The 72,089-nt window shown below is 43.8% G+C and overlaps 1 protein-coding gene across 2 annotated transcripts; it reads right to left on the reverse strand.

Annotated features, from left to right (window-relative positions):
- Nucleotides 1-1,967: 1,967 nt before the first annotated feature.
- LOC128705716 (gastrula zinc finger protein XlCGF57.1-like) lies at nt 1,968-41,071 on the reverse strand. Of its 2 annotated transcripts, XM_070104773.1 has the most exons (3): nt 40,949-41,071; nt 25,410-25,600; nt 1,968-6,982 (listed from the first exon to the last, which is right to left on the reverse strand). In XM_070104773.1, exon 3 carries the CDS (start codon nt 3,733-3,735, stop codon nt 2,674-2,676), a length of 1,062 nt encoding a protein of 353 aa, XP_069960874.1. In that variant the 5' UTR covers nt 3,736-6,982; nt 25,410-25,600; nt 40,949-41,071; the 3' UTR covers nt 1,968-2,673. The 2 variants fall into 2 exon arrangements, with proteins under 2 accessions (XP_069960874.1, XP_069960875.1); XM_070104774.1 differs by lacking the exon at nt 25,410-25,600.
- Between the last annotated feature and the right edge of the window lie 31,018 nt (nt 41,072-72,089).

Here is a 72,089-nt window from a genome sequence, read left to right on the forward strand (position 1 = left end):
AATGAGCATCGAAATGCCTCTAACAGAGACGATGTAAGGTACGCCTGTGTCCTCCACAGAGACTCCACGGGGCATTTGATGAACTGGAATGAGGCACAACTGGTTCTCACCGAACCAGACCTCAGATGCCAACGGTGCCTAGAAGCCTCACTAATCGCCATCACCGACACTATAGAACGCAACACTGGAAACTACAAAATTTCAAAAACATTGGCATACATGATACTTAAGCAGCACCAACCCAACAACACAGGAGTCACATGATTTCATCGTCTACCCGTCCTCATCATAGGTAGAGGTTTTTTGATAAAGACCTGCCTCGCATGAGCCAGTAGGCCTTCTACAGTGTTCCTCCATTCTTATGTTCTTATGACATTCCTCAGGTCACGTGAGTCACATCTCACTCTCCGCCTATATATATAATGTCTTTCTACCTCTGTATGTTAGAAGTGATCAAGGTCCCAGGACCGAAACGTTTTATAATAAATATGTTATAGTGTTTGCTTACGTGTCTTTCTAAACCAACTTGTCGGTATTTATTACCAAGGTTTATAACACTTGCAAGGGTCACATTTTTTGTATACTGCACAGGCCTCTCACACCAAATTCGAAGCCATTAGAATTTATGCTGATACTAAGGTCAAAAAGATAATCTGCAGGTGTTGTTGGTTAAAGAGTAAAGAATTTTGTCAATTTATGAGAATAAGAGTGAGAATTGAAAGGATCAGTTGGAACTCTGGCACCAGAGTCAGGCAACAAGGTACTGCCTTAAGGAAGCACCGGGTTCATGTAAAGATACGTAGACAGGTATATGGATGTGTCAATTAAGGATACCACTAAGCAAGAAAGGGACTTGGGAAGCAGATAAAAGAATAGTTTACAATGTGTAATTACAATTTTGGCTTGCTATGTACAAACAAATGCCGGGGGATTTCGGGCAGTGGGGGAGGGGGAATTCTGAGGAGAAAGAAAAAGAGACCATATATCCTCCTCAATGTCCAAAGAGTCTCATGGCACAGCTTATGCTGCATGGAACCCACTCCCTAACCTATCCTTCATGCCAGCAGACCAGCAATCCAGGACAGGTGCCTCGCATTCACCAAGCCACCTTAGTAGACGAAAGAGAAGGTGACCTGAAACTTACCAAGAGGCATAACCCCTTTGACCTCCAGCCTCCTGGAACTGACAGGCAGCCTCTAATGATCAACCCATCACCTTGAAGACACCCAAAGCTGCCCTCCAGAACTCTGGACAGAAGCTAAGCACATCCCACGATGTTTAGGTTCTTGTAAGCAAATGAACAGTGATAAAATGGAAGAATCAACATTTGGAGCTTTCCCTGATACCTTCCTGTAATGTCTTCTAATCACACTATTTACTCGCAAAATTTCCCAATCAAGAACTTTTGAAATGCACTGTTAACTTTGACTTGCGTGACAACTCTTTTAGTAGCCCTTTCACTGTCAGTGCCATAATATTATGGCTTGCAAGCCAGTGTTGGTGCCATAATATTATGCCAAAATTCTAACGGCTTCAAATCTAGCAGGAGAAAGCTGGTAGACCTACATGTTAGAGAATGGGTCTGTGTGCTCAGTGTGTGCAGTATAAAAAAATCTGGGAGGCCGCAGTGCATTGTGGGAGTGCCAATTCAGTACGCCTTGTTCACCAAGTGTAGTGGTAAGGAATACCTAACTCCCTGTCAAACTGGGACTCTTCTTTTCCGTGCGATAGTTCTAACACAGATGGAAGTGTCAGTGAAGATAAATTTCATGGTTTTGACAAGTTTGTGACAGAAAGCAATGCCCAGGATACCAGATACAGATAGCGAAAAGGGAATATGGTGTGGGTGGTGGGGAAGACAGCGTGGGTTGTGGGGAAGACAGCGTGGGTTGTGGGGAAGACAACGTAGATGGTGGGGAAGATGGTGTGGGTGCTGGGGAAGGCAGCTTGGGTGATTGAGAAGACAGTGTGTAGGTAAGTTTATTCAGGTATACACAAATACAGTTACATAGATTATCATACATAGCAGCATATGTGTAGAGATCCTAGGATAACCCAAAAAAGTCAGTGACTTATTTCCAGCATAGGTCATGGGGAAGACAGTGTGGGTGGTGGGGAAGATGGTGTGGGTAATGAGTAATGTTACAACTGGGATGGATAATATACACACGGCAGCAGGTGGTGGTGCAATGCGTCATGTGGCACCAGCGGCACCCCAGGATGGTAGCCATGCTGTTGACTCCGCACATCCACAACAAAGGCCACCTTCAACTACACACGCCACAACAACTTGCACAACCACAACCACCTGTCAATATCCAGTACCCACCAGCAGACCACATCTGGGACTGGCTGCAGGATGTCCATCAGTGCCAACGAGTGGATATATATACATTATGCATTATACTGGTCTCACAGACCACAAAAGTTACTTGAAAAAATAAAATATTAGAAAAGAAAAAATAGAATAAAAGTAAAAACAATATTTCCGAATGAGTGGTAGTTGCTGATGTTGCCATCCAAGGTTCACCTTCTGTCAATGTCACGCTTCTATACTATCTTGGTAAATAATGATTGCAAAAAAAATTTTTCTTTTAAAACACTCAGAAAAATATTCTTAAGATTTTGTTAAGAAAAAATAATTTTGTTTAATATTTTTCGACACTGATATAACTACTTCCTTGGATGAATTCTCATGTGTTTTACTAAATTACGTTTATCTACATATTCTTTTGCACACACTAAACACCGAAATGGTTTTTCTCCTGTATGGACGCGTATGTGTTTTTTTAAATGAAATTTTCTCCTAAAGTCTTTTAGACATATTGAACAATGGTATGGTTTCTCTCCAGTATGAATTTTTATGTGGTCTACTAAAGTATTTTTTTGGGTGAAGGCTTTTAGACACTCTGAGCACTGATATGGTTTTTCTCCAGTATGAATTCTCATGTGAGTTATTAAAGCAGATTTATCTGAAAAGGATTTAAGACATAAATAACACTGACATGGTTTTTCTCCAGTGTGAACTTTTGTGTGATCTATTAAAGAAGATTTGCTTGAAAACCTCTTTGAACACTCTGAACACTTGAATGGCTTTTCACCAGTATGAATTCTCATATGTATTAATAAAGTAGATGTCTGGTTAAAATTTTTTAGACACACTGAACATTGATATGGTTTCTCTCCAGTATGAATTCTCATATGTTTTATTAAATTAGACTTCTCATAAAAGTCTTTTTGACACTCTAGGCATTTAAATGGTCTCTCCCCAGTATGAGTTTTTATGTGGTTTATCAAACTAGATTTTCGTAAAAAACCTTTTACACACTCTGAACACTGAAATGGCTTCTTTTCATCATGAACTCTCGCATGTTTTGTTAAATCGGATTTTTGGTAAAAGTCTTTTAGACATTCCAAACAGTGAAATGGCTTCTCTCCAGTATGGATTTTCATGTGGTTCATTAAACTAGACTTTTGGGTAAAACCTTTATGACACTCTAAACACCGAAATGGTTTCTCTCCAGTATGAACTCTCATGTGTTTTATTAAACAAGAATTATATGAAAAGACTTTTAGACATAATGAACATGGAAATGTTTTTTTACCATTAACAATAATAATATTTGATGTTCCCTGAGATTTTTGTTTAAAATCTTCTAGACTCTGATGCAGTTTGTCTTCTCCATGAATTATTAGTCTTCTTTCAACAGAATCTTTTTCAATTATTTCAGACATATTGATTAACTTAAAAAGAACAAAGGCACACTGGGGTAGGCTTAGTAGCCCATAATAAGTAAGTCCAAGCAACACCCACCAAAACCCTCTTATGTACTTTTTATTTATTTATTTATTTATTTAATAATTTGAACATACAGAGGTACAAAAAATACAGGTAAGAGCAGCATGCCAAAGCCACTTGTATGCATAGCATTACGGGCTGGCTTAAAATTAACTTAACCCTTAAATGGTCCAAATGTATGTATACGTTTTTTCAACATCTGAAAGTATGTAAAAAAATGTAGATCTTTTTTGTTTTACATTTGAAAACGTGTAAAAAAACTTTTATCTATATTTTTTTTTGTTATATTTGAAAATATGTAAAAAAAAAATAGATCTACTTTTGGAGCACTACGGATTTGAACGTCAATCTGTTTGGACCGTTTAAGGGTTAATATTAACTAAGCAATGATGTAATCAGTGATAAAACATTATTGTAAACAGATAACAATAAAGCACAAACGAGTACTTCTTTCTTTTTAAAACTACTTAAGGTTTTAGCTACTAGGGAGTTTGTTCCACTCAGTCACAACTCTGTTACCAAACAATAATCTTCCATATGAATAGATTTTAGAGAATGTTTGACTATATTGATAACTAATATTTCTTTAATATTATATTACAATATTATTATAAACTTGGGGAAGTCTAAACCAGTACTGGTTATTCAAGTGTTTGAGAAATGTGTGGGGTGATTAGAGGAACAGGATAGCTCCAATTTCTAGGATCAAGAGCCTTTCACAGGCAACACCTCCACTGACGGGTTCTTTATTGCTGTACATAATTCCAAATGTTGTTCTTAAAGCTTTCACAAAAGTTTTAAAAAATGTATATCGATATTTTGTATAATCTATCATGCATTATAAAAAATAATTCATAATAATTATCAGAGTTACTTAGCTATATTCTCACCAGAATTCTTAGTGCTTCATATACAGTTTAGTCACTGCTACAATATTTTCTCTACTAGTCTTGGTACTTACCATACACTCAAATAATTAATGGTCTTACCTTGGGTAAACTGATGCATGACATGCACAATGTACATTTTAGTACATGTACATTTTAGTACTAAGTACACATACTGGTTATTTAGGTCAGACATTTATATGACAACTTCAGGTACGTCTTGCTACTTCTACTTACACTTAGGTCACACTACACATGCATGTACAAGCATATATATACACACACTCCTCTGGTCTTTCTTCTATTTTCTAACTAGTTCTTGTTCTTGTTTATTTCCGCTTATCTCCATGGGGAAGTGGAACAGAATTCTTCCTCTGTAAGCCATGCATGTCATAAGAGGCAACTAAAACGCCGGGAGCAAGGGGTTAGTAACCCCTTCTCCTGTATTTATTACTAAATTTAAAAGGAAAAACTTTTGTTTTTCCTATCGTGGCACCTCGTGTCGGTGGGATATGGCCAGTTTGTTGAAAGAAAGAAAGAAGATTAATTTAACAATGAGCAGTGAATGTAAGATTGCATTAAGTTCTCATTAACAAATTACCTACTTTTTCAGGTCATGTATTAATATTGTTCTTATTGGCTTATTAAAGACTCTTGTTTTAACTACATTAGTTTAAGACACATTTTGGTAAAACTATTACAAAAGTATATTATTCAGACAATCTTTCCACCATATGTCATACTAGTAACTCTTCCTCCTCCTCATGTATAAATTATTAAATGTACCTCTTTTATGGGTCACTCAGGTCACCCTGCCTTCACGTGGTAGAGACATCTGGTGTGTTATAAAAAAATTAAGAAAATATTATTAATTTATCTGGGAGCATTGACATAAGTTTCTGACAGATAAAGATAAACGAGAGGCATAAACTAATTGATGTGCAGATAAGACAGATAGGAAATTATTTACTTGAAATAATGCAGTTACCTTTCTTGCAACTGTAAAGTGATCAAATAAGCAGTACCTTCCCCATAATAATAGTTATAACAGTCAGATAAATAGTAACTTATGCATAATATTAGTTAGACATTTCTTACAACAGCACAATAGTTACATAAACTGTATTATCCCCATAACACCAGTTATACAGTGGACCCCCGCATAACGATTACCTCCGAATGTGACCAATTATGTAAGTGTATTTATGTAAGTGCGTTTGTACGTGTATGTTTGGGGGTCTGAAATGGACTAATCTACTTCACAATATTTCTTATGGGAACAAATTCGGTCAGTACTGGCACCTGAACATACTTCTGGAGTGAAAAAATATCGTTAACCGGGGGTCCACTGTATTTGCAATACTCATCCACATCACTTAATTCATCAATACAATACTGAAAGAATTAAAGATATTATACCCCTTTTTCAATTTATCTTAAACACACTTGGGTGATAAATTTAAAAAAAATCTCTAAATGAAATCAGAGAAAATGCTTTACCTGACAATCTGGATGAGGAGAATGAATAACAGAATTCTGTTAAACCTGAGGGAGGAACAATATTCTTACCATGGGAGAGTAACACTAGAGTATTACCTTTTTATTTGGCCTAATTAGTACTCCTTCCCAAGGGAAGTGAATTGACATGTGAAGCAATGAGGTTCTAGGCCTAAGGTAGGGTGGTGCACAATTTCTTGTTAGTAATATCAATGATTGTTTAGACTCGCACTCAAACAGTCCTTAACAAAACACTACGAAAGTTATGATGAAAGTCATAAGACAAGTGTCTTACAATGTGCCACTCATAACATACTAAAAGTACATCAAAATCATTCCATTACAGAGTTTTTTTACCATATACTGGTCTTGTCACTGGATATGTTGAATTTGTAACACTGATTACATATTATTGTCATTATTTCTATTATAAGTACAGTATTTATTCTACCTGCATGAACTTTATGACACTGAGTACTGACACTACAAGTGTACTTTCTCTGGTTCAAGAATGACCTTCAGTACTGACACTACAAGTGTACTTTCTCTGGTTCAAGAATGACCTGCAGTACTGACACTACAAGTGTACTTTCTCTGGTTCAAGAATGACCTGCAGTACTGACACTACAAGTGTACTTCCTCTGGTTCAAGAATGACCTGTAGTACTGACACTACAAGTGTACTTCCTCTGGTTCAAGAATGACCTGTAGTACTGACACTACAAGTGTACTTTCTCTGGTTCAAGAATGACCTGCAGTACTGACACTTACAAGTGTACTTCCTCTGGTTCAAGTATGACCTGCAATAAACCAGTGATACATTAAATGTATTATACATAATATTTTTCCGATAAAATCATTTGTTAACCTTACCACGGTATGGGCGGGAACTGAACTCACTACTAGTCAATCGAATTCAATTCCCACCTGTACCGTGGTTTCTTTCTAGAAACAAACATATATAATCTCGGCTGGCTGCAGTTTGGTAAATGTTTCCATACCATTTGTTTCATGGTTTCATTACTATATAAGCTGCTTGTGGAGGCTGGTATTCAAATGGGAGGTGGTTAAAATTAGCCTTGAGCTTAACACTACCACGAATGTCCACAGATCATAAATAACACCTAGCTCTGCCGTGTGTGTGATCTTTGAAGGATCGCTGATTAACTGGGTAAGGCAAAATGAATGTTGTTCAGTCTCTTGAGGTAGGAGAATGTGTCGTAGGATCTAATCTCGGCTGGCCAGAGTTTGGTAAATGTTTCAATACCACTTTTTTCACGGTTTCAAAAAATATATATACAGTGGACCCCCGCATAGCGAACTTAATCCGTGCAAGAGGGCTGGTCGTTATGCGAAATGTTCGCTATGCGAATTAATTTTCCCCATAAGAAATAATGGAAATAAAATTAATCCGTGCAAGACACCCAAAAGTATGAAAAAAAATTTTTTTTACCACAAAAAAATGTTAATTTTAGTACACACAAACTGAAAAAGGCATGCACAATTACATGACACTTACTTTTATTGAAGATCTGGTGATGATTGATGGGATGGGAGGAGGGGAGAGAGAGTGTTAGTGTTTAGAAGGGGAATCCCCTTCCATTAGGACTTGAGGTAGCAAGTCCTTTTCTGGGGTTACTTCCCTTCTTCTTTTAATGCCACTAGGACCAGCTTCAGAGTCACTGGACTTCTTTCGCACAACATATCTGTCCATAGTGGCCTGTACCTCTCGTTCCTTTATGACTTTCCTAAAGTGTTTCACAACAGTGTCATTGTAATAGTCACCAGCACGGCTTGCAATAGCTGTGTGAGGGTGATTTTCATCAAAAAAGGTTTGCACTTCAAGCCATTTTGCACACATTTCCTTAATCTTTGAAGTAGGCAATTCCTTCAATTTCTCTCTCCCCTCCTTTGAACCAGTTTCCCCAGGTCTGGCCTCTTGCTCTTGAAGTTGATCTATCAGCTCATCAGTGGTTAGTTCTTCATTGTCCTCCTCCACCAACTCTTCCACATCCTCCCCACTAACCTCCAACCCCAAGGACTTCCCCAATTCCACAATTGATTCCTCAACTGGTATACTACTCCTCTCAGGGTTAGCCTCAAACCCTTCAAAATCCCTTTTGTCTACACATTCTGGCCACAGTTTCTTCCAAGCAGAGTTCAAGGTTCTCTTAGTCACTCCCTCCCAAGCCTTACCTATAAGGTTTACACAACTGAGGATATTAAAGTGATCCTTCCAAAACTCTTTTAGAGTCAATCCAGTGTCTGTGGTCACTTCAAAGCACTTTTGAAACAGAGCTTTTGTGTACAGTTTCTTGAAGTTGGAAATGACCTGCTGGTCCATGGGCTGCAGGAGAGGAGTGGTATTAGGAGGCAAAAACTTCACCTTAATGAAGCTCATGTCCCCATAAAGTCGCTCTGCCACGTCTGTAGGATGACCAGGGGCATTGTCTAACACCAGGAGGCACTTAAGGTCTAATTTCTTTTCAGTTAGGTAATCTTTCACATTGGGGGCAAATGCATGGTGTAACCAGTTATAGAAAAATTCCCTAGTGACCCATGCCTTACTGTTTGCCCTCCACAGCACACACAAATTATCCTTGAGGACATTCTTTTGCCTGAACGCTCTGGGAGTTTCAGAGTGATACACTAATAAAGGCTTAACTTTGCAATCACCAGTAGCATTGGCACACATCAACAAAGTAAGCCTGTCTTTCATAGGCTTATGTCCTGGGAGTGCCTTTTCCTCCTGAGTAATGTAGGTCCTGCTTGGCATTTTCTTCCAGAACAGGCCTGTTTCATCACAAACACTTGTTCAGGTTCCAGTCCTTCAGTTTCTATGTACTCCTTGAATTCATGCACATATTTTTCAGCCGCTTTGTGGTCCGAACTGGCAGCCTCACCATGCCGTATCACACTATGGATGCCACTACGCTTCTTAAATCTCTCAAACCAACCTTTGCTGGCCTTAAATTCACTCACATCATCACTAGTTGCAGGCATTTTTTTAATTAAATCATCATGCAACTTCCTAGCCTTTTCACATATGATCGCTTGAGAGACGCTATCTCCTGCTAGCTGTTTTTCATTTATCCACACCAATAAGAGTCTCTCAACATCTTCCATCACTTGCGATCTTTGTTTCGAAAACACAGTTAAACCTTTGGCAACAACAGCTTCCTTGATTGCCGTTTTCTTGCCCACAATAGAAGCGATGGTTGATTTTGGTTTCTTGTACAACCTGACCAGGTCGGTGATACGTACTCCACTTTCATACTTATCAATGATTTCTTTCTTAATTTCAATGGGTATTCTTACCCTTTGAGGTGTAGGGTTGGCACTAGAAGCTTTCTTGGGGCCCATGGTCACTTATTTTCCACAAACAGCACCGAAAACACTGTAATAATACGAAATATTCCGAGTGTATGCTTGAATGTTACCGCGGAGGCTAGCTGGTAAACAATGGGACGGGCGGCACATGTGAGGCTGGCTGAGGGCCCACATTGGACGCGTCTCGGACGAAGTTCGCTGAGCGGGTTTTTGTCTACTATGCGGGGCAAAATTTTAGCGAACAAAGCGTTCGCTATGCGGAATGTTCGCTATGCAAGGCGTTTGCTATGCGGGGGTCCACTGTATATATATAAATATAAATATATATAAATATATAAATATATATATATATATATATATATATATATATATATATATATATATATATATATATATATATATATATATATATATATATATATATATAAAATATATATAAATAAATAAATATATATATATATATATATATATATACATATATATGTATAAATAACATACATATACATATAAATATATTTTTTTTTTTATTATCACACCGGCCGATTCCCACCAAGGCAGGGTGGCCCGAAAAAGAAAAACTTTCACCATCATTCACTCCATCACTGTCTTGCCAGAAGGGTGCTTTACACTACAGTTTTTAAACTGCAACATTAACACCCCTCCTTCAGAGTGCAGGCACTGTACTTCCCATCTCCAGGACTCAAGTCCGGCCTGCCGGTTTCCCTGAATCCCTTCATAAATGTTACTTTGCTCACACTCCAACAGCACGTCAAGTATTAAAAACCATTTGTCTCCATTCACTCCTATCAAACACGCTCACGCATGCCTGCTGGAAGTCCAAGCCCCTCGCACACAAAACCTCCTTTACCCCCTCCCTCCAACCCTTCCTAGGCCGACCCCTACCCTGCCTTCCTTCCACTACAGACTGATACACTCTTGAAGTCATTCTGTTTCGCTCCATTCTCTCTACATGTCCGAACCACCTCAACAACCCTTCCTCAGCCCTCTGGACAACAGTTTTGGTAATCCCGCACCTCCTCCTAACTTCCAAACTACGAATTCTCTGCATTATATTCACACCACACATTGCCCTCAGACATGACATCTCCACTGCCTCCAGCCTTCTCCTCGCTGCAACATTCATCACCCACGCTTCACACCCATATAAGAGCGTTGGTAAAACTATACTCTCATACATTCCCCTCTTTGCCTCCAAGGACAAAGTTCTTTGTCTCCACAGACTCCTAAGTGCACCACTCACTCTTTTTCCCTCATCAATTCTATGATTCACCTCATCTTTCATAGACCCATCCGCTGACACGTCCACTCCCAAATATCTGAATACGTTCGCCTCCTCCATACTCTCTCCCTCCAATCTGATATTCAATCTTTCATCACCTAATCTTTTTGTTATCCTCATAACCTTACTCTTTCCTGTATTCACCTTTAATTTTCTTCTTTTGCACACCCTACCAAATTCATCCACCAATCTCTGCAACTTCTCTTCAGAATCTCCCAAGAGCACAGTGTCATCGGCAAAGAGCAGCTGTGACAACTCCCACTTTGTGTGTGATTCTTTATCTTTTAACTCCACGCCTCTTGCCAAGACCCTCGCATTTACTTCTCTTACAACCCCATCTATAAATATATTAAACAACCACGGTGACATCACACATCCTTGTCTAAGGCCTACTTTTACTGGGAAAAAATTTCCCTCTTTCCTACATACTCTAACTTGAGCCTCACTATCCTCGTAAAAACTCTTCACTGCTTTCAGTAACCTACCTCCTACACCATACACTTGCAAATATATAAATATATATATATATATATATATATATATATATATATATATATATATATATATATATATATATTCTAGGTAGTAGGTTGGTAGACGGGAGGTACTACCGTCCTGCCAAGTGAGTGTAAAACGAAAGCCTGTAATTGTTTTACATGATGGTAGGATTGCTGGTGTCTTTTGTCTGTCTCATAAACATGCAAGATTTCAGGTATGTCTTGCTACTTCTACTTACACTTAGGTCACACTGTACATACATGTACAAGCATATATATACACCCCTCTGGGTTTCCTTCTATTTTCTTTCTAGTTCTTGTTCTTGTTTATTTCCTCTTATGTCCATGGGGAAGTGGAACAGAATTCTTCCTCCGTACCCCATGCGTGTTGTAAGAGGCAACTAAAATGCCGGGAGCAAGGGGCTAGTAACCCCTTCTCCTGTATATATTACTAAATGTAAAAGGAGAAACTTTTGTTTTTCCTTTGGGCCACCCCGCCTCGGTGGGATACGGCCGATGTGTTGAAAGAAAGAAATATATATAGAGATATATATATATATAGATATATATATATATATATATATATATATATATATATATATATATATACACCTACCATCCGACTTACGGCCAAGCTTGGTTCCGACCAACCGGTCGTAAGTCGAAATGGACGTAAGTCGAACCTTCAAAAATTGCTGACATATTGGGTAGGGCATAATGTCAAAACTTTCCTATATAAACTACCTACATAATACTGTAATGTAATGTACAATCATTATTTCATTCATTTTACCATAATTTACTTCCATTGTTGTATTTTAATTATTTATGTACTGTATATAATGTATACATGGTATTGTAAATTTTACATCGCATACAGTATCATATGTTACTATTATCTTTATGTATTGTCGACACAGTGGAATGGGAGAATACCACTGGTAGTGTCACCCTGCCAGAATGTTGTACAACATTCTGGCAGGGTGACACTATACCCTAAGTAAAGAGAAACAACTCTGGAACATGTGTAATACGTATCCGGCTGGCTGGGTGGGTGGCCGGGTCTGTGGTTGGCCAGGTGGGTGAGTGGGTGGCTGGCTGGATGGGTGGCTGGATTGGTGGCTGGATGGGTGGCTGGATGGGTGGCTGGCGGCTGGGTGGGTGGGTTGGTGGCTGGCGGCTGGGTGGGTGGGTTGGTGGCTGGCTGGCTGGGTGGGTTGGTGGGTGGGTGGGTGGGTGGCTGGCTGGGTGGGTGGGTGAGTGGGTGGCTGGGTTGCTGGATGGGTGGGTGGGTGGCTGGATGGGTGGGTGGGTGGGTGGGTGGGTGGGTGGCTGGATGGGTGGGTGGGTAGTTGGCTGACTGGCTGACTGAATGTGGCTGTCTCTCTGTATCTCTCTTTGTATCTCTCTCTCTCACTGGTACACGTAAGTCAAGTTATCAAACATAGTATAAATTACCTAGGATAACCCAAAAAATCCAGACAAAGTGCTATACAGTGGATCTGTGCTCCAGTGCCCTAAATTAATAATAATATTAATAATTATTATTATTACAATAATACATATGTACTAATATTAATATTATTATTATTAAGCTATAATATAATAATCGTGTCCACTCATTACTTACCTTAAAATATCTGTAGTTTTAATGTAGAGTGAGAGGTGAGTAGACAAGATTAAATGAATAAATGAGAGAGAGAATGAGAATGTAGAATGTTCACGTTTGTAAACAAACGTTGTTGTTGTTGTTGTTACCAGCCCGGACATGAACGGTTCCTGTTCACTGTCAAGCCGACCAGAAAAACATCTCATATTTGTTAATTTATATGTTATGTAGTATGTTTATTATATAATTTTGAAAAAAAAATCATAGATGGATTAAGCAAAATGTCTATACAGTGGACCCCCGGTTAACGAACTTTTTTCATTCCAGTAGTATGTTCAGGTGCCAGTACTGACCGAATTTTTTCCCATAAGGAATATTGTGAAGTAGATTAGTCCATTTCAGACCCCCAAACATACACGTACAAATGCACTTACATAATTGGTCGCATTTGGAGGTGATCGTTAAGCGGGGGTCCACTGTATTAACGTTTTATACATATTTAATGTGCCTCAGTGATTATTATTATTGTTATTATCATTATTAATATGGCATCTTCAAGACCAAGTACACTCTTAATGAGTGACTCTGAGACAGACAAGCAGACAAAGACAGACACACACATAGACAGAAAGACAGACACACAGGTAGACAGACACACAGGTAGACAGACACAGGTAGACAAAGACAGACACAGGTAGACATAAAGACAGACACAGGTAGACAGAAAGACACACAGGTAGACAGAAAGACAGACACAGGTAGACAGAAAGACACACAGGTAGACAGAAAGACAGACACACAGGTAGACATAAAGACACACAGGTAGACAGAAAGACACACAGGTAGACAAAGACAGACACACTAGTAGACAGACAGATAAACAGACACACAGAGATACAGGCAGACAGATACAGACAGGTTTATGTGCAACAGTGAAAACAAATAGAGAGTTCGAGAGTAAGAGCCTTTCTTGCCACAATCTCCAGTGCAAGATTCAGACTTCATCTTAGGGGCCATGGTGAAATTTACTGTCCAGTTAGTACAGTTAATACAGTATGATGCTGCTGATGGGGCAGGGTTACTCAAACTGATGCTGCCTGCATGACACATTGCCGCCGAGAGTATTGTCAAATATTGTACAGCGGTGTGCATCAGCCGGCCCAGCCCAGCTGCCAGATGCACAGTCGTAAGTCGAGTGGATGTATGTCGAGCAGGTTTTAAGTCGGATGGTAGGTGTGTGTGTGTGTGTGTGTGTGTGTGTGTGTATATATATATATATATATATATATATATATATATATATATATATATATATATATATATATATATATATATATATATATATATATATATATATATATATGCAAAACAACCACTCTGAAAGAATAGAGAAATTCCAAGCGCTTTCGTGACTACTCACATTATCAAGGAACATAGTTCCTTGATAATGTGAGTAGTCACGAAAGCGCTTGGAATTTCTCTATTCTTTCAGAGTGGTTGTTTTGCATATTCTGAAATCACCTGTTTACTGTGATCTTATTGCATATATATATATATATATATATATATATATATATATATATATATATATATATATATATATATATATATATATACATACACACACACACACAGGTAGTAAGTTGGTCCTAGGTAGTAGGTTGGTAGACAGCAACCACCCAGGGAGGTACTACCGTCCTGCCAGGCAAGTGTGAAATGAAAGCCTGTAATTGTTTTGCATGATGGTAGGATTGCTGGTGTCCTTTTTTCTGTCTCATAAATATGCAAGGTTTCAGGTACGTCTTGCTACTTCTACTTACACTTAGGTCACACTACACATACATGTACAAGCATATATATATACACACCCCTCTGGGTTTCCTTCTATTTTCTTTCTAGTTCTTATTCTTGTTTATTTCCTCTTATCTCCATGGGGAAGTGGAATAGAATTCTTCCTCCGTAAGCCATGCGTGTTGTAAGAGGCGACTAAAATCCCGGGAGCAAGGGGCTAGTAACCTCTTCTCCTGTATATATTACTAAATGCAAAAGGATGAGGATGTACTTGTGCCTATTCTCATGGGAGACTTAGGTCTCAGACACTCCCTAAAGAGGGAGCCAAGGCCGGGCCACCACTTGGAAAAGGCCCGGGCCGGGAGAATACCTGCGAATCTTTAATAATAATAATTCACTCTAAAAATGGTGTGTTGCTTTTTGTTTATTCTGAACTAACTTGTACAACTTGTACACAATGTAAGAGTATTTGTATTGTGAGGTAATTATTATTAAAATAAAAAAATATTGAGGTAAATGTTTTACAAACTCTTACAAATGGACGTGAATGAACTAAAAGTAGACACATATTAATATGCATTTCGCCTGACCAAGTGATCGTCCACTACCTGTTCAGTTTGTGTTCTTACATTGTCTCAACTCTGTATCTCATTCTCTCTCTCGTTTACTCTTTCGTTAACTAGTTGGCTCTCATTGACGATGGCATCTAAGGTTAGCTGTAATAAAAAGAGAAGTCGTAAGCCTCTTGCTTTAAGTGCCAAGTTAGAGGATGATGGTGTGCCATTTTGATTTTATTCAATAAACACCCTGCCACTCACCTCTCACACATTAATATTAATATTTTAAGGTAAGTAATAAGTACTCTGTGTGTATCTTACCTTTTATTGTGTTTTTAATGTCTATTTCTATTGCTAACTTAATATAAGTTAGTGTAAACTTATTGTCTGGCATATTTTATATGCTCTGATAATAATACTTGTGGAGCTGTGTGGTAGCCGGGTGGAGGGACAACGTTATGTTTTCTCTGTTCAGCCATCAGAGAAAACGTGTATGAATCTGCATTTGGCCCACCCACTCCCCCACTCCGCTTTTGTTTACAATTTTCGGCATGAATTATTCATTACTTCTACCTTCGTTTATGATGGCATCTAAAGGTAGTTGTTAGAAATTATTAAATTCAGTGAACAAGGCATGTCGATGTTAATAATATGGCTCTGGGCCACAGTGTAGGTAGCCGGTAGGTGTAGCCCAGGCTACACCTACCGGCTACCTACACTGACTTTATACAAATAAATACTACTCACCTCTCTTCCTATATTAAGACTACACATATTTTAAGGTAAATAATGAGTGTACTGTATGTGCATTTTACCTCTCTGGGATGTTTTAAATATCGTATATTAAGTATGAGACGGGGAGCCAGTGCTACCTACACCTGGGCTACCTGCACCTGACTTCCTACAAATAAGTACTACTCACCTCTCTCCCTACATTAAGATTACAAATACTTTTAAGATAAGTAATGAATTTACTGTGACTGTATTTTACTTTGTGTGTTTTTAATGCCTAGTTCTATTACTAACTTAATATAATTTAGTGTAAACTTGTTGTCTGGCATTTATATGCATTTATAAATGGAAAAAAATGGAGTTCTGCCTTCTGGAGATGTCTGCTTTCCGGCGACAGCCTGGAACCTAACCTACCGTATAAGTGGGGCTCTACTGTATGTATATGTATATATGTATATATATATATATATACACACACACACACACACAGGTAGTAAGTTGGTCCTAGGTAGTAGGTTGGTAGACAGCAACCACCCAGGGAGGTACTACCGTCCTGCCAGGCAAGTGTGAAATGAAAGCCTGTAGTTGTTTTACATGATGGTAGGATTGTTGGTGTCTTTTTTCTGTCTCATAAACATGCAAGATTTCAGGTATGTCTTGCTACTTTCACTTACACTTAGGTCTATTTTCTTAAGAGTTTTTGTTCTTATTTATTTCCTTTTATTTCCATGGGGAAGTGGAACAGAATTCTTCCTACGTAAGCCATGCGTGTCTTAAGAGGCGACTAAAATGCCAGGAACAAGGGGCTAGTAACCCCTTCTCCTGTATACATCACTAAGGATCAGTACTTACTGAGATATAAGGCTGTGAAGTTGGCGCTGGATGCTCACCTGACGGCAACATGGAGTCGTTCCACTTGCAGAAATGTTGCCGATATAGTTTTTTTCCTCTCATTTTTATTTAATTTATATAATTTTCATGTTCTGATAATTACAATTTGTAGCAGTTCTTGTGATTTCATAGCTAATGTTTGTTCTGACACATATTAGGTACTGAAATTGTACTCAGATAGTCACAAACACACTGACAGGTGAACATTTTCACCTGCCTTGGTCACATACTGTTGTCTAGAAATATATACGAAGTATTTATAGGTCCCAGCAATGTTTTAGACATGCTGGGGTATATATGAAACTCCTTGAAGTACAGTGTAAGACAAGTGTCACTCCACTGCAGACAGTGCATTAGTGGAGTGACATTTGATGATCGTGCACTGCCTTGGCTTTATTTGTTTGCACTGTTACACATAAACATATCTGTCTGTCTGTCTAGCTCTGTCTCTGTTTATCTCTGTCTCTGCTTATCTGTCTTTCTGTCTCTCTGTCTGCTTGTCTCTCTCTGTCTCGGAGAGAGCCTTTCATGAATCAACAGGTATTACACATGACAAGAGTCATCACGTCTGATTCCTGAACAAGTGAAAATGCATATTACTTGGCAGTCATGCTTATTATGCCTTATGTCTACAAGCACAGTATAGCACTTTGTCTGGATTTTTTTTTGGGTTAGCCTAGGTAATTTACACTATATATAATAACAGTACAGTGGACCCCCGGTTTACAATATTATTTCATTCCAGAAGTATGTTCAGGTGCCAGTACTGACTGAATTTGTTCCCATAAGGAATACAGTGGACCCCCGCATAACAATCAGCTCCCAACTCGGCCAATTATGTAAGTGTATTTTTGTAAGTGCTTTTGTAGGTGTATTTTTAGGGGTCTGAAACGGACTAATCTAATTCACAATATTTCTTATGGGAACAAATTCGGTCTATAACGGCACCCAAACAGACTTCTGGATTGAAAAAATATTGTTATGCGGGGGTTATGCGGGATGACACTACCAGTGGTATCAAAATTGAAAGGATGTTGCAGAAATGTTACACATGGGTAATTATTGAGGTTTTTCATATTTCCTCAACCACTTGTGGCCACATCCATCTCAAAGCCGCTAAACTGAGGGTCAACATCACTTTCCTCTTAAAAGGGGAGTGTTAAATAACTCAGGGAATCTGTCTCATGTCCCACCATTATTGTACAAGAGAGCGGCCCATGTCCTCTCGTATACTATCTCATTACTTTTTAACAAGTCACTAGAAACTAGCACCTTCCCGAAACTACTCAAGACGGCAAGGGTTACACCAATACATAAAGGTGGTGACCCTACAGATTTAAACAACTATAGGCCAATATCAAACTTACCATTGCTATCCAAAATCTTTGAGAAACTCATGCACAGGAGACTATATTCATTTATAACGGCACAAAACATACTCAACCCCTGCCAATTTGGATTCAGAAAAAATAAAAGCACTAACGATGCAATCATAAAAATGCTAGATCTGCTTTACACAGCATTGGAAAATAAGGAATATCCACTAGGAATTTTTATTGACCTAAGAAAAGCTTTTGACACAGTAGACCACAGCATCCTACTCCACAAACTTGACCACTATGGTATAAGAGGCCATGCGCTTGCATATTTCAAATCTTACCTTACTAATAGGTATCAGTATGTCACCATTAAAGACACAGCATCAACAACACAGCCACTTGATACTGGAGTTCCGCAGGGAAGTGTCCTTGGTCCCCTGCTCTTCCTCATATACATCCATGATCTTCCAAACCTATCTCAACACCTGAACCCCATTCTCTTTGCTGACGACACGACTTATGTCATCTCTCACCCTAATCTTGCCACCCTCAACACCATTGTTAATGAGAAGCTGATCAAAATATCGACTTGGATGACAGCCAATAAACTTACGCTTAACGCTGACAAAACCTACTACATTATGTTTGGTAACAGAGCAGGAGATGCGCAAATTAACATTAAGATCGACAACACTCTAATTGCCAGGCATAATGAGGGCAAATTCCTAAGCCTATACCTCGACAACAACCTGAACTTCAGCACCCATATCCAACACATAACCAAAAAAGTATCCAAAATGGTTGGGATCCTCTCCAAGATACGATACTATGTGCCGCAAACTGCCCTTCTCACACTATACCATTCACTTATATATCCATACCTCACCTATGCTATCTGTGCTTGGGGTTCAACTGCAGCAACACACCTAAAGCCAATAATAACCCAACAAAAAGCTGCAGTAAGAATAATCACTAAATCCCATCCCTGGCAACACCCCCCCCCCCCCACTCTTCATAGATCTAAACTTACTCCCTGTTCAGTACATCCACACTTACTACTGTGCAATCTACATCTACAGGACCTTAAATTCCAATATTAACCTTGACCTAAAATGCTTTCTTGATAGTTGTGACAGAACCCACAGGCACAACACCAGACACAAACATCTCTATGACATTCCCCGTGTCCGACTAAACCTTTACAAAAATTCAATGTATGTCAAAGGCCCTAAAACTGGAACACCCTACCTGAAAATTCTAAAACTGCAGACACATTCATCACCTTCAAAACTACCATCAGAAAACATCTTATCTCCCTGATACACCCTGTCAACTAATTATACGAATACCACCTGGTGGTTCACACTTACACTCACTCACCCATTTGACCATAAACAGAAATATCAATCTCAATCTCAAAAAAATGAATCTTAACTAGTCATAAGTTGGCCTGTGATACTCCAATACTGAAACTATGTTATTATTATTATTATTATCACACTGGCCGATTCCCACCAAGGCAGGGTGGCCCGAAAAAGAAAAACTTTCACCATCATTCACTCCATCACTGTCTTGCCAGAAGGGTGCTTTACACTACAGTTTTTAAACTGCAACATTAACACCCCTCCTTCAGAGTGCAGGCACTGTACTTCCCATCTCCAGGACTCAAGTCCGGCCTGCCGGTTTCCCTGAATCCCTTCATAAATGTTACTTTGCTCACACTCCAACAGCATGTCAAGTATTAAAAACCATTTGTCTCCATTCACTCCTATCAAACATGCTCATGCATGCCTGCTGGAAGTCCAAGCCCCTCGCACACAAAACCTCCTTTACCCCCTCCCTCCAACCTTTCCTAGGCCGACCCCTACCCCGCCTTCCTTCCACTACAAACTGATACACTCTTGAAGTCATTCTGTTTCGCTCCATTCTCTCTACATGTCCGAACCACCTCAACAACCCTTCCTCAGCCCTCTGGACAACAGTTTTGGTAATCCCGCACCTCCTCCTAACTTCCAAACTACGAATTCTCTGCATTATATTCACACCACACATTGCCCTCAGACATGACATCTCCACTGCCTCCAGCCTTCTCGCTGCAACATTCATCACCCACGCTTCACACCCATATAAGAGCATTGGTAAAACTATACTCTCATACATTCCCCTCTTTGCCTCCAAGGACAAAGTTCTTTGTCTCCACAGACTCCTATGTGCACCACTCACTCTTTTTCCCTCATCAATTCTATGATTCACCTCATCTTTCATAGACCCATCCGCTGACACGTCCACTCCCAAATATCTGAATACGTTCACCTCCTCCATACTCTCTCCCTCCAATCTGATATCCAATCTTTCATCACCTAATCTTTTTGTTATCCTCATAACCTTACTCTTTCCTGTATTCACCTTTAATTTTCTTCTTTTGCACACCCTACCAAATTCATCCACCAATCTCTGCAACTTCTCTTCAGAATCTCCCAAGAGCACAGTGTCATCAGCAAAGAGCAGCTGTGACAACTCCCACTTTGTGTGTGATTCTTTATCTTTTAACTCCATGCCTCTTGCCAAGACCCTCGCATTTACTTCTCTTACAACCCCATCTATAAATATATTAAACAACCACGGTGACATCACACATCCTTGTCTAAGGCCTACTTTTACTGGGAAAAAATTTCCCTCTTTCCTACATACTCTAACTTGAGCCTCACTATCCTCGTAAAAACTCTTCACTGCTTTCAGTAACCTACCTCCTACACCATACACTTGCAACATCTGCCACATTGCCCCCCTATCCATCCTGTCATAGGGGGGCAATGTGGCAGATGTGGCTGAAACTATGTATAGTGCCAAAACAAAAGCATTCACATTGCTAAACTCACAAACTAGTATTTAGTCACTTAGCCATAATACCAACTTACCTCATAATTTTGTAATATTTTGAACTTAAGATTTAATCTAAGTCTGCCCGAAATGCCTAGCCATGCTAGGTGTTCTAGTGGTACACTCTGTAATTATTTTACTACATGTAAACCACACAATAACCAAATTCTGTAAACTCAGCATTGTAATCCTTATAGAGAATAAACTTTGAATTGAATTGAATTGAATACGACATGACATCAGTGAATCCCTGGTGTTTGCCATGCTGTTTGCTCTAGCTGGCACTCAATTGAACTGGTGCTCCCACAAGGTACTAAGTGGCCCCAGATTTTTTTAATACTGCACACACCATGTACTGAGACCCATTCTATACTGACAAAGTAACTTAGGCCAATCATGCTGAATTTGGAGGCAGGAAAAATAAAATGTTGATCTACATTTGGAGCACTAGCGGTAAGAATGTAGATCAATGTTTGGACATTTAAGGGGCTAATGTCACCTTTGCACCATTGATAACATTTTTAGTACAGTGAAACCCCGGGTTTCGGCCGTAATTCGTTCCAGGAGCTAGGCCTAAATGCAAAATGGCCGAAAGGCAAAGCAATATTTCCCATAAGAAATAATGTAAATAAAATTAATCCGTTCCAGACCCACGAAAAATATTCACAAAAAAAAACATATTTTAAATAATAACTATAGTTTTACATACACACAACACAGATAAATACATATTATATAGATAAACTAAAATTTAAATAAACATTTAAAATAACATTTACTTACATTTATTGAAGAGACTTGCTGGCATCTGGAAGATAGGGAGGAGGAAAGAGGGAGGACTTATTGTTTGGAAGGGGAATCCCCTTCCATAAAGACTTTAGGTAACAAGTCCTTATCTGGGATTACTTCCCTTCTTTGCCTTTTAATGCCACTAGGACCAGCTGGAGAGTCACTGGACCCCTGTCTCACAAAATAACTGTCCAGAGTGCTCTGTTTCTGGCATCTCTTTAAGATTTCCCTGAGGTGGGACAAGGTTTTGTCACTGAACATGTTGCAGATATAGCTTCAGCTTGGTCAGGGTGATACTTTTCAACAAATGTTTGCAACTCATTCCACTTTGTCAGGGTGATACTTTTCAACAAATGTTTGCAACTCATTCCACTTTGTACACTTTTCACAGTCACAATTAATGGCTGGCTGGCTGCCTGGCTGGCTGGATGGCTGGCTACCTGACTGGCTGGCTGGCTGCCTGGCTGGCTGGCTGGCTGCCTGGCTGGCTGCCTGGCTGGCTAGCTGGATGGCTGGGCGGATGGCTGGGTGGCTGGCTGCCTGACTGGCTGGCTAGCTGGCTGCCTGGCTGGCTGCCTGGCTGCCTGGCTGGCTGCCTGACTGGCTAGCTGGATGGCTGGGCGGATGGCTGGGTGGCTGGCTGGGTGGTAGGATGAGAGTGCAGGGTAATGTTCACTCAAGGATAAACAACACAAGACTGGTTGAAGACACCTCCATGGGTAGGTGGACAGGTCTGGTATGCTGGCCAAAACCCGGGGCAACGATAGAAATGCGGGACAAAATCTGGCTGAAAAAAGTGGGTGAAACCCGAAGCGGCCAATTGCCAGGGCGGCCGAAACCCGGGGTTTCACTGTATATTTTTAAATGTTTATACAGTAGTGTACTGTATATTGTAATAAACAGTAGTGTACTGAATATTGTAATAAACAGAACAGAGGAAATCAGCTCTAATATACTACATTATTTAGGTATGCATACTGGTCAGAGAGCCTGTCTTAAGTCCAATCGTTGGTAAATGAGTATGTCGCTAAGTGAGGAGAGGCTGTATATGGCTCCATGCTGTTGTTGTTGGTGGTGGTGGCAGCAGCAGCAATAGCTGTAGCTGCAGCTGTAGCATTAGTAGTACTAGTAGCAGTTGTAATGGAGGTAACTCTTAGCTATGTAATGGTGGGGGTTTATTTTTTTTGAGGACTCTTGTCAATACAGTGGACCCCCGCATAACGATTACCTCCGAATGTAACCAATTATGTAAGTGTATTTATGTAAGTGCGTTTGTACGTGTATGTTTGGGGGTCTGAAATGGACTAATCTACTTCACAATATTTCTTATGTTAACAAATTCGGTCAGTACTGGCACCTGAACATACTTCTGGAGTGAAAAAATATCGTTAACCGGGGGTCCACTGTACTTCAGAGAAGACAAAGCTACCTTTATACTATTAGAGTTTGAAATGGCAATTAAGGATGATTTAAGACATTTTTGTCTGTGGAAGTTGGGGTCTTTAAAGACAAGACAGGCATCATTAAATGGTCAGTAGAATTCTGGTGGTGTACACATGCCTTGTTCAAATTATCATTTCCATGTGCACTGATGTGTTCATTGAGACATGTTTCCAGGCTTTGTGCTGTTTCACCAACATACAATTATTTTGTCACAGCCTTCACAAGAGACTGTGTAAACCCAGTACTGACTGGTTCTAGGTTCTTCAATTTGGTCTTGGTCAGATCTTTGACAGAAGATTGTGCAAGTGCTTTGGAGACATTCAAGGCAACCTGCCTCTTGGGAAGGATTATAGTTTTGTTTGGAGTGGAATTAGTACGTGGAGAATTGATGATTTGGAGGGCTCTTGCTTTTGCCTTACAGTCCTCAATGAAAAAAAAAAAAAAGAAGAAAAATGTAACTGAGCTCTGTGAAGGTTTGATGTATGTATGTAGCACATTCTTTATCAAGCAACTCTGGGCTGCAAATTCAGTGTGCTCTTAGAAAAAATCTAATGATGATGCCTCATTTGGTCTTAGTATCTTGACTGGAATAAAAGTGAGTGAGATTGTTTTTATTTGTGGGCTTTCTATAAACTTGGAATCTTAGAGTATTACCTACTTTGTGACTGAGGACGTCGAGAAATGGTAACCTATCACTGGGCTCTCCTTCAAATGTAAATTGGACATCGAGAAATGGTAACCTATCACTGGGCTCTCCTTCAAATGTAAATTGGACAACTGGATCAACTGCAATGAGCCTTCCCTGAAAATTCCACATGTCAAAACTTTTGGGAGTTATTATGAGGGCGTTGTTCACGTAACAACCATGTGGCACTGATGGGGATGATGTTGGGAAAGCATTCAGCTTCTAGTGTTATATATATAGGTTTGCTAAGACGGTGATGACGGGAGAGCCCATTCCCATACCATACGTTTAATATGTTTCTAGTAACTGTTCAAAGACAAGCAGTTGAAGCTAATGTAGAGTTGAATCAGTCTTCCACTACTTTCTGGTAGAGGAAGACTGAGGTCTGATTGACTGGACGTTCAAGAAGGTATGGCTTGTATGACTACCTTAGTGAAGAGGAAAGTGATATCCAAACTACGTACTTAGTTTCTTTTTTTTTTTTTTTTTACACAGAGTTTGACAAGGTTAAGGATTCCTAGCTTTAATGACAAGCTATTTACAGGTTAAGGATTCCTAACTTTATTGGCAAGCTAAGAGCTGTTACCTACATCAGCTCATTTGAAAGCATTTTTATTGTTATGACACATACAAGTAGGGAACAGGATGAAATTGGAGCCATCTGTGGGCCAGCATTTTCATTTGATCAACTGACTTTATCTCGTTGACATCATTATGCTGTACGAATGTGTTCCATACTCGAGTCATCCTGTTTTAGATAGAGAGGTCTCTCATGCAGCTAATGTTACCTGAATGCTTTAGACGAGTGAGGTTGATGGTTCCCAGAATGCAGGAAAGATATTTGGCAAGAACTCCAGCTAATTTGTGTGGTGCAGTGTTTATACCTGATGTGACTGGTCTAAGAGGAATACAGTAATGGTCTGACAAAACAGACTACAGTGGACCCCCGCATAACGATTACCTCCGAATGCGACCAATTATGTAAGTGTATTTATGTAAGTGCGTTTGTACGTGTATGTTTGGGGGTCTGAAATGGACTAATCTACTTCACAATATTTCTTATGGGAAAAAATTCGGTCAGTACTGGCACCTGAACATACTTCTGGAGTGAAAAAATATCGTTAACCGGGGGTCCACTGTAATAGGGATGTCCAGTTTACTGAAAATTCCTTTATATCAAACATTTCAATTAAGCGGATGTAAACTGCTTAATTGATCAATTACTAGACACAGACAAACAACCAATAAAATATACTCAGTCTGCTGTATTGACAGACTACTGGATATACTAAGAATAAACCTGAGTACAATACAGTATTATCTGTAAATGAAACTAGTAAGAAAATGGGTTAAAGGTACAGCACAGTACAATACAATAAAGTACACTACAGTAATTTATCTTACCTCTTCTGGTGGATACATGAGCTTTCAGATGCACAGTACAATACAGTATTCTCAAGTCATGTAGTGGTGACCCAAAGCAACTTTTTCTGAGTCAGTGGAGCTGTAAACTCCGGCAGTAACATTGCAGACGATGTGGGAGACAGACAGGTAGATGGTGAGGGAGATGTAGATGGTTCAGTACATGTAGATGTCTGAGGAGATGTAGATGGTTCAGTAGATGTAGATGTCTGAGGAGATGTAGATGGTTCAGTAGATGTTGATGTCTGAGGAGATGTAGATGGTTCAGTACATGTAGATGTCTGAGGAGATGTAGATGGTTCAGTAGATGTAGATGTCTGAGGAGATGTAGATGGTTCAGTACATGTAGATGTCTGAGGAGATGTAGATGGTTCAGTAGATGTAGATGTCTGAGGAGATGTAGATGGTTCAGTACATGTAGATGTCTGAGGAGATGTAGATGGTTCAGTACATGTAGATGTCTGAGGAGATGTAGATGGTTCAGTAGATGTAGATGTCTGAGGAGATGTAGATGGTTCAGTACATGTAGATGTCTGAGGAGATGTAGATGGTTCAGTACATGTAGATGTCTGAGGAGATGTAGATGGTTCAGTAGATGTAGATGTCTGAGGAGATGTAGATGGTTCAGTAGATGTAGATGTCTGAGGAGATGTAGATGGTTCAGTACATGTAGATGTCTGAGGAGATGTAGATGGTTCAGTAGATGTAGATGTCTGAGGAGATGTAGATGGTTCAGTAGATGTAGATGTCTGAGGAGATGTAGATGGTTCAGTAGATGTAGATGTCTGAGGAGATGTAGATGGTTCAGTAGATGTAGATGTCTGAGGAGATGTAGATGGTTCAGTAGATGTAGATGTCTGAGGAGATGTAGATGGTTCAGTAGATGTAGATGTCTGAGGAGATGTAGATGGTTCAGTACATGTAGATGTCTGAGGAGATGTAGATGGTTCAGTAGATGTAGATGTCTGAGGAGATGTAGATGGTTCAGTAGATGTAGATGTCTGAGGAGATGTAGATGGTTCAGTAGATATAGATGTCTGAGGATATGTAGATGGTTCAGTAGATGTAGATGTCTGAGGAGATGTAGATGGTTCAGTACATGTAGATGTCTGAGGAGATGTAGATGGTTCAGTAGATGTAGATGTCTGAGGAGATGTAGATGGTTCAGTACATGTAGATGTCTGAGGAGATGTAGATGGTTCAGTACATGTAGATGTCTGAGGAGATGTAGATGGTTCAGTAGATGTAGATGTCTGAGGAGATGTAGATGGTTCAGTACATGTAGATGTCTGAGGAGATGTAGATGGTTCAGTAGATGTAGATGTCTGAGGAGATGTAGATGGTTCAGTACATGTAGATGTCTGAGGAGATGTAGATGGTTCAGTACATGTAGATGTCTGAGGAGATGTAGATGGTTCAGTAGATGTAGATGTCTGAGGAGATGTAGATGGTTCAGTAGATGTAGATGTCTGAGGAGATGTAGATGGTTCAGTACATGTAGATGTCTGAGGAGATGTAGATGGTTCAGTAGATGTAGATGTCTGAGGAGATGTAGATGGTTCAGTAGATGTAGATGTCTGAGGAGATGTAGATGGTTCAGTACATGTAGATGTCTGAGGAGATGTAGATGGTTCAGTAGATGTAGATGTCTGAGGAGATGTAGATGGTTCAGTAGATGTAGATGTCTGAGGAGATGTAGATGGTTCAGTACATGTAGATGTCTGAGGAGATGTAGATGGTTCAGTAGATGTAGATGTCTGAGGAGATGTAGATGGTTCAGTAGATGTAGATGTCTGAGGAGATGTAGATGGTTCAGTACATGTAGATGTCTGAGGAGATGTAGATGGTTCAGTACATGTAGATGTCTGAGGAGATGTAGATGGTTCAGTAGATGTAGATGTCTGAGGAGATGTAGATGGTTCAGTACATGTAGATGTCTGAGGAGATGTAGATGGTTCAGTAGATGTTGATGTCTGAGGAGATGTAGATGGTTCAGTAGATGTTGATGTCTGAGGAGATGTAGATGGTTCAGTAGATGTAGATGTCTGAGGAGATGTAGATGGTTCAGTAGATGTAGATGTCTGAGGAGATGTAGATGGTTCAGTACATGTAGATGTCTGAGGAGATGTAGATGGTTCAGTAGATGTAGATGTCTGAGGAGATGTAGATGGTTCAGTACATGTAGATGTCTGAGGAGATGTAGATGGTTCAGTACATGTAGATGTCTGAGGAGATGTAGATGGTTCAGTAGATGTAGATGTCTGAGGAGATGTAGATGGTTCAGTACATGTAGATGTCTGAGGAGATGTAGATGGTTCAGTACATGTAGATGTCTGAGGAGATGTAGATGGTTCAGTAGATGTAGATGTCTGAGGAGATGTAGATGGTTCAGTAGATGTAGATGTCTGAGGAGATGTAGATGGTTCAGTACATGTAGATGTCTGAGGAGATGTAGATGGTTCAGTAGATGTAGATGTCTGAGGAGATGTAGATGGTTCAGTAGATGTAGATGTCTGAGGAGATGTAGATGGTTCAGTAGATGTAGATGTCTGAGGAGATGTAGATGGTTCAGTAGATGTAGATGTCTGAGGAGATGTAGATGGTTCAGTAGATGTAGATGTCTGAGGAGATGTAGATGGTTCAGTAGATGTAGATGTCTGAGGAGATGTAGATGGTTCAGTACATGTAGATGTCTGAGGAGATGTAGATGGTTCAGTAGATGTAGATGTCTGAGGAGATGTAGATGGTTCAGTAGATGTAGATGTCTGAGGAGATGTAGATGGTTCAGTAGATGTAGATGTCTGAGGAGATGTAGATGGTTCAGTAGATGTTGATGTCTGAGGAAATGTAGATGGTTCAGTAGATGTAGATGTCTGAGGAGATGTAGATGGTTCAGTAGATGTAGATGTCTGAGGAGATGTAGATGGTTCAGTAGATGTTGATGTCTGAGGAAATGTAGATGGTTCAGTACATGTAGATGTCTGAGGAGATGTAGATGGTTCAGTAGATGTAGATGTCTGAGGAGATGTAGATGGTTCAGTACATGTAGATGTCTGAGGAGATGTAGATGGTTCAGTAGATGTAGATGTCTGAGGAGATGTAGATGGTTCAGTAGATGTAGATGTCTGAGGAGATGTAGATGGTTCAGTAGATGTAGATGTCTGAGGAGATGTAGATGGTTCAGTACATGTAGATGTCTGAGGAGATGTAGATGGTTCAGTAGATGTAGATGTCTGAGGAGATGTAGATGGTTCAGTACATGTAGATGTCTGAGGAGATGTAGATGGTTCAGTAGATGTAGATGTCTGAGGAGATGTAGATGGTTCAGTACATGTAGATGTCTGAGGAGATGTAGATGGTTCAGTACATGTAGATGTCTGAGGAGATGTAGATGGTTCAGTAGATGTAGATGTCTGAGGAGATGTAGATGGTTCAGTAGATGTAGATGTCTGAGGAGATGTAGATGGTTCAGTACATGTAGATGTCTGAGGAGATGTAGATGGTTCAGTAGATGTAGATGTCTGAGGAGATGTAGATGGTTCAGTAGATGTAGATGTCTGAGGAGATGTAGATGGTTCAGTAGATGTAGATGTCTGAGGAGATGTAGATGGTTCAGTAGATGTAGATGTCTGAGGAGATGTAGATGGTTCAGTAGATGTAGATGTCTGAGGAGATGTAGATGGTTCAATAGATGTAGATGTCTGAGGAGATGTAGATGGTTCAGTAGATGTAGATGTCTGAGGAGATGTAGATGGTTCAGTAGATGTAGATGTCTGAGGAGATGTAGATGGTTCAGTAGATGTAGATGTCTGAGGAGATGTAGATGGTTCAGTAGATGTAGATGTCTGAGGAGATGTAGATGGTTCAGTACATGTAGATGTCTGAGGAGATGTAGATGGTTCAGTAGATGTAGATGTCTGAGGAGATGTAGATGGTTCAGTACATGTAGATGTCTGAGGAGATGTAGATGGTTCAGTACATGTAGATGTCTGAGGAGATGTAGATGGTTCAGTACATGTAGATGTCTGAGGAGATGTAGATGGTTCAGTACATGTAGATGTCTGAGGAGATGTAGATGGTTCAGTAGATGTAGATGTCTGAGGAGATGTAGATGGTTCAGTACATGTAGATGTCTGAGGAGATGTAGATGGTTCAGTAGATGTAGATGTCTGAGGAGATGTAGATGGTTCAGTAGATGTAGATGTCTGAGGAGATGTAGATGGTTCAGTAGATGTAGATGTCTGAGGAGATGTAGATGGTTCAGGCTTACTTATTTTACATTGGGAGATGTAAAATAAGAGTCAGGTTTAAAGACTGAATCCAACTTAATTTGTTTGACACACTGATGTTCAGCAGAATAAACATTACTACCAGCAATGTGCTGTTGAACATACTATTTCTGTAATGTTGCCTTGTATCTTGGGCCATTTTCAAATACAGTGGACCCCCGGTTAACGAACTTTTTTCATTCCAGTAGTATGTTCAGGTGCCAGTACTGACCGAATTTTTTCCCATAAGGAATATTGTGAAGTAGATTAGTCCATTTCAGACCCCCAAACATACACGTACAAACGCACTTACATAAATACACTTACATAATTGGTCACATTTGGAGGTAATCGTTATGCGGGGGTCCACTGTACATCCTGGGAGCAACTGATGAACCTTTTAGGAAAAACAGAATCCATGGCATGGCAAATTTTATCCTCAATTTACATTGATCTAAATGAACATCATGATGTTTACCTGGAGTTTACCTGGAGAGAGTTCCAGGGGTCAACGCCCCCGCGGCCCGGTCTGTGACCAGGCCTCCTGGTGGATCAGAGCCTGATCAACCAGGCTGTTACTGCTGGCTGCACGCAAACCAACGTACGAGCCACAGCCCGGCTGGTCAGGAACAGACTTTAGGTGCTTGTCCAGTGCTGTGCTAATAAAAAATGCCACAATTTTTCAACTGTCTTTTAAAGAAAAACTGTGAATAGATTACATCTTAATTAGTGGTCTACTGTATATAAAAGAATAAGAAGTAGGTGGGGAGGTGAAAGCGAATAAATTAGAGGAGACAGCTGGGGAAAGAAGAATGAGAAGAGGAGCAAGTGGTGGAATTAAAGGCAAAGACAGTGGTAAGGGAGAAAAATTAGCATACGAGAGGTTTTTTACAATGTAAAAACCTCTTGTGTGTTAATTTGTGAGGAGTGCCTATATCTCTTTACAATGTCAAGATTCACTTTTGAACATTAATACGTAAGTTAATTTCAGTACAGATACACGTGAGTACAATTATCATACCAAGCAACATATGTGTAAATCACCTAGGATAACCCCCAAAAAACGTCAGTGTCTTATTTCCAGTGGAACCCTTATGACAGAGATTTGCAAATTGTGTCAAAGCAAATAAGTAAGTTAATTTAGACAAAGATATACAATGTTAGGTAAGACACATATGCAACAGTTAGACAACTTTATTCCGAAACGTTTCGCCTACACAGTAGGCTTCTTCAGTCGAATACAGAAAGTAGGCAGGAACAGTAGAGATGTGAAGACGATGTAATCAGTCCATCACCCTTAAAGTCGTAGAATTTGAGGTTGTCAGTCCCTCGGCCTGGAGAAGTACAGTTCCTGACTATGGAACTGTACTTCTCCAGGCCGAGGGACTGACAACCTCAAATTCTACGACTTTAAGGGTGATGGACTGATTACATCGTCTTCACATCTCTACTGTTCCTGCCTACTTTCTGTATTCGACTGAAGAAGCCTACTGTGTAGGCGAAACGTTTCGGAATAAAGTTGTCTAACTGTTGCATATGTGTCTTACCTAACAACCTGTCGGTATTGTATACCATTTTGATGTTCAAAGATATACAATAAATACAATCATCATACATACTGTAAATTACCTGAAAAATATGAATACATTTATTCATTTTTTGTACAGTGGTGTGCTACAAGTTAATAAATTATACAGTATGGCGATACTCACAAGATGTGCAAAAAAAAAAAAAAAACACTTATGCGCAGCTCATGACGTTTATTATAGGAGATGATCTGAAGGAGGGGTGTTAATGTTGCAGTTTAAAAACTGTAGTGTAAAGCACCCTTCTGGCAAGACAGTGATGGAGTGAATGATGGTGAAAGTTTTTCTTTTTCGGGCCACCCTGCCTTGGTGGGAGACGGCCAGTGTGATAATAAAAATAAATAAAATAATATGATCGTCATGAGCTGTTTCTTCAGTAAAAAGACTGAAAATAAGATTAAGATTTGTCAGGATTTTTAATGTGGGGGAGGGTTAGACACCCAGGATAATCCAGGGTAGGGAGGGTTAGACACCCAGGATAACCCAGGGTAGGGAGGGTTAGACACTCAGGATAATCCAGGGTAGGGAGGGTTAGACACCCAGGATAATCCAGGGTAGGGAGGGTTAGAAACCCAGGATAATCCAGGGTAGGGAGGGTTAGACACCCAGGATAATCCAGGGTAGGGAGGGTTAGACACCCAGGATAATCCAGGGTAGGGAGGGTTAGACACCCAGGATAATCCAGGGTAGGGAGGGTTAGACACCCAGGATAATCCAGGGTAGGGAGGGTTAGACACCCAGGATAATCCAGGGTAGGGAGGGTTAGACACCCAGGATAATCCAGGGTAGGGAGGGTTAGAAACCCAGGATAATCCAGGGTAGGGAGGGTTAGACACCCAGGATAATCCAGGGTAGGGAGGGTTAGACACCCAGGATAATCCAGGGTAGGGAGGGTTAGACACCCAGGATAATCCAGGGTAGGGAGGGTTAGACACCCAGGATAATCCAGGGTAGGGAGGGTTAGACACTCAGGATAACCCAGGGTAGGGAGGGTTAGACACCCAGGATAATCCAGGGTAGGGAGGGTTAGACACCCAGGATAATCCAGGGTAGGGAGGGTTAGACACCCAGGATAATCCAGGGTAGGGAGGGTTAGACACCCAGGATAATCCAGGGTAGGGAGGGTTAGAAACCCAGGATAATCCAGGGTAGGGAGGGTTAGACACCCAGGATAATCCAGGGTAGGGAGGGTTAGACACCCAGGATAATCCAGGGTAGGGAGGGTTAGACACCCAGGATAATCCAGGGTAGGGAGGGTTAGACACCCAGGATAATCCAGGGTAGGGAGGGTTAGACACCCAGGATAATCCAGGGTAGGGAGGGTTAGACACCCAGGATAATCCAGGGTAGGGAGGGTTAGACACTCAGGATAACCCAGGGTAGGGAGGGTTAGACACTCAGGATAATCCAGGGTAGGGAGGGTTAGACACCCAGGATAATCCAGGGTAGGGAGGGTTAGACACCCAGGATAACCCAGGGTAGGGAGGGTTAGCCACCCAGGATAATCCAGGGTAGGGAGGGTTAGACACCCAGGATAATCCAGGGTAGGGAGGGTTAGACACCCAGGATAATCCAGGGTAGGGAGGGTTAGCCACCCAGGATAACCCAGGGTAGGGAGGGTTAGCCACCCAGGATAATCCAGGGTAGGGAGGGTTAGACACCCAGGATAATCCAGGGTAGGGAGGGTTAGACACCCAGGATAATCCAGGGTAGGGAGGGTTAGACACCCAGGATAATCCAGGGTAGGGAGGGTTAGACACTCAGGATAACCCAGGGTAGGGAGGGTTAGACACCCAGGATAATCCAGGGTAGGGAGGGTTAGACACCCAGGATAATCCAGGGTAGGGAGGGTTAGACACCCAGGATAATCCAGGGTAGGGAGGGTTAGACACCCAGGAAAATCCAGGGTAGGGAGGGTTAGACACCCAGGATAATCCAGGGTAGGGAGGGTTAGACACCCAGGATAATCCAGGGTAGGGAGGGTTAGACACCCAGGATAATCCAGGGTAGGGAGGGTTAGACACCCAGGATAATCCAGGGTAGGGAGGGTTAGACACCCAGGATAATCCAGGGTAGGGAGGGTTAGACACCCAGGATAACCCAGGGTAGGGAGGGTTAGACACCCAGGATAACCCAGGGTAGGGAGGGTTAGCCACTCAGGATAATCCAGGGTAGGGCAGGTTAGACACCCAGGATAATCCAGGGTAGGGCAGGTTAGACACCCAGGATAATCCAGGGTAGGGCAGGTTAGACACCCAGGATAATCCAGGGTAGGGAGGGTTAGACACCCAGGATAACCCAGGGTAGGGAGGGTTAGACACCCAGGATAATCCAGGGTAGGGCAGGTTAGACACCCAGGATAATCCAGGGTAGGGAGGGTTAGACACCCAGGATAACCCAGGGTAGGGAGGGTTAGACACCCAGGATAATCCAGGGTAGGGAGGGTTAGACACCCAGGATAATCCAGGGTAGGGAGGGTTAGACACCCAGGATAACCCAGGGTAGGGAGGGTTAGACACCCAGGATAACCCAGGGTAGGGAGGGTTAGCCACTCAGGATAATCCAGGGTAGGGCAGGTTAGACACCCAGGATAACCCAGGGTAGGGAGGGTTAGACACCCAGGATAACCCAGGGTAGGGAGGGTTAGACACCCAGGATAATCCAGGGTAGGGCAGGTTAGACACCCAGGATAACCCAGGGTAGGGAGGGTTAGACACCCAGGATAACCCAGGGTAGGGAGGGTTAGACACCCAGGATAATCCAGGGTAGGGCAGGTTAGACACCCAGGATAACCCAGGGTAGGGAGGGTTAGACACCCAGGATAACCCAGGGTAGGGAGGGTTAGACACCCAGGATAATCCAGGGTAGGGCAGGTTAGACACCCAGGATAACCCAGGGTAGGGAGGGTTAGACACCCAGGATAATCCAGGGTAGGGCAGGTTAGACACCCAGGATAACCCAGGGTAGGGAGGGTTAGACACCCAGGATAATCCAGGGTAGGGAGGGTTAGACACCCAGGATAATCCAGGGTAGGGAGGGTTAGACACCCAGGATAATCCAGGGTAGGGAGGGTTAGAAACCCAGGATAATCCAGGGTAGGGAGGGTTAGACACCCAGGATAATCCAGGGTAGGGAGGGTTAGACACCCAGGATAATCCAGGGTAGGGAGGGTTAGACACCCAGGATAATCCAGGGTAGGGAGGGTTAGACACCCAGGATAATCCAGGGTAGGGAGGGTTAGACACTCAGGATAACCCAGGGTAGGGAGGGTTAGACACCCAGGATAATCCAGGGTAGGGAGGGTTAGACACCCAGGATAATCCAGGGTAGGGAGGGTTAGACACCCAGGATAATCCAGGGTAGGGAGGGTTAGACACCCAGGATAATCCAGGGTAGGGAGGGTTAGAAACCCAGGATAATCCAGGGTAGGGAGGGTTAGACACCCAGGATAATCCAGGGTAGGGAGGGTTAGACACCCAGGATAATCCAGGGTAGGGAGGGTTAGACACCCAGGATAATCCAGGGTAGGGAGGGTTAGACACCCAGGATAATCCAGGGTAGGGAGGGTTAGACACCCAGGATAATCCAGGGTAGGGAGGGTTAGACACCCAGGATAATCCAGGGTAGGGAGGGTTAGACACTCAGGATAACCCAGGGTAGGGAGGGTTAGACACTCAGGATAATCCAGGGTAGGGAGGGTTAGACACCCAGGATAATCCAGGGTAGGGAGGGTTATACACCCAGGATAACCCTGGGTAGGGTGTGTTAGCCACCCAGGGTAGGGAGTGTTAGGCACCCAGGATAACCCTGGGTAAGGAGTGTTAGCCACCCAGGATAACCCTGGGTAAGGAGAGTTAGCCACCCAGGATAACCCAGGATAGGGAGAGTTAGCCACCCAGGATAACCCAGGGTAGGGAGTGTTCGCCACCCAGGATAACCCAGGGTAGGGAGTGTTAGCCACCCAGGATAACCCAGGGTAGGGAGGGTTAGCCACCCAGGATAACCCAGGGTAGGGAAGGTTAGCCACCCAAGATAACCAAGGGTAGGGAGGGTTAGCCACCCAGGATAACCCAGGGTAGGGAGTGTTAACCACCCAGGATAACCCAGGGTAGGGAGGGTTAGCCACCCAGGATAACCCAGGGTAGGGAAGGTTAGCCACCCAGGATAACCCAGGGTAGGGAGGGTTAGCCACCCAGGATAACCCAGGGTAGGGAGTGTTAGCCACCCAGGATAACCCAGGGTAGGGAGAGTTAGCCACCCAGGATAACCCAGGGTAGGGAAGGTTAGCCACCCAGGATAACCCAGGGTATGGAGGGTTAGACACCCAGGATAACCCTGGGCAGGGAGGGTTAGCCACCCAGGATAACCCTGGGTAAGGAGTGTTAGCCACCCAGGATAACCCTGGGTAAGGAGTGTTAGCCACCCAGGATAACCCAGGGTAGGGAGTGTTAGCCACCCAGGATAACCCAGGGTAGGGAGAGTTAGCCACCCAGAATAACCCAGGGTAGGGAGAGTTAGCCACCCAGGATAACCCAGGGTAGGGAAGGTTAGCCACCCAGGATAACCCAGGGTAGAGAGTGTTAGCCACCCAGGATAACCCTGGATAGGGAGGGTTAGCCACCCAAGATAACCCTGGATAGGGAGGGTTAGCGACCCAGGATAACCCTTAGCAGGGAGGGTGAGCCACCCAGGGTAGGGAGGGTTAGCCACCCAGGATAACCCTGGGTAGGGAGTGTTAGCCACCCAGGATAACCCAGGGTAGGGAGTGTTAGCCACCCAGGATAACCCAGGGTAGGGAGAGTTAGCCACCCAGGATAACCCAGGGTAGGGAGAGTTAGCCACCCAGGATAACCCAGGGTAGGGAAGGTTAGCCACCCAGGATAACCCAGGGTAGGGAGTGTTAGCCACCCAGGATAACCCAGGGTAGGGAGAGTTAGCCACCCAGGGTAGGGAGAGTTAGCCACCCAGGGTAGGGAGAGTTAGCCACGCAGGATAACCCAGGGTAGGGAAGGTTACCCACCCAGGATAACCCAGGGTATGGAGGGTTAGCCACCCAGGATAACCCAGGGTAGGGAGGCTTAGACTCCCAGGATAACCCTGGGAAAGGAGTGTTAGCCACCCAGGATAACCCTGGATAGGGAGGGTTAGCCACCCAGGATAACCCTTAGCAGGGAGGGTTAGCCACCCAGGGTAGGGAGGGTTAGCCACCCAGGATAACCCTGGGTAGGGAGTGTTAGCCACCCAGGATAACCCAGGGTAGGGAGTGTTAGCCACCCAGGATAACCCAGGGTAGGGAGGATTAGCCACCCAGGGTAGGGAGGGTTAGCCACCCAGGATAATCCTGGGCAGGGAGGAGTAGATACCCAAGATAACCCTGGGTAGGGAGTGTTAGCCACCCAGCATAACCCAGGGTAGGGAGAGTTAGCCACCCAGGATAACCCAGGGTAGGGAGAGTTAGCCACCCAGGATAACCCAGGGTAGGGAAGGTTAGCCACCCAGGATAACCCAGGGTAGGGAGTGTTAGCCACCCAGGATAACCCAGGGTAGGGAGAGTTACCCACCCAGGATAACCCAGGGTAGGGAGAGTTAGCCACCCAGGATAACCCAGGATAGGAAGAGTTAGCCACCCAGGATAACCCAGGGTAGGGAAGGTTAGCCACCCAGGATAACCCAGGGTAGGGAGTGTTAGCCACCCAGGATAAACCAGGGTAGGGAGAGTTAGCCACCCAAGATAACCCAGGGTATGGAGAGTTAGCCACCCAGGATAACCCAGGGTAAGGAAGGTTAGGTACCCAGGATAACCCAGGGTAGGGAGTGTTAGCCACTCAGGATAACCCAGGGTAGGGAGAGTTAGCCACCCAGGATAACCCAGGGTAGGGAGTGTTAGCCACCCAGGGTAGGGAGAGTTAGCCACCCAGGGTAGGGAGAGTTAGCCACCCAGGATAACCCAGGGTAGGGAGGGTTAGCCACCCAGGATAACCCTGGATAGGGAGGGTTAGCCACCCAGGATAACCCTTAGCAGGGAGGGTTAGCCACCCAGGGTAGGGAGGGTTAGCCACCCAGGATAACCCAGGGTAGGGACTGTTAGCCACCCAGGATAACCCAGGGTAGGGAGGATTAGCCACCCAGGGTAGGGAGGGTTAGCCACCCAGGATAACCCTGGGTAGGGAGTGTTAGCCACCCAGGATAACCCAGGGTAGGGAGTGTTAGCCACCCAGGATAACCCAGGGTAGGGAGAGTTAGCCACCCAGGATAACCCAGGGTAGGGAGTGTTAGCCACCCAGGATAACCCAGGGTAGGGAGAGTTAGCCACCCAGGATAACCCAGGGTAGGGAGAGTTAGCCACCCAGGATAACCCAGAGTAGGGAGTGTTAGCCACCCAGGACAACCCAGGGTAGGGAGAGTTAGCCACCCAGGATAACCCAGGGTAGGGAGTGTTAGCCACCCAGGATAACCCAGGGTAGGGAGAGTTAGCCACCCAGGATAACCCAGGGTAGGGAGAGTTAGCCACCCAGGATAACCCAGGGTAGGGAGTGTTAGCCACCCAGGATAACCCAGGGTAGGGAGAGTTAGCCACCCAAGATAACCCAGGGTAGGAAGAGTTAGCCACCCAGGATAACCCAGGGTAGGGAAGGTTAGCCACCCAGGATAACCCAGGGTAGGGAAGGTTAGCCACCCAGGATAACCCAGAGTAGGGAAGGTTAGCCACCCAGGATAACCCAGGGTAGGGAGAGTTAGCCACCCAGGATAACCCAGGGTAGGGAGGGTTAGCCACCCAGGATAACCCTGGGTAGGGAAGGTTAGCCACCCAGGATAACCCAGGGTAGGGAGAGTTAGCCACCAAGGATAACCCAGGGTAGGGAAGGTTAGCCACCCAGGATAACCCAGGGTAGGGAGTGTTAGCCACCCAGGATAACCCAGGGTAAGGAGAGTTAGCCACCCAGGATAACCCAAGGTAGGGAGAGTTAGCCACCCAGGATAACCCAGGGTAGGGAAGGTTAGCCACCCAGGATAACCCAGGGTAGGGAGTGTTAGCCACCCAGGATAACCCAGGGTAGGGAGAGTTAGCCACCCAGGGTAGGGAGAGTTAGCCACCCAGGATAACCCAGGGTAGGGAAGGTTACCCACCCAGGATAACCCAGGGTATGGAGGGTTAGCCACGCAGGATAACCCAGGGTAGGGAGGGTTAGACACCCAGGATAACCCTGGGTAGGGAGGGTTAGCCACCCAGGATAACCCTGGGTAAGGAGTGTTAGCCACCCAGGATAACCCTGGATAGGGAGGGTTAGCCACCCAGGATAACCCTTAGCAGGGAGGGTTAGCCACCCAGGGTAGGGAGGGTTAGCCACCCAGGATAACCATGGGTAGGGAGTGTTAGCCACCCAGGATAACCCAGGGTAGGGAGTGTTAGCCACCCAGGATAACCCAGGGTAGGGAGGATTAGCCACCCAGGGTAGGGAGGGTTAGCCACCCAGGATAATCCTGGGCAGGGAGGAGTAGACACCCAGGATAACCCTGGGTAGGGAGTGTTAGCCACCCAGGATAACCCAGGGTAGGGAGTGTTAGCCACCCAGGATAACCCAGGGTAGGGAGAGTTAGCAACCCAGGATAACCCAGGGTAGGGAGATTTAGCCACCCAGGATAACCCAGGGTAGGGAGTGTTAGCCACCCAGGATAACCCAGGGTAGGGAGTGTTAGCCACCCAGGACAACCCAGGGTAGGGAGAGTTAGCCACCCAGGATAACCCAGGGTAGGGAGTGTTAGCCACCCAGGACAACCCAGGGTAGGGAGAGTTAGCCACCCAGGATAACCCAGGGTAGGGAGAGTTAGCCACCCAGGATAACCCAGGGTAGGGAGAGTTAGCCACCCAGGATAACCCAGGGTAGGGAAGGTTAGTCACCCAGGATAACCCAGGGTAAGGAAGGTTAGCCACCCAGGATAACCCAGGGTAGGGAGAGTTAGCCACCCAGGATAACCCAGGGTAGGGAGAGTTAGCCACCCAGGATAACCCAGGGTAGGGAGAGTTAGCCACCCAGGATAACCCAGGGTAATGAGGGTTAGCCACCCAGGATAACCCAGGGTAGGGAGAGTTAGCCACCCAGGATAACCAAGGGTAGGGAGAGTTAGCCACCCAGGATAACCCAGGGTAGGGAGGGTTAGCCACCCAGGATAACCCTGGGTAGGGAAGGTTAGCCACCCAGGATAACCCTGGGTAGGGAAGGTTAGCCACCCAGGATAACCCAGGGTAGGGAGAGTTAGCCACCCAGGATAACCCAGGGTAGGGAAGGTTAGCCGCCCAGGATAACCCAGGGTAGGGAGTGTTAGCCACCCAGGATAATCCAGGGTAGGGAGAGTTAGCCACCCAGGATAACCCAGGGTAGGGAGAGTTAGCCACCCAGGATAACCCAGGGTAGGGAAGGTTAGCCACCCAGGATAACCCAGGGTAGGGAGTGTTAGCCACCCAGGATAATCCAGGGTAGGGAGAGTTAGCCACCCAGGATAACCCAGGGTAGGGAGAGTTAGCCACGCAGGATAACCCAGGGTAGGGAGAGTTAGCCACCCAGGATAACCCAGGGTAGGGACAGTTAGCCACCCAGGATAACCCTGAGTAGGGAGGGTTAGCCACCCAGGATAACCCTGTGTAGGGAGAGTTAGCCACCCAGGATAACCAAGGGTAGGGAGAGTTAGCAACCCAGGATAACCCAGGGTAGGGAGTGTTAGCCACCCAGGATAACCCAGGGTAGGGAGAGTTAGCCACCCTGGATAATGCAAGAAAATCAGTGTCATCAAGCACTGTCTGTCTTATTTCAATTTTGGTCCTCAATGTTGTCCCCCAGGATGCCACCCACACCAGTCACCTAACACCCAGGTACCTACTTACTTCTAGGGGAACAGTGACAGCAGGTGTAATGAAACATGTCCAAAGTTACCATCCGTGCCTGGGATTGAACCTGGACCCTGAGTGTTTACCTGGAGTTTACCTGGAGAGAGTTCCGGGGGTCAACGCCCCCGCGGCCCGGTCTGTGACCAGGCCTTGTCAACCAAGCCATTACCCACAAAATGTTCCCTTTAATAAATGGTCCAAAGTGCAGATAAATGTCTGTTTACACAGTGAATTATAGACCAATTAACCAAGTGCTGTTAATGTCTTCCACGATTAAGTACATTTAGGCCCCGACGGCCTGGTGGCTCAAGCTCCCGCTTCACACACGGAGGTCCCGGGTTCGATTCCCGGCGGAGTGGAAACATTTCGATGCGTTTCCTTACACCTGTTGTCCTGTTCACCTAGCAGCAAGTAGGTACCTGGGTGTTAGTGGACTGGTGTGGGTGGCATCCTGGGGGACAAGATTAAAGACCACAATGGAAATAAGTTAGTCCTTGATGACGCACTGAATTCCTGGGTGGCTAACCCTCCAGGGTTAAAAATCCGAACAAAATCTTATATTAGTCACAGGTACACAGCAAGTATGCATCATAGTGTAAATTACCTGGAATAATCCACCAAAAAAGTCAGTGTAGCTATTTAAAAATTTTGCTTCAGATATGATATATTGGTGCAAAATTTTGTTAATAAATCTGAAAAATTTAATATGGTCCAGAAACAATGTTTTTGTCAAATTTTCTGGGACTAGTGCCAAATTTGTGTGGTAAAACTATTCCCACTTACCTCAGGCACTAGTGGATCCCAGATACAAGATGAACACCGTGTTACATCAATGGTATTAACCTCAGACATCAATGGAACCTCAAGGTTATCAACTGTTGATATATCTTTGTTTGGGTTATAAGGGCCACTGACGGCTTAGGTTATAATGGCCACTGACGGCTCACACGGTGTCCAACACGGCTTCCAGACCTTGTATACTTTTTAAATGAGATTTAGATTTAGATTTTTATTTTGACAAATTACATGGTTGTACAGAAGTATATAACAGTTGGGTGTATATGCCGAAAGCCCCTCTGTATGCTGAGTATTTCAGGCAAACTTAAATATTAACTTAAGAACATAGTTCATATAGTCATTAGATGAGTTGGAGTGAGTACAGGAGAATTAATATTATATCAGGTGATGCTACGTGCTTTTGATAAGTCTAGTATAGACTTTTTACACTATTGAATTAGTTAATAAAGATTACAGTATTGCAATGTAACAATTTAAAACATTTTACAATATGATGTATTACAATTTAGTACTATTCAAAACAATGAAATTTGGTATTACAATATAACAATTTACATTATAATATACTGTATTACAATCTACTACTATTTAAAACAGTGTAAAGACTCCAAACATCACCTTGAAAAATGCTTATTGGTTATAGGTTTAAAGATACGAGACATGTAATAATTGATTATTTTATTATAATGTACAATATGTGTCAGTATGTTTTAAACTGTAATCCGTACCTGGTTTCTGTATTTTTGCTTGACACTTATAGTGGGCTGAAAAATCACCTCTTGCAATGTCCAGCAATAGTCTGCAAGCATTCTTGTGCCCCATTTGCCCTGGTACCATTTTTCCATGGTTGAAATATCTTGGTGAAACCTTTCACCATGTTCGTCACTAACTGCCCCACATTTCGCTGGAAAAAAGTCTAAATGTGAGTCCAAAAAGTGGATTTTCAGTGACATGTTACATACCATGTTCTTGTAAGCCTTGATGAGGTTTTCCACCAATTCTTCATAGTTGCCTTCCCTTCTGTTTTCGAGAAATCCCTTCGCCACTAACTTGAATGCTTCCTAAAACAGCTTTCTCCTCCCCATGAAGGTCTGATTCAAAGTCGCCATCTTTAAGTTCTCGAATCTGAGGACCAGTTAAGACCCTCTCTTATCTTAGCGTCTCTCAGTGAGGGGAATTTTGATGTAAAATACTTGAATCCCTGACCGGATTTGCCCATAGCTTTTACAAAGTTTCTCACGAGCCCCAGTTTTATGTGTAGTTGTGGTAGCAAAATTTTGTTTGGTTCAATGAGAGGTGGATGTTGAACATTTTTCATCCCAGGCTCCAATGACTGACGAGGTGGCCAGTCTCTCCTGATGTAGTGGGAACCTCTTGCACGGCTGTCCCAGTCACATAGAAAGCAGCAGTACTTGGTGTATCTGCTCTACAAGCCCATCACAGGAGCAACAACCTTTAAGTTACTACAGAGCTGCCATTGATGCTCATCATATTTCATGCATTGCCTATGAAAACAGAAGACTCGGCAGGAGATGCAACATTCTCCCGATGAAAAGCAGAGGCGCCACGAGTACACTGAGAGACAACACAATAAGTGTCCGGGGCTCAAGACTGTTCAACTGCCTCCCAGCATATATAAGGGGGATTACCAATAGACCCCTGGCTGTCTTCAAGAAGGCGCTGGACAGGCACCTAAAGTCAGTACCTGACCAACCGGGCTGTGGTTAGTACGTCAGTTTGCATGTGGCCGGCAGTAACAGCCTGGTTGATCAGACCCTGATCCACCAAGAGGCCTGGTCTCAGACCGAGCCGCGGGGGCGTTGACCCCCGAAACCCTCTCCAGGTATATACTTTATATTCTCTTAAGTTTCTTTCAAATGTGGTGCATAACCCACGTGCATATTAACAGCTTGCTCAGTGAATATTTATTGTAAATTTAAAATTTAAAAAGTGTTTGGCTAGGAAAATCACCTAACTTTCACCTCAAAATATAAACTTGGACATCACAACCACCTTCCATGACTGCTGGAACAATAATGAAGGTCAGTCAGACTGTGAGTGTGGTAAGAAACAACGACCTTCTGTTACTGCTGGAACAATAATGAAGGTCAGTCAGACTGTGAGTGTGGTAAGAAACAACGACCTTCTGTTACTGCTGGAACAATAATGAAGGTCAGTCAGACTGTGAGTGTGGTAAGAAACAACCACCTTCTATGACTGCTGGAACAATAATGAAGGTCAGTCAGACTGTGAGTGTGGTAAGAAACAACCACCTTCCATGACTGCTGGAACAATAATGAAGGTCAGTCAGACTGTGAGTGTGGTAAGAAACAACCACCTTCTGTTACTGCTGGAACAATAATGAAGGTCAGTCAGACTGTGAGTGTGGTAAGAAACAACCACCTTCCATGACTGCTGGAACAATAATGAAGGTCAGTCAGACTGTGAGTGCGGTAAGAAACACACCGCCACAAGCCTGTTGGAACCTGTTGTGACACGCAGGTGTATACTGAAAAGTGGAACTAACAAACAATTTTAACCGTGATATTCATTATCAGTGACCTAAAATTAGCTGGAAATTGCTAATCTGGTCTTGGAAGAATTTTGGTTGTGCAAGACAGGTATACAATACCGACAAGATGAAAGTTAGTTATTGTTAGTTAGTTATTAGTTAGTATTGTATACCTGTCTTGCACAACTTGTCAGGCACTGCAACATCATGGAATCTTGGTTCAGAGGACATCTACATCACCTTCACGGCTGCTGCAACTAACCCATCAATTTGGGAAGGACCTACTTCCACTGGGGAATCCCGCCTACCAGTGACTATGTCCTCGTCTGCTACCCGTCCCTTTCACTGACGCCTATATAAGCGCCAGTCTCCTGGTCCGTCGTGCTCTGCCCGATCACACAGTTACTCTACACTCAAGAAGCCTCCCTTCGACCCCGCCGGGGTGGGGAATTTATATTCTACAAACGCCACATCCTTTTCACAGTGCTGTCGCATCGTGTGAAAATCAAGCCTGTGAACGGTGCAATTAATGATTCCTCGAAGTTAGCTTTAGCTACCGTCGTTAGGACCTACCTGCAGGTCAAATTTACGGCAATCCACTCTCTGAAGGACTCCTTCATTGTCGTCTGCACAGACGACACGGAAGCATCAAAACTAATGGACGACTCTTCAATCAGGATCCTACAAACACAACAATTCACTCTATCCCCGTCTCCATTCTTGAAGTCGAAACGTTCGGTCTTTGTGAAAAGACTGGACAATATGGTCACCTCTCTCTCTACTGAAGCACCGAAGACATCTATTGAGGAACAAAACACCTGGGCCTCGGTAGACAGCATCTCCAAGATTCCTAACGCCTCATATATGCTAAAGATTACATTCTCAGACATCTCCATGGCTGCCCAAGCTCTCTCTGACGGTCTGGCCATCTCATATTACCACATTCACCCTAGTCATATAGAACAAGAACGTTTCACATACATCTCCCACTGCTGGACCTGCTACTGCTGGACCTGCTACTGCTGGACCTGCTACTGCTGGACCTGCTACTGCTGGACCTGCTACTGCTGGACCTGCTACTGCTGGACCTGCTACTCCTATAAACACACCACCAAGGACTGCCCCATCAAGGTTAGTTTAGTTTAATATGTTTATTATGCACCCCATACCCATCCTGTGGGCGGTAGTCAAAAGATTACAGAGGTACATAATTGGTCCAGGGACTGGACTCCAAAGTTTTGATAGCTGAGCAAGTTACAGAGGTAATGAACTCACAATTTACAAAGGTAATGAACTCACAATTTACAAAGGTAATGAACTCCAGGTAAGTCTGGTCACAATCATGACAAGTTACAAAGGTAAGAAGTTTTGTTCAAAATGTGGGAATGATGGACACGATTTCAGATCCTGCACCATTACTACAGCACCAACATGTCTTAACTGCAAGGGTAATCATCATACCCTTGCAGCTAAGTGCCCACTCAGGAAAGAAATCATATTGAAGAAAACTGAAGTTCTGAAGAACACCTCCAATTCACCCACATACGCTGCAATAACCAAACCACAAACCGACACCACCAAGACTCTACATGCTAATCTACAGGCACCATCGCCCAGCAACTCCCTCTCTCTACTCCCCGACGGAGATTCCTCCAAGGTGCTGTACTACATGGTGTATGCACACCTTGCAAACGCAGCAAACCCGGGCACTTTCAACACCATTATTAACAAACTATTCCGTCTGAACAACATGCCTGCCTTTAATTTTCCGGACTCCACACCTTCAGGGGGCTGTAGGGCAAATTTCCGCGCGCGCTCACCGAAAAATCGAGAAAATATGGAAATTGAGTTATATATACTGAAAAATAGCTCAACTCTTTGGCAATACAATGGTACCAGAATGAATGTTCTACGACGTTTCTACAAGAAATTATAGTCATTTATATCAGGTATGGTGACGGCGATGTTGGTACCGAGTCTGCTCACGGCCCATATATTTTTTGGAGTTGTTTCCTTGTTTTTTATCGCCTTTTCTTGCATTATTCTTTCTAATATAATAACTGACTATTTGGCATCATAAAACAGTAGGTGGAGCTTATCGGCAGACTTAGTGACTACCGGGAACCAGACGGGAACGCTCAGCAGTGTTCCTGCTCCCGAGGTGCCAGCCAGGAATCGCCCATTATTACGCTTATATCAGCTTATATATCAACTCTACGGCTTATTTGTCTATCAGAATTGATCTAATATGATATAATAAACACTCTAAATAACATACAAATATGTTATATACTCTAGACTGAATAAAATAGGCCATAATATGGCCCAGAGATTATCGGGAATATTTCGATATAAAAGTGTAATTGGTCACTCTGTCGTCTCTGAGTAAGAGAAAACGGTGTTTTGAAGAGTAACTGCACTAGAACATCAGTTTACTAAGAAATACACCCAAACAAACGCGATTTTCGCGATTTTTTTTTTTTTTTTGAGACGGGGGCCGGCCGGCGCTCTCGGCCGATATCTCGGAAGTAACTTATTCAACAATTGTTAAACTTTCTTCCTTTATTACTGAATTAAATGGAATATAATACTTACAAAAGTTGTAGAATAATGATTTCTCTTTTTGTCTGTGACCAAATTTTGGAAATATTCCAAATACTTTGGGAGTTATGTGGGAGTAAAGGGCAGATGTTTTTGCAATATTCCAGGAACTAACAAACTTTTTTTTTTGTGAAATAAAGATACGTTCATTTAAAGAAAAGGAGTCACAGAAAATAAGAATAAGCATTGTTCTCTCGGCACCAAGTGTCCAAACAACCTTACGTAGTCCCATATAGGAGAAAAGTTTAACACTATGGCATTTTCAGTAAATCAGTCATTTCCCAGTTGTTGTTTGAGGTATATTTTTGATAAATATTTTCAAGAAAGAGTGAAACGACTTTGTCTTGTGTACCAAAACTGGAGAAAATCGGACAGTAAACAACGGAGTTACAGATTTTGCCCGACGGCCCCCTTCAGCAGACATCCTCAAGATCCTTCCCAACGTCCTGAACTTTACTGCACCTGCAGACCTGTCTCCTGCCCAAGCAACTGCTCCTGTAACTTCTATAACCACTTCCACCGCTGACAACGTTGATCATGCTGCCTCAACCACCGTCTCCCACCTCTCCCAGCCTGCTGTTACACAACCGTTACACCTCTTCACTGCTCCTGTCGACCCTCAGTCACCTGCTACCACCATTGTAGATTCTCCCAATGAATCCACTCCAGAAGAGGAAGATAACGACGACTCCAGTAAACCCTCATGGGAAAACCTTACCTTCTACACTTCTCCTTCAAATACTAACACCATGACCTGTACTGAACTCTACAAAAGCCTCGGTGCTGGAACAGTCAAGTATGCATGTGAATCACCGCTTCACTTCACACTCACCCAAGTTCTTGAGTTCATCAAGCCTCTACGTTTCACCTTCAGTAACAAGGCTAAATTATACCACCTATCTAGGAGCAGCTTCAAAAAGTTCGAAAATGGCTCCATTGCTAACCTGCCTCCTCAGTTACTCATATAACTCCCATATGTGTTCTACCCTCTGATGTGACCTAGCCTGCTGCCAACTACTCAAGATTCAAGACTTCAACTACCACAAGTTCGGTGCAACAGTCTCTGCTATTCCTGTTCTCAAGTCTGTCCCATGATCGCCTTAGCTGCTGGGTTAACCTCTGGCTCTATTTCTCTGACTAAGAACACTCCTCTCCAGAGCTATTCTTCATCTGTCCCGTCTTCCCCGCTCATCCCACTGGGACCTTACCTAAACTTATTTGCTATTGTTTACTTTTGCCTGTGCTTCAGAATCTCTACAACTACGGTGCTCTAAACACCACCTCCAAGGCTGAGGGACTGATTACCTCATCTTTTGTATATAGTTCTTCTGATTTCTTATTATGTCCAAGAATCTGTATTGATAAAGCCACTGGATGGCGAAACGTCTACAATAAAGATAACCAGATTTTGCACAAGTGTCTTAACTGTCATCAAGAATTTTGGTTGTTGACCAGTGATATGTTCGGGGAAGATATGTTATTCAGAGCTGAGCCATGAAAGAAAAGGAACAAAAGTTTCTTAGTAAATAGAAATAGAAACTTCCCAATTAGATCTGGTGGAGCACCTTGCCAAGCACCAGCAGAGTGGGACGTCCACACCCCACCTGAGTTCAGTAACCGGTTTCTCACCAAAATCGTTAATCTCCATATTTGCTGACGAAACGTATTGTCTTTGTAGAATAGCTTGACAAGATCTTCACGTCCCTATCCACTAAAGACTTCTATCGAGGAACAGAATTTAGGCCTCGGTAGACAGCATCACTAAAATTCCTAACGCCTCTTCAGTGATCAAAATCACCTTTTCTAACATCACCATGGTTACTCAAGCTCTCTCTGGCAGACTAATCTTCTCCTACCACATACACCCAACCCACATAGAACCAGAACGCTACGCTCACGTCTCCTCTTGCTGGAACTGTTACTCATACAATCACAGGACCAAGGATTGCCTCATCAAAGAAAAGAAACTCTGTTCCAACTGTGGGAAAGAAGGACACGACTTTAATAAAGCCTGCACCACCACCAACACTACTCCAACATGTCTTAACTGCAAGGGCACTCATCATACCCTCGCAGCCAAGTGCCCACTAAGGAAACAGGTCGTGTCATGAAAGTCGTGAAAGACAGGTCTATTGAATATTTGGGAACGAGATTTCAGGGGAAGGTATTAAACCATTTTCTAAGAAAATTGAGGTTATTGTAAAATCACAATCACCTGAGTCCATAGGCGAAGCTCACTCCTGTGTGATGGTGACGTATTGTTGTAGGTTCATTAAAAATTTCTCTAATTTTGGCACCATTGTATGATTTATTGAAAAAGGCGGCTGCTTTTGAAAGGTCTTCATTGGAAGACCTTTCAAAGGATTAAAATGCAATTAGATTTTTTCAGCTCTGTTGCCTAATTTTACAAGAGAGCATCCATTAATACTTGAGGCTGATGCTTCCTCTGTAGGTGTTGCAGGTTTGTTACACAGAAAGTAAATGGTCAGTAAAAACCTGTGTATTTGGCTAGTAAGAAAATTTCTCCGGCAGAACGGAATTATTCTCAAGAAAATCTAGTTTTAGTGTTGCTGTTAAATATTTCCAACACTTTTAGCTAGGGAGAAAGTTTGTGTCTCGTACAGATCATAAACCATTACTGGGTTTGTTTGGTAAAGGGAAACCGAGCCCAATAAACGCAAAGGCCAGAATTCAGCATTAATCTCTGTTATTAGCTCAGTATGTTATTATTATTATTATAATCAAGGGGAGGCGCTAAACCCGGAGGATTATACAGCGCCTGGGGGGGGGGGGATGTGGAAGGCATTCAGGCTTAATTCGGGGAACTGGAGCACAGATCCAATTCCCTAAATCAAGAGCCCCTCACCAACATCAAGGAACCTTCCTTGAGGGGATTAGCTCAGAATGATCATGAATCGTTATTCAAGGCTGGCAAGGAAAATATTATTGCAGATACATAAAGCAGATTACCATTGAAGATATATATGACCATAATTTTTAAAGGGGTGGACCGGTAAGCCAGCGGAAGGCCTCGGTCAGATGACCAAAAGCTCCAAAGGCGGGTCATCATCTGACTAAGACCCGCGTCAGGAAACATTTGTCCTGTTTCCTGACGAACCTTACCTAACCTAACCTAACCTAACCTAACCTAACCTAACCTTACCTAACCATTGAAGATCACAGCTCAGAGTCAGGTACACCTGTGGAATATATATGACTAGTAGCCTCTCGATTCCCAAAATTTGTTATTTGAAGACATCAGAGAAAAATTTGTTATTTGAAGACATCAGAGAAAAATTTGTCATTTGAAGACATCAGAGAAAAATTTGTTATTTGAAGACATCAGAGAAAAATTTGTTATTTGAAGACATCAGAGAAAAATTTGTTATTTGAAGACATCAGAGAAAAATTTGTTATTTGAAGACATCAGAGAAAAATTTGTTATTTGAAGACATCAGAGAAAAATTTGTTATTTGAAGACATCAGAGAAAAATTTGTTATTTGAAGACATCAGAGAAAAATTTGTTATTTGAAGACATCAGAGAAAAATTTGTTATTTGAAGACATCAGAGAAAAATTTGTTATTTGAAGACATCAGAGAACATACTGGGAAAGACGGTGTGTTAACCCAAGTAATCAATAATGTTAAATATGGATGGTGTAATAACAGTGAACCTTTATCTGACTATACTTTAGTCAAATCAGATCTGGCTATTCATAGGGATGTATTATTGTACAGGAAGAGAGTGGTAGTGCCAGTAGTATTAAGATGTAAGATATTAGAACATTGGCCATAATGGTAACAATGCCATGAAAGCAGAAGCTAGGAAGTGGGTCTAGTGGCCCAAAATTGATCAAGATATCGCAGAAATGACAAAGAGTTGCTTTGTTTATTTTAAAAAATTTTGATCAATGTCATCTCCGGTATTATCGTGGCCCAGCACTGGGAAACCATGACCTAGAATTCACATATATTATGCACGCCCAGTGGAGGGCAAATATTTTTTGTGCAATTGTGGATTCCTTTTCAAAATTCTTAGATGAACACGTCACTAGTTCCATGACATCCACAGTTACTACTGAACTGTTGAGGAAATCCTTTTGTAATATTGGGATACCAGACACAGTTGTGTCAGATAATGCTGTATATTTTGTATCACAAGAACTGGAAGATTTTTTTTGTTAGGAATAACACTGAACACATCACTCCAGCCTCATACCATCCATCATCAAATGGTCTGGCAGAGAGTTTACCTGGAGTTTACCTGGAGAGAGTTCCGGGGGTCAACGCCCCCGCGGCCCGGTCTGTGACCAGGCCTCCTGGTGGATCAGAGCCTGATCAACCAGGCTGTTGCTGCTGGCTGCACGCAAACCAACGTACGAGCCACAGCCCGGCTGATCAGGAACTGACTTTAGGTGCTTGTCCAGTGCCAGCTTGAAGACTGCCAGGGGTCTGTTGGTAATCCCCCTTATGTGTGCTGGGAGGCAGTTGAACAGTCTCGGGCCCCTGACACTTATTGTATGGTCTCTTAACGTGCTAGTGACACCCCTGCTTTTCATTGGGGGGATGTTGCATCGTCTGCCAAGTCTTTTGCTTTCGTAGTGAGTGATTTTCGTGTGCAAGTTCGGTACTAGTCCCTCTAGGATTTTCCAGGTGTATATAATCATGTATCTCTCCCTCCTGCGTTCCAGGGAATACAGGTTCAGGAACCTCAAGCGCTCCCAGTAATTGAGGTGTTTTATCTCCGTTATGGGCGCCGTGAAAGTTCTCTGTACATTTTCTAGGTCGGCAATTTCACCTGCCTTGAAAGGTGCTGGAAGGACAGCGAAGAAAGGTTTACACAAATTTACAAAAGGATCTCTCCATACCAGACTATGTACATTTTTATATAACCATAAGAAAACGGTTGATTAATCCACTAATGAGACACCAGCATATATGATGCTTAATAGGAATTTTAAAGTACCAGTTGCGGCTGTCAAACGTCATGTTAGAGAAGAAGTCATTGGCAAACACGCCTGCTGGTGATAAACAATTTCAAGTCGATGATGCTGTGTATGTCAGGAATTTTGGGAAAGGTGACCGGTACAAGTTAGAGGTTTTGGGGATTTAATATGGAAAAGAAATACAGATCAACTAATGCCAAGGTTTAGGAGTGATGAAGAGCAAACACTGATTCCCACAGTACCATAAGCTGCAAGGGGCGGGTTGGTAATTACTGGAACAGGGCACCTTCATGGTCAGAGGAACTGCCCACAATAGATACTAGTGGTAATAAACTTGATGATCAGGTTAGTAGGCAGGAAGACACTCCAGGAAGGTTTGATGATGAACACAGCAAGGTGTCTAGAGGAGAGGCTGCACCTCAGGCGTTCCAGAAGAGTAGTTAAACCTCCAGATAGGTTGGATTTATAAACAGTTTTGGATGAGTAGATAATCTTTGTACTGTAAAGATACCACCTGTGGTGATGATTTAATGTAATTTAGAAAAGGAGAAATGTACGATGTTTAAGCTGTGAGCAGTTGTTGTTGCTACCAGAGATGAGGCGAGAGTAAACACAGCTTTCATTATCTCCTACAACCATAACAAAGACATTAAGAAGAACGCCTCTAAATCTCCGACATATTCCGCCATCACCAAACTTCAATGTGATACCAGCAGACATCCTCACCCAGCAACTCTCTCTCCACTTCTTGACGGTGCTCCCTGCATGGTGTATGCACATCTTGGAAATGCAGCGAACCCTGAAACATTTAACTCTGCTATCAACAAACTTTTCAGACCAAACAACACCCTACCTTCAATTTTCCAGACTCCACACCTTCAGCCGACAATCATAAATATTAAAATTATTCCCAACGTTGTGAACTACACGGCACCTGTAGACCTATCTCTTTTCTCAGCCCCCATCGTCGACAATGAACTTTCTACTGCCTCAACCACCGCCTCCCACGTCTCTCAACCACCGCCTCCCACGTCTCTCAACCAGCTGACAACCCACCAACACACCTCACGATTGTTCCTGACGACCCATAATCATCTGCCAGTACCCATGTAGACTCGCTCACGGACTCCTCTTCCGAGGAAGAGGATGATGACGGTGAAAACACCCACACCAGTACACCTACATGGGACAACCTAACCTTCTATACATCTCCATCTCATGGGGATACTATGACCTTTACGGAGCTGTTCAAAAGACTGTGCTGGAACTATCAAGTTTGCCAGTTAGTCACCACCTCGCTTCTCACTTACTCAAGGACAGGAATTCGCCAAACCACCCCGTTTCACTTTTGGAAATAAGGCACAACTTTACCACCTCTCCAGAAGTAGCTTCAAGAAGTTTGAAAATGGCTCCTCTTCGAACCTACCGTCTTAATCATCAGTGTAACATCACCTACAAATGAGCTGCCTTCTGTTGGTCCTACCTGCTGCCTTCTCCTGTTGGTCCTACCTGCTGCCTTCTCCTGTTGGTCCTACCTGTTGCCTTCTCCTGTTGGTTCTACCTGCTGCCTTCTCCTGTTGCTCCTACCTGCTGCCTTCTCCTGTTGGTTCTACCTGCTGCCTTCTCCTGTTGGTCCTACCTGCTGCCTTCTCCCTATCTGCTGGCTTCTCCTGTTGGTCCTACCTGCCGTCCTCTCCTACGACCTAGCAGTAGCGTTGCTAGGGTTGGTGTCACCACCATGAAATCCAAAGGCTGGGGGATGGGGGAAGTAAACTTCAGTTACGTCACTACTGCATGACCAGTTACGCTACTGCATGACCAGTTACGTCACTACTGCATGACCAGTTACGTCACTACTGCATGACCAGTTACGCTACTGCATGACCAGTTACGTCACTACTACATGACCAGTAACTAATGTTTAACAATAAGAACGTTTAAGGGCCATAAACTGAACAGGAGAATACTTCTCAACTTTATTAATAATAAAATAAATAATGGTAGTAATATTGAGGAAACATAAACTCAAATATCACTTTGAGTACAGCAACACATCCTATATTTACTCATCCTCAACAAAGAAAAACAAAACAGCCACAAGGACTATATAGCCCTTGTGGCTTAGCGCTTCTTTTTGATTATAATAATAATAATAATAATAATAATAATAATAATAATAATAATAATAATAATAATAATAATAATAATAATAATAATAATAATAATAATTTTAAATCTGATATTACATTTCCTCGCCTTCAGTCCTGCAAAATCATCTATCACATCATCAAAATCAATGATTTTCACTATATAGGCCTATTTGTACTCTGTAATCATATAATAGGCTATATAAAATCGAAGGATTTTTCTCTTATGTTGCTGCAACACTATTTTGGTCATTATTGTCACCTTCTTTAGAGGCTCTTATGGTGTCACCCCCTAAATGGTGTCACCCGGGGCGCCCCGCCCCCTTTACGACGCCACTGCTCGGACCTAGCCTGCTGCCCAACTATTCAAGACCTACGATGTGCACCTGTCTGCTGCTAGCACAGTCTGCTTCTGTTTTCCATTCCGCCCCACGAGTGCTCAGGTCCGGTGGTCTGGTGGCCCGGTGGCCTGGTGGCCCGGTGGCCCGGTGGCCTGGTGGCTAAAGCTCCCGCTTCACACACGGAGGGCCCGGGTTCGATTCCCGGCGGGTGGAAGCATTTCGACACGTTTCCTTACACCTGTTGTCCTGTTCACCTAGCAGCAAATAGGTACCTGGGTGTTAGTCGACTGGTGTGGGTGGCATCCTGGGGGACAAGATTAAGGACCACAATGGAAATAAGTTAGACAGTCCTCGATGACGCACTGACTTTCTTGGGTTATCCTGGGTGGCTAACCCTCCGGGGTTAAAAATCCGAACAAAATCTTATCTTATCTTAACCCTGACACTTCTCTACGACGGAAGACAGTCCTTTCCAACGCTATTCTTCGCCTGTCCCGTCTTCCCCGTCCACCGTCCACCCCATTGAGGTCTTACCTAGACTCGTTTATTCATTTATTCATTTAGAATAAAAAGGCATAATACCGTGTCTGGAATAATGCACATGTGCGGCGTCTGAGTGTCTTTATTGTGGACGTTTCGCCATCCAGTGGCTGGCTGGAGGGCGAAACGTCTACGATAGAGATGCCTGGGTGTTGCGCATGTGTCTTAATTTCAACTTGTCGGTATTATATACCATTCTTGTACTACTACTACTACTACTACCACCACCTCTTCCTGCCTATACATAGCCGTCCTGCTCCACTTCTGGTTAGTGTGACTTTGTAAATGGTCCAAGTCGGACCGAAACGTCGTCGTAAGCTTCTCTCTTATGTGCGGGTTATTTGTGTATCGTTCCAGTCACGGTATTGTGCCTTTTTTTATTATTAATGCACAAAAGACCCGTACATAGGAGAATGAAACTTACGGCCTAAATGCCCCGACATTATACTGGCTTTCTTTGTACCAATCAAATTGTGAAATGTAATCTCACATTGTAACCTTTGTAAAGAAATCAATTTTTATATTTATATAATGACCATTTACAACTAGTTAATGGATCGTAAGATCGTTTTGAGTTTCATTCTTTAGTGTCCGGGTTATTTGTGTATTGAAGATCTGGTTCTCAGGTTTCTGGGTAGTAGTAGTGCCCCAGGTTCTCAGGTTTCTGGGTAGTAGTAGTGCCCCAGGCTCTCAGGTTTAGTAGTGCCCCAGGTTCTCAGGTTTCTGGGTAGTAGTAGTGCCCCAGGTTCTCAGGTTTAGTAGTGCCCCAGGTTCTCAGGTTTCTGGGTAGTAGTAGTGCCCCAGGTTCTCAGGTTTAGTAGTGCCCCAGGTTCTCAGGTTTCTGGGTAGTAGTAGTGCCCCAGGTTCTCAGGTTTCTGGGTAGTAGTAGTGCCCCAGGTTCTCAGGTTTCTGGGTAGTAGTAGTGCCCCAGGTTCTCAGATTTAGTAGTGCCCCAGGTTCTCAGGTTTCTGGGTAGTAGTAGTGCCCCTGGTTCTCAGGTTTAGTAGTGCCCCAGGTTCTCAGGTTTCTGGGTAGTAGTAGTGCCCCAGGTTCTCAGGTTTCTGGGTAGTAGTAGTGCCCCAGGTTCTCAGGTTTAGTAGTGCCCCAGGTTCTCAGGTTTCTGGGTAGTAGTAGTGCCCCAGGTTCTCAGGTTTAGTAGTGCCCCAGGTTCTCAGGTTTCTGGGTAGTAGTAGTGCCCCAGGTTCTCAGGTTTCTGGGTAGTAGTAGTGCCCCAGGTTCTCAGGTTTCTGGGTAGTAGTAGTGCCCCAGGTTCTCAGATTTAGTAGTGCCCCAGGTTCTCAGGTTTCTGGGTAGTAGTAGTGCCCCTGGTTCTCAGGTTTCTGGGTAGTAGTAGTGCCCCAGGTTCTCAGGTTTCTGGGTAGTAGTAGTGCCCCTGGTTCTCAGGTTTCTGGGTAGTAGTAGTGCCCCAGGTTCTCAGGTTTCTGGGTAGTAGTAGTGCCCCAGGTTCTCAGATTTCTGGGTAGTAGTAGTGCCCCAGGTTCTCAGATTTCTGGGTAGTAGTAGTGCCCCAGGTTCTCAGATTTCTGGGTAGTAGTAGTGCCCCAGGTTCTCAGGTTTCTGGGTAGTAGTAGTGCCTCAGGTTCTCAGGTTTCTGGGTAGTAGTAGTGCCCCAGGTTCTCAGGTTTCTGGGTAGTAGTAGTGCCCCAGGTTCTCAGGTTTCTGGGTAGTAGTAGTGCCCCAGGTTCTCAGGTTTCTGGGTAGTAGTAGTGCCCCAGGTTCTCAGGTTTCTGGGTAGTAGTAGTGCCCCTGGTTCTCAGATTTCTGGGTAGTAGTAGTGCCCCAGGTTCTCAGGTTTCTGGGTAGTAGTAGTGCCCCAGGTTCTCAGGTTTCTGGGTAGTAGTAGTGCCCCAGGTTCTCAGGTTTCTGGGTAGTAGTAGTGCCCCAGGCTCTCAGATTTCTGGGCAGTAGTAGTGCCTCAGGTTCTCAGGTTTCTGGGTAGTAGTAGTGCCCCAGGTTCTCAGGTTTCTGGGTAGTAGTAGTGCCCCAGGCTCTCAGATTTCTGGGTAGTAGTAGTGCCTCAGGTTCTCAGGTTTCTGGGTAGTAGTAGTGCCCCAGGTTCTCAGGTTTCTGGGTAGTAGTAGTGCCCCAGGCTCTCAGATTTCTGGGTAGTAGTAGTGCCTCAGGTTCTCAGGTTTCTGGGTAGTAGTAGTGCCCCAGGTTCTCAGGTTTCTGGGTAGTAGTAGTGCCCCAGGCTCTCAGATTTCTGGGTAGTAGTAGTGCCTCAGGTTCTCAGGTTTCTGGGTAGTAGTAGTGCCCCAGGTTCTCAGATTTCTGGGTAGTAGTAGTGCCCCAGGTTCTCAGGTTTCTGGGTAGTAGTAGTGCCCCAGGTTCTCAGGTTTAGTAGTGCCCCAGGTTCTCAGGTTTCTGGGTAGTAGTAGTGCCCCAGGTTCTCAGGTTTCTGGGTAGTAGTAGTGCCCCAGGTTCTCAGGTTTCTGGGTAGTAGTAGTGCCCCAGGTTCTCAGATTTAGTAGTGCCCCAGGTTCTCAGGTTTCTGGGTAGTAGTAGTGCCCCTGGTTCTCAGGTTTCTGGGTAGTAGTAGTGCCCCAGGTTCTCAGGTTTCTGGGTAGTAGTAGTGCCCCTGGTTCTCAGGTTTCTGGGTAGTAGTAGTGCCCCAGGTTCTCAGGTTTCTGGGTAGTAGTAGTGCCCCAGGTTCTCAGATTTCTGGGTAGTAGTAGTGCCCCAGGTTCTCAGATTTCTGGGTAGTAGTAGTGCCCCAGGTTGTCAGATTTCTGGGTAGTAGTAGTGCCCCAGGTTCTCAGGTTTCTGGGTAGTAGTAGTGCCTCAGGTTCTCAGGTTTCTGGGTAGTAGTAGTGCCCCAGGTTCTCAGGTTTCTGGGTAGTAGTAGTGCCCCAGGTTCTCAGGTTTCTGGGTAGTAGTAGTGCCCCAGGTTCTCAGGTTTCTGGGTAGTAGTAGTGCCCCAGGTTCTCAGGTTTCTGGGTAGTAGTAGTGCCCCTGGTTCTCAGATTTCTGGGTAGTAGTAGTGCCCCAGGTTCTCAGGTTTCTGGGTAGTAGTAGTGCCCCAGGTTCTCAGGTTTCTGGGTAGTAGTAGTGCCCCAGGTTCTCAGGTTTCTGGGTAGTAGTAGTGCCCCAGGCTCTCAGATTTCTGGGCAGTAGTAGTGCCTCAGGTTCTCAGGTTTCTGGGTAGTAGTAGTGCCCCAGGTTCTCAGGTTTCTGGGTAGTAGTAGTGCCCCAGGCTCTCAGATTTCTGGGTAGTAGTAGTGCCTCAGGTTCTCAGGTTTCTGGGTAGTAGTAGTGCCCCAGGTTCTCAGGTTTCTGGGTAGTAGTAGTGCCCCAGGCTCTCAGATTTCTGGGTAGTAGTAGTGCCTCAGGTTCTCAGGTTTCTGGGTAGTAGTAGTGCCCCAGGTTCTCAGGTTTCTGGGTAGTAGTAGTGCCCCAGGCTCTCAGATTTCTGGGTAGTAGTAGTGCCTCAGGTTCTCAGGTTTCTGGGTAGTAGTAGTGCCCCAGGTTCTCAGATTTCTGGGTAGTAGTAGTGCCCCAGGTTCTCAGGTTTCTGGGTAGTAGTAGTGCCCCAGGTTCTCAGATTTCTGGGTAGTAGGAGTTCACCAGGTTCTCAGATTTCTGGGTAGTAGTAGTGCCCCAGGTTCTCAGATTTCTGGGTAGTAGTAGTGCCCCAGGTTCTCAGGTTTCTGAGTAGTAGTAGTGCCCCAGGTTCTCAGGTTTCTGGGTAGTAGTAGTGCCCCAGGTTCTCAGGTTTCTGGGTAGTAGTAGTGCCCCAGGTTCTCAGGTTTCTGGGTAGTTGTAGTGCCCCAGGTTCTCAGGTTTCTGGGTAGTAGTAGTGCCCCAGGTTCTCAGGTTTCTGGGTAGTAGTAGTGCCCCAGGTTCTCAGGTTTCTGGGTAGTAGTAGTGCCCCAGGTTCTCAGGTTTCTGGGTAGTAGTAGTGCCCCAGGTTCTCAGATTTCTGGGTAGTAGTAGTGCCCCAGGTTCTCAGGTTTCTGGGTAGTAGTAGTGCCCCTGGTTCTCAGATTTCTGGGTAGTAGTAGTGCCCCCAGGTTCTCAGGTTTCTGGGTAGTAGTAGTGCCCCAGGTTCTCAGGTTTCTGGGTAGTAGTAGTGCCCCAGGTTCTCAGATTTCTGGGTAGTAGTAGTGCCTCAGGTTCTCAGATTTCTGGGTAGTAGTAGTGCCCCAGGTTCTCAGGTTTCTGGGTAGTAGTAGTGCCCCAGGTTCTCAGATTTCTGGGTAGTAGTAGTGCCCCAGGTTCTCAGGTTTCTGGGTAGTAGTAGTGCCCCAGGTTCTCAGGTTTCTGGGTAGTAGTAGTGCCCCAGGTTCTCAGGTTTCTGGGAAGTAGTAGTGCTCCAGGTTCTCAGGTTTCTGGGTAGTAGTAGTGCCCCAGGTTCTCAGATTTCTGGGTAGTAGTAGTGCCCCAGGTTCTCAGGTTTCTGGGTAGTAGTAGTGCTCCAGGTTCTCAGGTTTCTGGGTAGTAGTAGTGCCCCAGGTTCTCAGGTTTCTGGGTAGTAGTAGTGCCCCAGGTTCTCAGATTTCTGGGTAGTAGTAGTACCCCAGGTTCTCAGGTTTCTGGGTAGTAGTAGTGCCCCAGGTTCTCAGGTTTCTGGGTAGTAGTAGTGCCCCAGGTTCTCAGATTTCTGGGTAGTAGTAGTAGTGCCCCAGGTTCTCAGGTTTCTGGGTAGTAGTAGTGCCCCTGGTTCTCAGGTTTCTGGGTAGTAGTAGTGCCCCAGGTTCTCAGATTTCTGGGTAGTAGTAGTGCCCCAGGTTCTCAGATTTCTGGGTAGTAGTAGTGCCCCAGGTTCTCAGGTTTCTGGGTAGTAGTAGTGCCCCAGGTTCTCAGGTTTCTGGGTAGTAGTAGTGCCCCAGGTTCTCAGGTTTCTGGGTAGTAGTAGTGCCCCAGGTTCTCAGATTTCTGGGTAGTAGTAGTGCCCCAGGTTCTCAGATTTCTGGGTAGTAGTAGTGCCCCAGGTTCTCAGGTTTCTGGGTAGTAGTAGTGCCCCAGGTTCTCAGGTTTCTGGGTAGTAGTAGTGCCCCAGGTTCTCAGGTTTCTGGGTAGTAGTAGTGCCCCAGGTTCTCAGGTTTCTGGGTAGTAGTAGTGCCCCAGGTTCTCAGGTTTCTGGGTAGTAGTAGTGCCCCAGGTTCTCAGATTTCTGGGTAGTAGTAGTGCCCCAGGTTCTCAGATTTCTGGGTAATAGTAGTGTCCCAGGTTCTCAGATTTCTGGGTAGTAGTAGTGCACCAGATTCTCAGATTTCTGGGTAGTAGTAGTGCCCCAGCCAGACGACAATTGGGAAGTAAATAGGACTCCTTTTCCCGAATAGAAATAGAAATTAAAGGTTCCCAAGTACATCAAATGAACCAGCAGGTCCAGAAACTGGCAGAGCCAGACGCCCACACTCCTAAGGTCAGCAACAGGCTTTCCTCGGGCCTTAGAAATCCGTAGCAGGAAAAAAACAATTTAGTATTATTATTAATTTGAACATGATACAGAGAAGTACAAGGAATACAGTTATTAAAGTGGAACATGTCAAAGCCCCTTGTATATAGAGCATTATGGTTAGTTTAATGTGTTTATTATGCACCCCATACCCATCCTGTGGGTGGTAGTCACCCCATACCCATCCTGTGGGTGGTAGTCACCCCATACCCATCCTGTGGGTGGTAGTCACCCCATACCCATCCTGTGGGTGGTAGTCACCCCATACCCATCCTGTGGGTGGTAGTCACCCCATACCCATCCTGTGGTGGTAGTCACCCCATACCCATCCTGTGGGCGGTAGTCACCCCATACCCATCCTGTGGGTGGTAGTCACCCCATACCCATCCTGTGGGTGGTAGTCACCCCATACCCATCCTGTGGGTGGTAGTCACCCCATACCCATCCTGTGGGTGGTAGTCATCCCATACCCATCCTGTGGGCGGTAGTCACCCCATACCCATCCTGTGGGTGGTAGTCACCCCATACCCATCCTGTGGGCGGTAGTCACCCCATACCCATCCTGTGGGTGGTAGTCACCCCATACCCATCCTGTGGGCGGTAGTCACCCCATACCCATCCTGTGGGTGGTAGTCACCCCATACCCATCCTGTGGGCGGTAGTCAAAAGATTACAGAGGTACATAATTGGTCCAGGGACTGGACTCCAAAGTTTTGATAGCTGAGCAAGTTACAGAGGTAATGAATTCACAATTTACAAAGGTAATGAACTCACAATTTACAAAGGTAATGAACTCCAGGTAGGTCTGGTCACAATCATGACAAGTTACAAAGGTATTTACAGATTACAGAGGTACACAATGGGTCCAGGGACCGGGCTCCAAAGTTTTGATGGCTGAACTAGGTACAAGGTAATAACTCACAAGTTACAAAGGTAATGAACTCACAAGTTACAAAGGTAATGAACTCACTAGTTACAAAGGTAATGAACTCACTAGTTACAAAGGTAATGAACTCACAAGTTACAAAGGTAATGAACTCACAAGTTACAAAGGTAATGAACTCACAAGTTACAAAGGTAATGAACTCACAAGTTACAAAGGTAATGAACTCACTAGTTACAAAGGTAATGAACTCACAAGTTACAAAGGTAATGAACTCACAAGTTACAAAGGTAATGAATTATGGGAAGGCTTAAAATGAGATTTTCTTCGGATTTTTAACCCTGGAGGGTTAGCCACCTAGGATAACCCAAGAAAGTCAGTGCATCATCAAGGACTCTTATTTCCATTGTGGTCCTCAATCTTGTCCCCCAGGATGCAACCCACACCAGTCAACAAACACCCAGGTACCTACTTGCTGCTAGCTGAACAGGACAATAGGTGTTACCTGGAGTTTACCTGGAGAGAGTTCTGGGGGTCAACGCCCCCGCGGCCTTGTCTGTGACCAGGCCTCCTGGTGGATCAGAGCCTGATCAACCAGGCTGTTACTGCTGGCTGCACGCAATCCAACGTACGAGCCACAGCCCGGCTGGTCAGGTACCGACTTTAGGTGTAAGGAAACGCGTCGAAATGTTTCTACCCGCCGGGAATCGAACCCGTGTGTTAAGCAAGAGGTTTGCCAGCCAGGCCACGGGGCACAGTTTACACCCTAAAAGTCAAAGTGATAATTTCTATTGTAATTTATAAGGGGGCAGCGCCCCTGAACAATTGTCCAGAGTGAACGAGAACATTATTATAATCAAGGGGGAAGCGCTAAACCCGGAGGATTATACAGCGCCTGGGGGGGGGATGTGGAAGGCATTCAGGCTTAATTCGGGGAACTGGAGCACAAATTCAATTCCCTAAATCAAGAGCCCCTCACCAACATCAAGGAACCTTCCTTGAGGGGTGTGAACGAGAACAACATCTCCAAAATTAATACACTGCAAATCTTTATTTCAGAATTACTGTACGAAACATATAATAATCTCAAGAACCAGGAAATCTGTCATCTACTGTCAAGTCTGTTTATTTTATACTACGTAATAATGGTTGACAAAACCGAAAAGGGCAATGAATATGGCACTTGTGATACACTGGAGTGTTTTTATTGTGGAGACGTTTCGCCAACCAGTGGCTTAATAATAATAATAATAATAATAATAATAATAATAATAATAATTTTTATTTCTACACGTACATTATACAGCTTATACTTGGGACTGTGGAAGGTTGGAAGAGGTATCTTGAGGTCTGGAAGAGGTATCTTGAGGTCTGGAAGAGGTATCTTGAGGTCTGGAAGAGGTATCTTGAGGTCTGGAAGAGGTATCTTGAGGTCTGGAAGAGGTATCTTGAGGTCTGGAAGAGGTATCTTGAGGTTTGGAAGAGGTATCTTGAGGTCTGGAAGAGATATCTTGAGGTCTGGAAGAGGTATCTTGAGGTCTGGAAGAGGTATCTTGAGGTCTGGAAGAGGTATCTTGAGGTCTGGAAGAGGTATCTTGAGGTCTGGAAGAGGTATATTGAGGTCTGGAAGAGGTATCTTGAGGTCTGGAAGAGATATCTTGAGGTCTGGAAGAGGTATCTTGAGGTCTGGAAGAGGTATCTTGAGGTCTGGAAGAGGTATCTTGAGGTCTGGAAGAGGTATCTTGAGGTCTGGAAGAGGTATCTTGAGGTCTGGAAGAGGTATCTTGAGGTCTGGAAGAGGTATCTTGAGGTCTGGAAGAGGTATCTTGAGGTCTGGAAGAGGTATCTTGAGGTCTGGAAGAGGTATCTTGAGGTTTGGAAGAGGTATCTTGAGGTGATCCGTCCCTCAGCCTTGAAAGGTGTTCCGTCCATCATTCTTCATAAATCTAAATTATAATTACTATTATGATCATGGGGAGCGCTAAACCCTCATAAATCTAAAGTAGATACCCAGTAAAGGGCCGTAATATGCAGAAAACTTATCCACAGTGTACATTAATGTTAACAGTTAAAATACTTACTGGCATTCCGTACAGTATCATTCACTGTGATAATAATTATTGGTAATGTAATCTGTCTAGACAGTGTCTACACTTAACACTTCGTCTAGACAGTGTCTACACTTAACACTTCGTCTAGACAGTGTCTACACTTAACACTTCGTCTAGACAGTGTCTACACTTAACACTTCGTCTAGACAGTGTCTACACTTAACACTTCGTCTAGACAGTGTCTACACTTAACACTTCGTCTAGACAGTGTCTACACTTAACACTTCGTCTAGACAGTGTCTACACTTAACACTTCGTCTAGACAGTGTCTACACTTAACACTTCGTCTAGACAGTGTCTACACTTAACACTTCGTCTAGACAGTGTCTACACTTAACACTTCGTCTAGACAGTGTCTACACTTAACACTTCGTCTAGACAGTGTCTACACTTAACACTTCGTCTAGACAGTGTCTACACTTAACACTTCGTCTAGACAGTGTCTACACTTAACACTTCGTCTAGACAGTGTCTACACTTAACACTTCGTCTAGACAGTGTCTACACTTAACACTTCGTCTAGACAGTGTCTACACTTAACACTTCGTCTAGACAGTGTCTACACTTAACACTTCGTCTAGACAGTGTCTACACTTAACACTTCGTCTAGACAGTGTCTACACTTAACACTTCGTCTAGACAGTGTCTACACTTAACACTTCGTCTAGACAGTGTCTACACTTAACACTTCGTCTAGACAGTGTCTACACTTAACACTTCGTCTAGACAGTGTCTACACTTAACACTTCGTCTAGACAGTGTCTACACTTAACACTTCGTCTAGACAGTGTCTACACTTAACACTTCGTCTAGACAGTGTCTACACTTAACACTTCGTCTAGACAGTGTCTACACTTAACACTTCGTCTAGACAGTGTCTACACTTAACACCTCACCTAGACAGTGTCCACAACACCTCATCCAGACAGTGTCTACACTTAACACTTCGTCTAGACAGTGTCTACACTTAACACCTCACCTAGACAGTGTCCACAACACCTCATCCAGTGTCTACACTTAACACCTCACCTAGACAGTGTCCACACCTCATCCAGACAGTGTCTACACTTAACACTTCGTCTAGACAGTGTCTCCACTTAACACCTCACCTAGACAGTGTCCACAACACCTCATCCAGACAGTGTCTCCACTTAACACCTCACCTAGACAGTGTCCACAACACCTCATCTAGACAGTGTCTACACTTAACACCTCACCTAGACAGTGTCCACAACACCTCATCCAGATCCAATTCCCTAGATCAAGAGCCCCTCACCAGCGTCAAGGAACCTCCCTTGAGAAGCCAGGGAGGTGAAGTTATTCCTAGATGGAATAACTCACTACAGTTGTGACCGGGTGTGGAAGTGTGAATTGCTCATTACTCTATAATTTGTTCATGATTGTAGCCATGTATAAACGTAAGTAACCATTCTTACAGTATTCATTACCTTTGTAACTTGTGAGTTCATTACCTTTGTAACTTGTGAGTTCATTACCTTTGTAACTTGTGAGTTCATTACCTTTGTAACTTGTGAGTTCATTACCTTTGTAACTAGTGAGTTCATTACCTTTGTAACTTGTGAGTTTATTACCTTTGTAACTTGTGAGTTCATTACCTTTGTAACTTGTGAGTTCATTACCTTTGTAACTTGTGAGTTCATTACCTTTGTAACTTGTGAGTTCATTACCTTTGTAACTTGTGAGTTCATTACCTTTGTAACTTGTGAGTTCATTACCTTTGTAACTTGTGAGTTCATTACCTTTGTAACTTGTGAGTTCATTACCTTTGTAACTTGTGAGTTCATTACCTTTGTAACTTGTGAGTTCATTACCTTTGTAACTTGTGAATTCATTACCTCTGTAACTTGTGAATTCATTACCTTTGTAACTTGCTCAGCTATCAAAACTTTGAGGCCCAGTCCCTGGACCCATTATGTACCTCTGTAATCTTTTGACTACCGCCCACAGGATGGGTATGGGGTGACTACCGCCCACAGGATGGGTATGGGGTGACTACCACCCACAGGATGGGTATGGGGTGACTACCACCCACAGGATGGGTATGGGGTGACTACCACCCACAGGATGGGTATGGGGTGACTACCACCCACAGGATGGGTATGGGATGACTACCACCCACAGGATGGGTATGGGATGACTACCACCCACAGGATGGGTATGGGGTGACTACCACCCACAGGATGGGTATGGGGTGACTACCACCCACAGGATGGGTATGGGGTGACTACCACCCACAGGATGGGTATGGGGTGACTACCACCCACAGGATGGGTATGGGGTGACTACCACCCACAGGATGGATATGGGGTGACTACCACCCACAGGATGGGTATGGGGTGACTACCACCCACAGGATGGGTATGGGGTGACTACCACCCACAGGATGGGTATGGGGTGACTACCACCCACAGGATGGATATGGGGTGACTACCACCCACAGGATGGGTATGGGGTGACTACCACCCACAGGATGGGTATGGGGTGACTACCACCCACAGGATGGGTATGGGGTGACTACCACCCACAGGATGGGTATGGGGTGCATAATAAACACATTAAACTAAGATGGTGCCATGTATTTCCACATGGAGGTTGATACTTGTGACTTAATTTCCAGATTTCCACTTCTAATTCCCTCATGGGAGGTTCCTTGACGCTGGTCAGGGGCTCTTGATCTAGGGAATTGGATCTGTGCTCCGGTTCCCTGAATTGAGTCTAAATACCTTCCATCCCCCCAACATGCGCTGTATGATCCTAAGATAAGATAAGATTTCGTTCGGATTTTTAACCCCGGAGGGTTAGCCACCCAGGATAACCCAAGAAAGTCAGTGCGTCATCGAGGACTGTCTAACTTATTTCCATTGGGGTCCTTAATCTTGTCCCCCAGGATGCCACCCACACCAGTCGACTAACACCCAGGTACCTATTTGCTGCTAGGTGAACAGGACAACAGGTGTAAGGAAACGTGTCGAAATGTTTCCACCCGCCGGGAATCGAACCCGGGCCCTCCGTGTGTGAAGCGGGAGCTTTAGCTGAATAAACCTGAATATACCTGAATAAACTTACTGTCTCTGACTGTCCGGTGGTTGGCATCGACCTACAGCATTGTTTCCCAGGTTATTGAAACATCTGTCTACTCAACGAGCCGATTTTATTAACTAACAAGAAACTCGTTTACCCATTTTCATCCCTCGATTAAAAGACCTAACTGAGTATGCAGTTAAATGTCTGTATTAAAAGAAACTTGTTTAATGAGATGTTCGATGGTGCTCTGTTGACACGAATTTCGGGTTCAGCGGAACTTGACCTCGGTGAAACTTGACCTCGGTGAAACTTGACCTCGGTGAAACATGACCTCGGTGAAACTTGACCTCGGTGAAACTTGACCTCAGTGAAACTTGACCTCAGTGAAACTTGACCTCGGTGAAACTTGACCTCGGTGAAACTTGACCTCGGTGAAACTTGACCTCGGTGAAACTTGACCTCGGTGAAACTTGACCTCGGTGAAACATGACCTCAGTGAAACTTGACCTCAGTGAAACTTGACCTCGGTGAAACATGACCTCAGTGAAACTTGACCTCAGTGAAACATGACCTCGGTGAAACTTGACCTCGGTGAAACATGACCTCGGTGAAACTTGACCTCAGTGAAACATGACCTCGGTGAAACTTGACCTCAGTGAAACTTGACCTCGGTGAAACATGACCTCAGTGAAACTTGACCTCGGTGAAACTTAACCTCGGTGAAACATGACCTCGGTGAAACTTGACCTCAGTGAAACTTGACCTCGGTGAAACTTAACCTCGGTGAAACATGACCTCAGTGAAACTTGACCTCGGTGAAACTTGACCTCGGTGAAACATGACCTCGGTGAAACTTGACCTCAGTGAAACATGACCTCGGTGAAACTTGACCTCAGTGAAACTTGACCTCGGTAAAACTTGATCTCGGTGAAACTTGACCTCGGTGAAACATGACCTCAGTGAAACTTGACCTCGGTGAAACATGACCTCGGTGAAACTTGACCTCGGTGAAACATGACCTCAGTGAAACTTGACCTCGGTGAAACATGACCTCGGTGAAACATGACCTCGGTGAAACTTGACCTCAGTGAAACTTGACCTCGGTAAAACTTGACCTCGGTGAAACTTGACCTCGGTGAAACATGACCTCGGTGAAACTTGACCTCGGTGAAACATGACCTCAGTGAAACTTGACCTCGGTGAAACCTGACCTCAGTGAAACTTGACCTCGGTGAAACTTGACCTCGGTGAAACATGACCTCGGTGAAACTTGACCTCAGTGAAACATGACCTCGGTGAAACTTGACCTCGGTGAAACTTGACCTCGGTGAAACTTGACCTCGGTGAAACATGACCTCAGTGAAACTTGACCTCAGTGAAACATGACCTCAGTGAAACTTGACCTCAGTGAAACATGACCTCAGTGAAACTTGACCTCAGTGAAACTTGACCTCAGTGAAACCTGACTTCGGTGAAACTTGACCTCGGTGAAACTTGACCTCAGTGAATTTTGACCTCAATGAATTTTGACCTCAGTGAATCTGACTTTAGTGAAACTTGACCTCGGTGAAACTTGACCTACAGGATGGGTATGGGGTGGCTACCACCCACAGGATGGGTATGGGGTGGTTACCACCCACAGGATGGGTATGGGGTGCATAATAAACATATTAACCTAACTTAGGTTCATCTTACATATAGGTTAGGTTCTGCCTACAGGAATCCCTCACAGGTTTCTCCTCCCATTATACCTGTGAGGAATTTCTTGCATGAGGTATACAGGGTATTACCTGAATTGTTACATATAGGTAATTTGGGTGAGGTAAGTGGGACTTAGTCACAGTAGGTCACAGAACTGTCACTCCCTCGATGCCCACTCCTCCTCCACACTCACTAAAAGCTTGACCTGCCAGTCCCTGGACCAATTATGTACCTCTGTAATCTTTTGACTACCGCCCACAGGATGGGTATTGGGTGCATAATAAACATATTAAACTAACTGATAATAAATTAATAATTACGTTATTAAACATTAATACCAATAAATTATAAAACAGTGTGGACTCTATGAAAATTAAAACAACAGATCTCCAGAAAGAATTAATGGGAACACTAATACACACAGACAGGGTAAGAATACTCTAATTGATATCTGGAGTTTACCTGGAGAGAGTTCCGGGGGTCAACGCCCCCGCGGCCCGGTCTGTGACCAGGCCTCCTGGTGGATCAGAGCCTGATCAACCAGGCTGTTGCTGCTGGCTGCACGCAAACCAACGTACGAGCCACAGGCACATATGTACCAAAAGTTAGTTAAGAAATTTATATTACCACTTACCATTTATATTGTGGATGGATCACCCCATAATGCTTGCCTAACAAATAGAATCCTACTGACGAGTGAGAAATCTAGATGGCAGGACTAATGGAGTACATACTGGATATGCTGCATGGCAAAGCCTCATTATTTCCACTATCACCACATAATTCTGGAGGTCCCGCAAATTCTCTCTCCTTATTCTTCAATATCAGACATTCCGATACTTATTATAGTTTGAGGCCGATCCATTCAATTATGGCCTCAATGACGGCAGATTACTAGACAATGCCATCACAACCGGTGCTCACACATTATTCCACTATGGCGTCCCCCTCCCCGTGTATCACTCCGCCGCCGCTGAACACTCTCCTTCACACAAAATTTCTTAAATTGTCAAATCAGTATTTTAATACACAATTATTATTCATATTCACTCATGCTGAATTATGAAAATTATAAAAAACTCCACATTGTGGCCGGGCGGAGATAGTTCATAAACGGCTTAATTAAAAAAAATTTGTACACCAGGGCTCTGGTGGCCTGGTGGTTAACGCTCTGGCTTCACACGGTGAGGGCCTGGGTTCGATTCCCAGCCAGAGTAGAAACATTGGACGTGTTTCTTTCCACCTGTTGTCTATGTTCCCCATCAGTAAAATGGGTACCTGAGTGTTAGTCGACTGGTGTGGGTCGCATCCTGGGACACTGACCTAAGGAGGCCTGGTCACAGACCGGGCCGCGGGGGCGTTGACCCCCGGAACTCTCTCCAGATAAACTCCAGAAACCACCTTGATTTACAATTTTTACACACATTTATAATTAAAATGATCAGAGAATGGACTTTGGTATTAAGATAGGATATATTACATATTTACACAATTTAGCATATTACCTAAGTACATATTTAATTACATCAACTAAATATAACCCTGATATAACCCTGGAGGGCCCGGTGGCCCGGTGGCCTGGTGGCTAAAGCTCCCGCTTCATACACGGAGGGCCCGGGTTCGATTCCCGGCGGGTGGAAACATTTCGACACGTTTCCTTACACCTGTTGTCCTGTTCACCTAGCAGCAAATAGGTACCTGGGTGTTAGTCGACTGGTGTGGGTCGCATCCTGGGGGACAAGATTAAGGACCACAATGGAAATAAGTTAGACAGTCCTCGATGACGCACTGACTTTCTTGGGTTATCCTGGGTGGCTAACCCTCCGGGGTTAAAAATCCGAACGAAATCTTATCTTATTTATCTATTATTGAACCTTTAACAATTTTCCCTTTAACAACAGTTTAATTTCAACACCAGAGATTTCTTCTTGCATCTCTGAATCCAATATTTCAGAGGATGTGTAAAATTATATGAAATATTCCTTTTGTTTATTAATTTAAACATTAGCAATGTTACATTAATTAGTTTGGGTAAGGAAGAATACCTATTAATATCAATGTCTAACGAGGGATTAATTATTGGAGTGGTGGTGACAGTAATTTCAGCAGGTGCTATATGTGCCTTTTGTAATGGCCAATTAATTATATTTACCAACCAAGTCGGTCCCTTGAACCATGATACAGTATTCACAAATTTATAAGTCAAGCCTCGTGACAAGAAATCAGCTGATTCTGGTCACCAGGTATATAATCAAATGTTAATATATGTTGACCCAAACTCATATTTCTCTTGCATTTGATTAATCTCAGTGACTTTGTTTCGTACGTACACAATCTTACTGTCACCATTACGAATCCATTGTAAGAAGAGAGATAAGAGAGAGATAAGATTTCGTTCGGATTTTTAACCCCGGAGGGTTAGCCACCCAGGATAACCCAAGAAAGTCAGTGCGTCATCGAGGACTGTCTAACTTATTTCCATTGGGGTCCTTAATCTTGCCCCCCAGGATGCGACCCACACCAGTCGACTAACACCCAGGTACCTATTTGCTGCTAGGTGAACAGGACAACAGGTGTAAGGAAACGTGTCGAAATGTTTCCACCCGCCGGGAATCGAACCCGGGCCCTCCATGTGTGAAGCGGGAGCTTTAGCCACCAGACCACCGGGCCACCGACCACCATTATCAGACCAAATTACAGTGTTACTAATATTTATATCCTGCAGTTTATCTCTTACATAATTAGCTAATTTGACACCTATGTAAATGGCTGTTAATTCCAATTGAGGCAATGTACGTGCTGGAATTGGAGCCACTTTAGCCTTAGACATAACAAGAGAAATATAATTATTACAGTGGATATAATTGACTGATCCATAGGCCAATTCTGAATTATTATTATAATCAAAAAGAAGCGCTAAGCCACAAGGACTATACAGCGCTGCAGGGCAGGAAGGAAGCGAGGGCATCAGGTGGCAAAAGGGAGATGGATGAGTAATAGGTTACGGATAACAGCGGGGCAGTGGATGCCAATTCTGAAGCACTGAAAAAATGTGTAATACATTATCTTCATCGTGACTTGCTATATTACGTGCAAATTACAACAGTGGTATCTTTACATAATCTCCTCTTAATTCTTCCCACTTTTTAATAAATTCTTTAGGCAGAGCCTCATCTCAAGCACATTTAAGCTTCCATGCTGCTTGTATTAATAATTTCCTTCTTAGTGTCAGGGGTGACACTAAGACTAGTGGATCGAAACATCTGGAAGCTTCTGCAAGACTCTTAATCCATTTATTAGACATAACTTAATTATTAGATTATAACAATAACAAATATTCACTGTTCCATTTAGTTATTAGGGCGAGGAACTCACGAAATCGTGATGACACGACTGCAAACAAACCATATCACGGGTGGAGTTAAAACCCGCGATCAGAGAGTTATAAAACTCCAGACCGATGCGTTAGCCACTGGACCACTCGGTCTGGAGTTTCATGACTCTCTAATCGAGGGTTCTAACCCCGCCCGTGGTATGGTTTGTTTAGAGCAAGGAAGCTTACCATATATTACATGGCCTCTGCTGTTTTTAGACAAGTGACGCCACATACCTTTACAAATGAAGGATAATAATCACTCCCTCTTAGAAGATTTATTGGCCCTACTGAGTCATTATTTACGCATAATGGTGCCAATACTACACCATTTTGTGAAAGCCTTTCAGCAGCATCACTTAGCCCAACTGTAGAGATTTTCTGTGGGAGTTTATCTACTATAAGTGCCTCACGAAATCGTAATGACACGATTGCAACCAAACCATACGTCAAGGCCGTGCTAGCGGGAGATTCGTCTGTAAAAATTTGCATTTGTGGTCACAGTGGTGGCCTATGCTAACCTTCCTATGGTGTAGAAATATACCTAGTTGGATGAATCTTATTGTGGCTAGCTGGTCCAGTGGCTAACGCGACGGTCTGGAGTTTTGAGACTCTCTGACCACGGGTTCTAACCCCACCCATGGTATGGTTTGTTTACTCTATTAATAAGTTTTCTCTCACTTCCCAGCCCGACATTTACACAGTGTTATACAACTGGGCCTTTTTATCTGAAAGAAAACCAGATAACTTTAAATCTGAAGGCTCCCTATTTTGCACTTTCATACTATCAAGCTGTATAGCCCTTGTGGCTTAGCGCTTCTTTTTGGTTATAATAATAATAATAATAATTCATACCATCAAGGTAACTACGTTTTATATATGTGCATTGTGATCATTGGTCCAGTAATTAGTTATATTTTTAATTTACGCCTTTTATCCGGTATTTCTACATTCACCACAGGTAAGGTTAGTTCAGCTGTGCCATCATCATTACTGGAAACATTGGACGTGTTTTCTTACACCGGTTGTCTATGTTCACCCATCAGTAAAATGAGTACCTGGGTGTTAGTGGATTGGTGTGGGTCGCATCTTGGGTGTTAGTGGACTGGTGTGGGTCGCATCTTGGGTGTTAGTGGAATGGTGTGGGTCGCATCCTGGTGTTAGTGGACTGGTGTGGGTGGCATCCTGGGTGTTAGTGGACTGGTGTGGGTCGCATCTTGGGTGTTAGTGGACTGGTGTGGGTCGCATCTTGGGTGTTAGTGGACTGGTGTGGGTCGCATCCTGGGTGTTAGTGGACTGGTATGGGTGGCATCCTGGGTGTTAGTGGACTGGTGTGGGTCGCATCTTGGGTGTTAGTGGACTGGTGTGGGTCGCATCTTGGGTGTTAGTGGAATGGTGTGGGTCGCATCCTGGTGTTAGTGGACTGGTGTGGGTGGCATCCTGGGTGTTAGTGGACTGGTGTGGGTCGCATCCTGGGTGTTAGTGGACTGGTATGGGTGGCATCCT

Source organism: Cherax quadricarinatus, chromosome 94, assembly GCF_038502225.1.
Source record: "Cherax quadricarinatus isolate ZL_2023a chromosome 94, ASM3850222v1, whole genome shotgun sequence".
In the NCBI taxonomy this organism is placed as follows: domain Eukaryota; kingdom Metazoa; phylum Arthropoda; class Malacostraca; order Decapoda; family Parastacidae; genus Cherax; species Cherax quadricarinatus.

Coding starts and splice junctions, on each gene's coding strand:
- LOC128705716 (XM_070104774.1), bottom strand. CDS start 3,735: ATGTCTGAAATAATTGAAAAAGATTCTGTTGAAAGAAGACTAATAATT.